At 27.1% G+C, this 55,735-nt stretch overlaps 1 protein-coding gene across 3 annotated transcripts; it reads right to left on the reverse strand.

Annotated features, from left to right (window-relative positions):
- Window positions 1–9,879: 9,879 nt before the first annotated feature.
- LOC129606010 (kinesin light chain) lies at window positions 9,880–50,076 on the reverse strand. Of its 3 annotated transcripts, none has more exons than XM_055516056.1 (6): window positions 39,954–40,296; window positions 29,010–29,639; window positions 28,830–28,950; window positions 26,849–27,328; window positions 14,440–14,748; window positions 9,880–14,330 (listed from the first exon to the last, which is right to left on the reverse strand). In XM_055516056.1, the coding sequence occupies exons 1-6, from the start codon at window positions 39,986–39,988 to the stop codon at window positions 14,319–14,321; spliced, it is 1,587 nt and encodes a 528-aa protein (XP_055372031.1). In that variant the 5' UTR covers window positions 39,989–40,296; the 3' UTR covers window positions 9,880–14,318. The 3 variants fall into 3 exon arrangements, with proteins under 3 accessions (XP_055372031.1, XP_055372032.1, XP_055372033.1); XM_055516057.1 differs by lacking the exon at window positions 39,954–40,296 and adding an exon at window positions 49,523–50,076 and having other exon boundaries at window positions 9,881–14,330; XM_055516058.1 differs by lacking the exons at window positions 9,880–14,330; window positions 14,440–14,748 and adding an exon at window positions 20,468–20,659 and having other exon boundaries at window positions 39,954–40,300.
- Window positions 50,077–55,735: the final 5,659 nt, after the last annotated feature.

The raw sequence follows: 55,735 nt of genomic DNA on the forward strand, positions 1-55,735 counted from the left end.
TAAAAATATTTATCTAAAATACAGCAGACAGGTAATTAATTTATTTAATCAGACGTAATTAATTTAACATACACATATGTATGTAAAGTATGTATTTGCGTAAGGATTATTGTATATAATTAATTTAAAATCCGTTAAAACCATTGTACAGATTATCGCGTACATAGTTGTTTACAACACTTTTCATTGAAAAATATGAATGTGATGGAGAAGGAGGTTTTTTTTCAGGCTGATTCACTGAGAAGCAAAGAAAATTTATGCAAGAAATAATTAAACTATCTGAACGAAATATTTATGTATGTATTAAAATTGAAGATTAAAATTGATTTACTTTATTTAAGAAGCGTATAATAATTCAGAATGTCACAAATTGCAACAACGCCTGTATTATTTTGTTATTGACTTCAACATTGGAAAACCACAAAAGCAAGATGCAACTTTGAATTTTATTGAATATTTTAAATTTTCACAATTTAGTAAAATTTAAGTTTTTTGATTCCAGAAATTTCCTATACTTGTGCCGAAATTTACCTTAGTTAACTAGACCAAGAAATTGCTTATGTATAATAAAAAATTTGATTTCTATTCTTTATAAATGTATTACTGCTCACAAATCACATGGTTATAAATACATGGTTTTTAGCACTTTTCCAAAAAATTTTTAGAACAAAATTTTTACCTATCTCCCCCCTCTAGAAGTTATACCCCCCCAAACCTTAAAAATGGCCTTTTTTAACTATTTGTTACAATGAAACCATAAGCATTTTTGAAATTTTGCAAACACATAAAGGCAGCGGCTTGCTTCCCCTAGTGCGGTATACTATAGTTAAACTTTAGAAAAGCAAAATGGTCGTTCAAATTTACCGTTATCTAAAGTCTTTTTTTTCCAAATTTTTGATTTCGTTTTTCTTCTAGACCCCAGCCTGTAAAAGCTTGAAATTTTAGGAGCTTTTAGATATTAACAAATAGTTAATTTCGTTAGAAGAAATTTTTTTCTATCTCCACCCCCTCTCAAGTTATCGCCTCTTGAAATTTCTAAAATTTGAATTTTTGACATCTTATATTTCCGAAACCGCAAGCTTTCTCAAATTACTATAAACACAAAAAGCTAACGGTGAATTCCATGACATTAAAAAATATAATTATTTTTCTTAACTCACACAATTAACCCTTAAAATCAAGCATTATGTTAACCCCTTTTTATATTAATTTTGGCTTTATTTCAAAGACTGCATGTATGCATCATCCTTGTAAATCTTTAGTTTGGATAATTTACGAATTAAACCAGGTTCTCTTTTTGGCTGTTACAAGGTTCTCTTTTGGCTATTATTTTTTAATGGGAAAGTTTTTCCCTTTTCTTACATCTTTTTACACGAATAGCCCACCAAGATTTTAAAAATAATTTTTTGTTAAATTATTATAGCAAACCTACAAATTCCACAAAAAAAGAATTCTTATCATATTTAGTTACTCTCTTTTGTAGGTACTAGCAAAAGTAGTTTAATGAGTATAGCGGTTGTTTAAATTAACAGTGGTTATCTTTAATGAATTTTTAATAAGTCTATACCCTAATTCAAAGAGCAATAAGATAGGGAGATACTCTCGCTCCTATTAATTTAATTTCTAAAAACTCAAAATAATTATATTTATAACAATTTAATAACGAATGCTTAGGCCAAGCATCAATTGCCATGCAAATTCATATTGCATGAAAGAACTAAAACAGCCATCATTTATAAGCACAAAAATGCTTCCAGATTGCATGGCACAATCGTCATCTCTTGATAGGGGGACTTAGTAAGGGTAGAGTTTATTAGTATGAGAGACATAAAAATAATTTCACTAACACTAAAAAACAAAAATTAGCAAAAAAGAAAAAAGCATTAAGTCACAACACCACCGCTATATTATCCACAATTCAAATTCCGCATGTAACCGCACGCAACATCCAAGTCGATGACTCATTTCTACCACAATCCGTAGAGTGATGACGAAATTGAAAACCCCTACTGACTTCAAATTGTTCGAATTTTCTCTAAAAAATACCTGCTAAAAAAAATTCCGAAACAACGTTCCCCGAAACAAGTCGATGAATAGAAATCACGTCCTGAGGGGATCAGACCAACATAAAGTATGCAATGCGAAACAGAGAAATTTTCTCTGATCTGATTCGATCCAAGAAATATCTATAGAACGATAAGGGGCCCAAACTTGACACGCATTATCAAAAATAGGTCTAATGTATAATAAATAAAGACGCTAACCAATGTAGGCGTCAGCAAAGCCCACCTCATATCGAAAATTAAATTAGACTTCGCCCTACTTATAATCATATTAGGGTGAGCCTTAAAGTCGAATTCCTGGTCGAGAATGACTTCAAAATTACTCATAAGATTAACCCGCTTCACAACCCTTTCATTTTTCGAACGGGAGGTATATTTAATTACAGAAGACTCGCTTTTATGAGAGAAACTTAATACACGACACTCGTCAACATTCAGTTCTAAACCATTACTGCGAAGCCACTACCATAAATTAAAAATGTCCAAGTCGTTCTGTAACGAAAAACAATTTTTTTCAAAAAAAAAAACCGTCTTACTAAATTTTGAGTCGTCTGCAGAACTGCTGAATCTACAGTCCGCTACAGAACCCAGTGCAACGTTTGTCGATATAATGAAAAACAGTCGACCCAAATGGTTACCCTACGGAACCCCGGGGGCAGCAAGGGAAATTTCGGACAAAGACGATCAAAAAGACACCTGACAATCCCTACCCGAAAAGTACAACGAAACCAACCTTAAACTACGAATACCGAACCCAACATCTCTTAAATAGATTTTTTTTGCTTTGAACATATCAATATTTTTATTATCGAAATATAATTTTTTAAGGATTTTTTACTATGAAAATCTACCGTCAAAAAATATTTTTTTCTCATTTTAAAGTATTTGAATAATGTATGTATGTAAGTAATGCGTAAGCAATTTTTTAAGGAATCGATTAGAAAGTATCTTTGTTTTTAATTTGATTATATTTTGCGTTGATTTTTAAAGTGGTTTTTCGCTTGTTCCTATCTTATTTTCCCGTTTTTAAATCGTTTATTCCTATCTTTTATATTTCCATGTTCTTTTATTTTTTATTCACAAATTCATAATTATTCACACTTTTTCAAAGATCATTTCTGAAATTTTACTCAAAAGAAAAAATATTTTATTCATTGGTGCAAATTTGCTAATCAGAAAATATCTTTTTTTATTAATTGTTGTTTTAACAGTGCAATATTTTTTACTATGATACCATCAATATTTAGGTAGACTATCTTTGACATGAATCTTTGACAACCCATTCTAAGTTTTGTTATTAAAAACAAAATTGCTTTTCTCGTCTTATCCTTTATGTTGAGCCTCGTACAGTTGTTACCATTTGTTTATGTAAAATTATAAAATTCTATTAGTGTTTGCAATTTTTATTTAAATAAAGTTGAGTCAAACCAATGGTTTGTATTGTAACGCTTTTCCTTTCAGCAAGTGAAAATAATTCTTTTAAAAACAGTCTATGTAATACCTAGCACACTATTAAAATTATTTTCATTCATATACGAAACTATTTCTAGGATTGCATATATTTAGGTTGAACGATTTATGCAGTCTTTGAAGTAAAGCAAAAATTAATTTAAGGAGGGGTTAACATAATGTTCGATTCTAGAGGTTCATTGTGTGAGTTAAGAAAAATTATTATATTTTTTTAATGGCATGGAGTATACCGTTACTTTTCTGCGTTTATATAAATTTAAAAATGCTTGCGGTTTCGCAAATATAAGGTGCCAAACATTCAAATTTTACAAATTTCAAGAGGCGATAACTTGAGAGGGGATGGAGGTGGAATTTTCTTCTAACGAAATAAACTATTTATTAGTGCCCAACAGATGTGAAAATTTCAGGCTACTACAACATACGGTGTAGAAGAAACACGTGATCGAAAATTGGAAAAAAACTGATTTCAAATACCGGTAAATTTTAGCGCCCATTTTGTTTTTTTTTAAGTTTAAGTATAGTATGCCGCGGTAGAGGAAGCCAGCCAATATATTTTTACGTTTGAAAAATTTAAAAAATGCATGTGGTTATACTACAATAAATAGTTGAAAAATTTCATTTTTAGGGTTTAGGGAGGGTATAACTTTCAAAGGGGGAGAAAAATTTTGTTCAACAAAAATTGGTTTCTAGTAAAAATCTATGTACATATAAAATTTCAGCTTTCTATCTTCAAGGGTGAGGTTTTGTAACCAGACACATGGACAGACGGTTGTGGCAGTAGTAGGTTGTGGCAAGAATTGTAATCAACCAAAGTTATGCCAAAAAGTATAAAAATCGACTTTTTTTTAATTCTGGTACGGTTTTGTATGTGATAGAAACAAAATGATGAAGTATGTGATAGAAACAATCAGCTAATAAAGCTGATAAATACGGGTGCTTATTTAATTTATAGAAATTATTGTAATATTGTTGTCAAACGTTTTAATATTTTAATTACATATATAATATATAACGTAACGTACTTGTATACGTGAATTTGATATTATAAAAACCGATCTTATTGCCACATAAGTCTTTTTTTATACCCTGCATTTCGTGAAACTTTTATATACTCTTGCTCAGCGTAAAATTCTGTGTCGATTTAGATATGTCCGATTGCATGATAACTCAAAATCGACACCAAACTTTCACAAATTCTTTCTTTTGTGCCAACGACGGCTGCTATTGTAATTTGACCAATTCGGACAACGGATTCGGTCAGCTGTGTTTGCAAAGATGTGTCCAATTACACTTCACATATATTCGGAAGATTTTAATAGAATGCCTGCACTGGTTCGGGTAGCTGCCATACAACTCCGAAAGTTAATTTTAAATATTTGGAAAAATAATAAAGCTAGATCCATGAAACTAGGTAGTCGTGTGTCCAATTTCAGGTCAGATGTATTTCTGAAGTTTTGGTAGAATTGCTTGACAGGTTCGGGTAGCTTCCATACAAGTCCGAAAATTAATTTTAATAATTTGGAGAAATATTAGAGCTAGATTCATGAAACTCGGTAGTCGTGTGTCCAATTTTAAGTTAGATATATTTCTGAAATTTTGGTGGAATGACTTGACAGGTTCGTATAGCTGCCATACAACTCCGGAAGTTAATTTTAAATATTTGCAAAAATAATAAAGCTAGATTCATGTAACTTTGTAGTCGTGTGTTCAATTTCAAATAATAAAGCTAGATTCATGAAACTTTGTAGTCGTGTGTTCAATTTCAGGTCAGATATACATATTTCTAAAGTTTTGGTGGAATTGCTTGCCAGGTTCGGGTAGCTGCCATTGAACTCCGAAAATTAATTTTAAATATTTGGAAAAATGTTAAGGCTAGATTCATGAAACTCGGCAGTCGTGTGTAAACTACAGGTCAGACATAATATCCGTGAAGTTTCTATTAAGTGGTTTGACAGGTTCAAGTAATTGACAATTAGGGATCAAAGTTATTTCTAAATATTTCAAAAACAAATTTTTAAACTAAAATTATCAAAGTGCAGGGTATTATTCAGTCGGTTTATACCGACTGAAATGTTTTTACTTGTTGATATCTGACGTAGGTATTTTCCTCATTATTGGAGAATAAGTAGTAACATGCTATTCTCTGATAACGGTATTCTCTGTATTTTTATTTTCCTTGCATGTATATAAATCTATATCAGACTCCAAAGATCAGGTGGCTGCACTGGTGAAGGTGAAGTCCCGGGAGTGATGGACGGAGTTTGTTGCATGCTCTTCCTGTCTTCCGGGAGATAATGACCGTCCACACGAACAAATGAAGGTGCTAGTGAACTTCTGTGGAAGAAGGAACTTCCAACTGATAATAGGAAGTCTAGCAATTGCTCACCAAACCGTCAGGGGGGGGGGCATCAATATAAATAAGAGAGGTGAGTGCTTATTTGAATTTATATATAGCAATAGGCTAGAAGTTATGAATGAAGGAAATAGGCCAAAATTTGTAAACGCACTTATTTGATTGACAAAATTTGTACTGAATTCATGCAATAGGGTTGATGGGTGACATGTCTCTATGTTCGACCACAGGCAGCTCAGATTCAACATCCTGATCTCGGCAGGTTTTGCGGAAGAAATGTGCCGGGTGCCTCATTCCATAAATTGGAGAACATCGAATTGGTTAATGATGGCCTGACAACAGCCATCAAGAGATAAGGAAAGCAAAGACGGCCTCTTCTGTCTTCACGGTGGGCAGGATTAGATGGGTTATCTTTTCTTTCAAGCCTTTCAAGTCACCAGAGGAAGACGGTGTACTGCTGCACTGTATGCGGAGCTATTTTCAACATAATGCTAAGGCATTGTTGCAGATCCTTCGTGTCGGTTATGCATGGGGTTACATTCCATTATCGTGGAGGGTAGCCAAGGTGGCGTACATTGCGAAGGTAAGAAAGCTACCAATCAACCACCCTAGGTCACTTGAAGACGGTGGTCAGAAACTGGCTCTTTCTGGGTTCCAGGGAGGTTACATATTTGGGGGTAACCCTAGATAATCGCCTCTCTTGGAGTACTCATATAGGCAAAGTCATCGAAAAAGCAATGACAGCCTTGTGCGCATGTAGAAGTTTTGTTGGCCTGTTGGTGAAACTTCAGAGGCTGGTTTGTCAAGGAATTACTGCCGCTGTCGCACCTCTAAATTGTGCGTAAAGCTCGGCTAACAACTAACCGATTTCTTACTGGTGATGATGCCGCAGGGAGGAAATTGACCCACAGCACTCATACTCGACCAATGAGGTTGCTCTCGGCAACAGCTCTTTGATTATTTCGGAATCGCCATCTTTAACCACCTCGAAATAGTCATCTCTCGGCCTGGATTCTTATTACTCGATTTTCAAGCCGAGCTATGCTGATTATAGTTTTATTATTAATTATTTTCACATTGTTAGTAAGTCTAATTCACTGATTTACTTAAACTATTGCATCAGGAACTTTAAAACTTACAAATTTCTTTATAATACTTTTATTATGTTTTATTTTATATAGGGGACAACTTGAAAGGACTCATTTTATTAATTATAACAAAATTATAAAATCACTTTCATAATTATAAAATTTAAAATCAAATAATTACAAACTTAAACTAAAAACTAATAAAATTTTTATTAACTTTATTTTAAATCGTGAATTCTAGACTAAAAAATATAGCACCAAATTTCTTTTTATTCGCTGTATTATCATTTTTTACTCTCAATTCTCTCAGATAATATTGTTTGACATGGTGGTACAAAAAAATGCGGGAAAAACTCGAAAATATATTTCATCAAAATTATAGTTAAAATTTGAATTTTTGATATGTAATTCGGACAACTCCAAATTTCATGTTACTATAAAAATTTTTAGGTTTTAGTGTAGAAAACTCGAAATCAAAATAGGCAAAAATCATTACGTAATTTTTCTAAAAAAACAACAAAAAAAAAATGAGTCTTCAGAAATGTCTTTTCGCCAAAACTACATGTGCAATTTTGCAAATACATTCACAAAAAAAGCAGGGCCTTGATTTTTTGTAATGTTAAGATAAAAAGGAATATTTTTAAAAAACGGAATTTTTAATTTTTTTTTGAAAAGTGAAGTAAAATTTTTTTAGCAAATATGAATTAATTTCGTTTCTACAGCTTTGGAAGAACTTAAATTCAAACAAACAAAATTGAAAACTTAAAAATTTATAATAATCACTTTCTTTAAATTGCTTGCTACGTGTGAGTATTTCTTTCGTTGACTATTGGGGGTTATTTTTGCTACGTACGTTCGTAGTAACTAATTTATGACTACTCTATTATGAATGTTCGTAACAGAATTTTAGTAATTAGTAATTTCTGAATTCTTAATTAATTCTTTCCGAAACGAAATTCGTAATAGGGCTGACTATGAAAAATTCAAAACAAAAAATCAAACACGTTTATTATTATTTTAAATAGAAATATGTTAGCGTAACACATTTTTGTTCTTTTCTTCTTCCATTAGTAAACTGTCAATCCGAAAAAGCGCGTGCCGTATACCCATATGTATGTATGTAATAATAAGTTTTAATGTGCCTTGGTTTGTTAATAATATAATTTAAAAAAAAAATAAGTGAAGATATTAAAAATGTAGACATTTATATAAAAGGAATCGAATATAAAAACTTTAAATATATTTCTACTACGTCATCTTTTATTTGCGAATTCTGGAAATATTGTGGAATTAGATGTAAAAGAGATAAGTTAACAAATTATATAAAAAAAACTATTTGCTTTCTTCATTTGTCAACCTTAAAGTTATCCTATTTTAGTACAGAACTTCAATAAATATTTTCAGTCCTTCGAAGTAGGTAAAAAACTGAATAACTCTTTATATATTAAAAAAATATCTTTTTGTATCATACATCAAATATTTTAAGATTTTTTAATATTTTTCAGTACTTATCCGTTTCTGGGATCTTGCAATAAGATTGAACCGATCATGAATGTTTTTTGAATTGCATTACAATTTAGTTATACTTCAAATTAAAAAGTAAGTAAATATTAAATACTTTAGGAATAAAAATTTTCAAAGTATCAAAAAATTACGTTTTTTTTTTAATTTGATTATACTAAATTGATTTGCTTAATTAAATTAATATTGCGAATTATTACAAAGAAGCCCTATTAAATTTAAATACGGACAAGTTTGATTTAACTTTTTATCTGTTTAAAATTTTCAAACAGATGCTATTATAATGAACATGAGATGTTTTTTGAGATACATTGTCAATTATTTAAATAGAAGCAGTTTGATGTATTAGTTAAAATTTTAGATTTATGTTAAAATCAAACTGATATCATTTTGACGCAAAATCATGTGTTTCTATTTGAATTAAACATGAATCTATTAATTTTTTCGCTTAGTGCGTTACCACTGGTTTCTTCTTTTATGAAAGAATAAAAGCAATAACTTTTATGAAAGAATCTTAGTTATATTTACTTCATTTGAATATTAGTTGTGTCTTCTTTCCTTTTCGAGTTATTCCCCTCAAAGTTTTTGTAATGTCATTTTTTGGTCCCATATTTCTACGATACTTTATCTAGCGTCTATAAGAGCAAAAATATAACAGTAGTAGTCCTCTTCCCAAAACAATACCCTTATGTTATATTACCTTATTATGCATAGCAAATTCGCTAGATTTCCTTGCGAATTCGAGAAAAATTTGACTAATGAAAATATGTATTATGATGTTATAAGTACACGAATTCGTCAAAAGTACAGAATTTTAGTAAATGCTAGCTGATTGTCCTGGTCAAGAGAATTCGTCAAGTTAGCGGATCTGCAATATACATGCACATTAAGCCTCCGAAGTTTTATATTAGTATAATTCTTCAAAAATGAATTATTACTCTAATAATGCTCAGAAATAGTAAGAAAAAATTTAAAAATTTTAGAATTGTTAATACAAACAAAACTATTCTTACAACAAGAATATCACAAACGGCCTAACTCGAGTTAAGACAAAAATGTGTTATGTATTGCAAAGCCTACTGGTACACATCACATTTCCTTATTCACTAAAAACATGTTTTATGTTTATTAGACCATATGTCTTAACAATTAAGAGATTAAAAGAATTAAATATAAAAATAAATAAAAAATACGGCCAATTAAATTTTAAATATAAAGTTATTTTTATTTAACGATTTTTTTTTTTGGTTTATTTTTTAAACCTTAACTAAAATATAAAATTAAAATATTTTGAGTGCTAGTTTTTTATTGTTTATATAAATAAACAGAAAAATATATTTCATATAAAATAGTTTGAAAGTTTTATAATATTTTTACTCAAATACAATAAATAACTTAAAAATTAAATTTTCAAATTATTACATTGTTTTATATGTTATATTATATTTATGTATTATTTTTTTAAATTTCTACTTAATTGGACAAAACATATTGCTAATTAATAAAAAATACAACAAATACATTATAAATTTTAATATTTACTTTAAAAATTTGTATCAATTATTAGATTACAAAAATTATTTCTTAAACATATAAAAGAAATTAGAAGAATAATAAATTAAATAATGTTTAAAAAAATATTACTAAAAGAAATTTCGTTTCATTTAATTTAAATTGAAATATTACGAGATTCATTTTTTTGTATCAAATTAATATGTGCAAGTAATTAAGACACAAGGAATCGGGATATAAATAAGTAATCCTTAACAATTTAAACCGAAGATTAAAATCATTTTTATCATTCGCACTTATATAAAAGTTACTTTTGACCAATTAACACAAATTTTATAAAAAAGAAACTGCTTGTAAAAAAAGTTAATATTTTCAAAATGAAGTATGTATGTATGTATTTTTGAACATTATAAAAAATATTTTTTATATTATTAATCTGTATATACAAATATGCACATCAGTACGTATTACTCGTAATGATTTATTTTTAAATCAAGCGATATACACTAAGTCCTCGAGATACGATATTTCGAATTACGACATGATATAAATTTGGACCATTTTTATTCGGCTTTGGACATTCAAAATTTAAAATTTTTTTTTTTGTTCATAGATTTTACTATTTTTTGAATAAAACTCTATACCGAATTTAGTTATAAGCAAAAGATTTCAATAACGAACTCTTTCTAGTTAAAAATGCTAGTCAGTAGTTAAAAATACGAATTGAAGTGATATATATTAACTTAATCAGATTTTATTTTACTTATTTTTGTCACAAAATTGAGTTTTTTTGGTTTTGTTATTATATTTTGTTGTTTTTTTTAACTTTGTTACCTTTTTTAAAAAACAGGACAATTATGTTATAAAATATTTTGTCTAATTCACTTTTTGTTTCCATACATTTTTTTTCCTCCTCAAACGACAATTTGAGTTCCGACATAAATTTCCAGAACCAAATGCCGTATCTCGAGAACTTTGTGTATTTTGTTTACTTTACGGGCAAAGTTTTAAAAATACAAGTAAGTATTTTATAATTTTTCAGCATTGCTAAATTAAATATTTTAGATTTTTACATACTTATAAAATTTTATTTAATGAAATAAAATTTTGACAACATTAGGTAATAGTTTCTATTAGGATATAAATCAGTCTATTTGCAAATTGGAAACTTTATTTTGCTTTCATTTAATCATTCCAACATAAAACAGAGTAAAGAAAAATAAGAGACAAACTTATTCGAAATATTCTAAATAAGCGCAGTAAATGAAAACAAACAGGAAAAGAAGTAGATACTATTAATTTTATTAGAACACCTACGTATATTCGAGATATTTTTAGTTACATAAATGTAATAATAAGTAATGCTTTTACTTTATTATACTTTAATAAAATGTGAAAATAATTACAATACATACTTGCATTTTCTTACAGGATTTACGTTAAACACTGTACTATTATTTTAATAAAATTTTATTTAACAGAAAATGTTTTAATTTTATTAAAATTTTTACTGTTTTTGATTTAAATTTTTTTGACTATTCTTCAAAAAGATTTTTTCAAATCAAATTTTGATTTTGAAAAATTTCAAAATCAAAAGGCGGCGGCACGGCACTTTGAATAAAAACCTTGATATTTATTTCTGCTAGTCCATTATTACAATACTTTTTTTATAATTAGATACATAAAAATATAAAATAAATAAATTTCAGCCAAAATAATTGAACACTGAACACAACGATTGCAATAATCTAAAACTAATGCCATATCAGACCTCCAAGTTGAAAATATTTATTTTTAAATTCTATTTTTTATTGAACAATTTTACTATGTAATTCAGTACCGTTCCTTTTGGAAGACAAGAAAGGTTGTGTGCGTTAAAAATTGTAATTTTTTTTAATCCATTTTTCAGATGGAAATTACCAATGGATTTTTTTGAAATTTGAATTTTAAATTTAAAAAAATATGTAGAATCAGTAGAGCCAAATATATTGATCAATTTCGTTCACACAAATAAATTCTCACACACCTTCCATCTAAACTTAAGATAAATTTGGAATTTATTTTTGATTTGCTGTCTGAGCTTGATGGCTTGTAGATATATATGGCATTATCTAAAACAATAAAAAACACTTTTGATTCGGAATGAATAAATGAAACAGCCAAAGTTAAATTAACATTCTTCAATATATTCAAATACCTCGCCTACCTAATTTTTTCCTTCATTTATATCGATTGATGGATATTTTACTATTATTAGTCAATTTTAACTATAAAAGCTAAAAAGATCCCAATACCAGTAAACCATATGTGTATGATCATAAAATCAATTCAATTTTTCTCAATAAAATTGAAAAATTATATATGTACATTACCCAAGTTTTGAGTTTAAAAAAAAAAAAGAGAAAAAAAATTAATTCAAAAGCGTAAAAAAAAGTTAAAAAACTGTGAATTTTTTTCATGTGCATTCCTGTATATTTCTAAGGTATTTTTATAGAATTTTGTTCAATTATTAAGCAAATTCCTATAAATATTTTTTTTTAATTCAATTGAAGGTTTTTATCAATTGAAAACGATTAATATGCCTATTCCAAGATGCGTCGTAATATTGGTTCGAACTACTATACGACCCCGAAGAAAATGGTATTCCAATATACGAATAAAATATTTAATTTTTCGGATTGTCAAAATCAAATGAAAACTTGTTTACTGGTAAAAAAGGAAAACAAAAAAAAAACGAAACACAACGAAAACAAAAATTATTTTAATTTAAAAGTAAACAAATAATAGTGGTTTTATTAATAAACGAAAAAAAATATATTATATCTAGCATTTCAATATATTTTAAATATATATTAAATTGAAGTTGAGTTGGATTCAGTAACTTTTTATATTGAATTACACACATTTTATTATTAATTACAGAAGCTATACTTATATTTTAATAATTTTTTGACTTGTATTATTTATTTTAAAACTTAACTGAAAACAGCTATCGATAATAAAACTACAACTAGCTATAAATTATTTACGAAGAATGTGATTATTCGTGGAATTTTATTAACATTTGCTAAAAACGGATCTTAAAATGAGTTACAAAAATTCGGAGTCATAATTTATTCGTAACTTCTGACGTTTAATTTGGAAAATTTTCGGATCTTGTGTATTACAACATTTTTGTATCATCCCCGAAAAAAAAGCAATACGACGGATTTTGGGATAGGCATTTTTGAAAAATAATCCTGCACATTAAACATTAAATCTTAAGTTTTTATTATAATATTGCAAAAAATTTAAATTTAATTTAAATAAAATATAACATTTTCTTGTAATAAAGGTGGGAAACTTGAATTTTTAAATTATTGCGATTTACTCGTACACTTATTTTCGTTACAAAATTTCACATGTTTACTCAACCTGATAATACATTTTTCTCTTCAAGATTCAAGATAAATTGAAAATTTTAAAGAATTGTTCATTTTCGGATTGGCATGATTAAAATATTTAACGGATATTCCATTTCAACTAACTTAATTCTAATTATTATTTTCAAATTATTCTTGATTCAAATAAGTTGATTCAAATTATTATAAAATATCAAAATGTCTAAATTAGGGTATGAAACTGTGAAACTTTGCAAAATGAATTGCGTTTACAGTCTTGTAAATAATAAGAAAATTTGATTTTTGAAAATCTAAATTTTCTTTTATTTCACTGATACTAAAATTTTGATTCCTAGAATTATTTTTGCATAATACCAAAATTAGTTTAATTATTGTAGAAAACAAATCAAATTATTGAGCAATTAAACAGAATCCTTTTTTTAAATTGGTGAAATAGGTTTTCTTTTATTATTTTTTTCAAATGCGTTAGAAAAAATTTTATTATCAAACATTGATTAACGTGTAGGCTCTTTAAAATTTATTTTAAGTTTCCCACTTTTTAAGCAAAATTTCTTTTTACAATTTTACAAATATTTATTTAAATATTTTTATTAATAAAAATGTTATCCGTTTTACAATATACATTTACATGCATGAATAAAAATTTTATGTAATTTTCAAAATTTTCAAAAACAAATTTTAAGCCTAATTCTCTTGCTAATAATTATGATAAAAATTTAAAAATATATTATATTTTCTTTGAAAGTATATTTACTATAGTTTTGTTCAATTTTATAATATTTTGTAGTTATTAGAAATATTATGAATTTTTCCTTATTATCATCATTTTAGTATTTTTTGTTTTTCTTGTTTTTGTTAATGCACAATAAGCTTAAAATATTAATTAAATGAGGAATTAGATCATGTTGCATTAATTTTGCTTCTGAAAAATAAATAAAAAAATTATATAACATTTTAAATTAATTACTTAGAGTTAATTAATTAGAGTTAATATAAGATTAAAAACAAATATTATAAAGACTTTTGTTTACCTCGTCTTTCTCTGCAACACTATCTTCATCTTTTAAATAACGGGAACGGCGTTTGTCGTTACTTAGCAATTGTGCAACTTTTGATTGTTTGGCCAAATCTAAGGCCTCTTTTTTACTTCGTAATGCACAATCTTCCAAAGTTTCGGCAGCTTCATACATACCTTGACGACGATATAGAGCTCCTAAATTCTTTAAAGTTGTGGTTACTGTTGGTGAATCAACTTTGGCAGCTTTGTGCCAACCGCCGTATTCTCCATATGGTGTATTTTCACGATTTTCGAATTTATGCTCCTCACGCTCTTCAGCAACCTAAAATTTAATTCAATTATATAATTATTTTCATAAAATAAGTTCATTAACTATATATTTCAGCAATAATTTAAATAAATTGCTTCAACAAATATTATCTAGTTATATTAGATCTTAAAAGTAATACATATGTATATGTATTTCCACCAAAGCCGATTAGTTTATTTAAAATTACTTTTGGTTTTAAAAAAAATTTAGTTTTAAATAAATTTTTAAAAGATTTTGTTTTCTTACATTTAACTGTGTGTCTTTTCCCAGTTCAACATACGTAATAAATTTTATAGGTTCTAAAAAGTTTTAAGAAATTAAATAGAAGAAGAAGTAACCATGTATATAAACATACATATTACCTCCGAATCACTCAACAATGAAAAAATTTTAAAATTTTTGGAATGTATTATTTTGAGAATTTTTTACAACTCATTGGTTTTTTAAAAACTACTTACACTTAATTGTACGGTAATATCTTTAAGGTTAGACATATATGTATACATGAATTTCTATTTAATTTCCGTTTTTTCTAATTCATTTTTTTAGTTCCGTCATGCAGATTCTTCAAAATCTCATCAATGTATGTAAAAACAAGATTTATTTGAAATTGAAAACATTGAACAGAAGGATGGAAAACCGAAATGTAATCAAATTTTCATTGCCATGTTTAAAAACCTTCTCAACACTTTTGCTTATTTATTATAATATGTACAATAATTCACACAAATTTTTCAAGTGAAAATAAAAAATAACTTATCACTAAACCTTACATAGTCAAGGTAAAGTAAAAAAATTTACAAAATGAATTTAAAAATATTAAAATAACAAAATTAATTATAAATTGTAAATAAAAAAGAAAATTACTTTAAAAAATCCTTTTAATTTTATTACGAAGAAAATTTGCAATTAAATTTTATTACAAAAAGGCAAGCAAAATATAATATTTTAGAAGTGCAATAATTTCGAAAAAAAATCGTGTTCTACTTTACACATAAATTACGGAAGACATTTTATAAAAATTTGTAACAAAATGACTTAATTTATATTTTTTTTTTTTTTTTGAGAAATTTATGAAATTTTTACTTTTAGAAGTAAAAATTGTTAAAAATCTTTACTTGATTAATTTAAGTCCTAACTATTTTAAGCTCTTAAACTAAAAGATTAAATAATTAAATTTTATTAAAAAAACATTCAAAATACAAAGTTTAAAATAATAGAGATAATTTTTTTAAATTCTTAACTTTATCCCTGCAGACAAATTTAAGCATTAATTTCTGAATTTGGTTTCAAGATCGTGTTGTTATAATATCGATTTTAAAGATTATAATTACATTTGTGTATTTAAAATAATATTAAATTATTAGTAGTGGATGACTTTTTTAACTATACACAATGTTTTGTTATATTCTTCTGCTAAATTAATTACAAATTATTAACATTACAGCAAAGATTTTAAAAAAAATCTATAATACGAATAGAATAACTTAATTCTAATATATAAAAAATTTTATTAAGATTTAATTTTTAACTTTAAATACAATTCTTATAATACAAGCTAATATATATTTAAATGCTACTAAATCAGATAAAAATAATTAACTATATTTATTAGAAATTTTGTGAATAATACTCTAACTATTGAATTATTAAATTTACGGAAAAAAATAATAAACTTTTGTCTCAATTCTTAGGATTGGATTTGAAAACTTTTAGCACCAAAAATTTTATTTCAGAAAATTCAACAATCAGTACGAACTAGTAAATGGACAAAGCGAAAAATTAAAGGAATTTAGGGAAATTATACTCTTAGAAATATTGGCGTTAACAGCAATTTTGAATTGATTTTATTAAAAAAAATAAAGCTACTGTATAAAATCCATATATGAACATGTAAAATTATCTACTTGTTTTAGAAATAAAGCTTATTATCCAAAACGACTGAGTTGATGTAAACTCATTTACAACATCACATAATAGTCTAGTTTCAAATTTTGGCTAATTTGAAGTAAACACATTTTTAGACGTGATTTTAACTATGTTCAAATGCATTAAGATTTTTAGAGAATTTTCTGGAACTTTATCTGAAAAGAAAATGTGAAAGGGTGTTCACAGAGTAATGAATCTGATGAGATAGCAGATTTTTATTCGGTCATTTTTTACTTAGTCCTCTCTCATTATTCACGTAAAACTGCCAAAATTTAATAGCATCGCTCATAAAGCAATTCTGGACGGAGAGCAGAATGTGATTTTTCGTAAGTGGAATCTTTATCACCCGTGCTAACATTTTTTAAACAATGTTATTTAACAATTTTACTCTTCGAAATTTGTTCTTCTGTTTCGGAAAGAAGACTATATTATACCCGTAAGCGAGATATATTTTAAAGGTGACGTTCGCGATCAAATTTTCAGCGATTTTACGATGAAAAACCAACACGGTTCTGCGAATGACCAATTTCATTACAACACATCTATCATCGTAAATGACGTAGATGATCAGCAATAGAGAGATGAAATTTATGAGAAAGATTTTCGGCCAACCGGCGTCATAATCTTGGAATAAAATTATGTTTTCTTCACACTTTTAATGACAGAATTAGTTGGTAGCTTGCTAACAGAACTTAGTTCCCAGGCTGTCACTTTGGTCTACTATTATTTGTTAATTTATCTATCTAGGTTAAAGATGTTTTCTCTATTTTGACAGCTGGTGAGGGTTCAAATGATATAAAAAATTGTAGAATTTAATTACTATTTTTTGCTTAGTTATAAGTTATTTGCATTATTTACCTTATCTGATTTAAAATGACATAAAAAATCATTCTTAGTAGTTTTTTGTTTTTTGCAACATCTTTTAACATCGAAAGTATGTTCGTAGGGTATACTAAATTTGCCTTACCGTTTGTAACGCTAAGGAATAATTGTCTGAGATATACACCCAAGTGTGCTCGATTTAGCTTTGTGTGTCCGTCTCAGCGATAACTCAAAAACTAATTGCGCTAAGTTCACCAAATTTTCACAAATGATTTATTATAGTAAATGCCAGAACCCTTTTTAAATTGGACTTGATCCGGGTACCGGTTCGGGTAGCTGCCATACAACTTCAAAATTTGTTTGGCTATATCTCATTGGCTATATTGAAATTTCACACAAACGAATATATTAGTAGGGCCAATATGTCTCAAAATAAAAGTAGGGCCAATGTGTTTGGTAGCAGTGATATAGCAACTTCAATAGTATTTTGGCCAATCTTAGAAAATATTAAAAACACAGTACTGAAATTTTTCATAAATTAATACGGTAAAATGACAACTTAAAGTCATAGTCTATTTCATAGTCAGCTACGGCATATTTATTCGCATATAGGATAACAAATTCGTACGGGTATCACAGAGTTAACACGGTCAACTCTATTTTTCTTGTTTCGAATGCAATTGAAGAAAAAGTAATATTTAAAATATCTACTGTCAAAAAGAGGTTCCCGTGAATATTACAAATTACAAAATTTCGGATAGGTAATTTGCTATAAAATAAGGTAAAATTTTGATACTTCAATAATAAATTCATACAGACTTGTTTAGGATGCAACAACAACAATAATGTTTTAATGCATTTTATTTGTAAAAAAAAAGTATTATTTACGCATGTGTGTAATCATTTTAATGAAATAATAAACGCTCAGTTAAACGAACAATTAACTTGGGGAAAGGAACTCTGGGAAAATGAAAAAATTTAAGAGAAAAGAACTATGAATGCCTTAGAGAAAAATGTAAAGAATAATTCAAGAATACTGCTTTTAGAAAAGAGTCAGGACTGCTTTTAGAAAAGAGTCAGGACTGCTTTTAGAAAAGAGTCTTCTCAAAAAAAAAGTTTGCTGCGACCCTAGCAATAATAAGTTCACACAACCTATTAGCAAATTCAAGAAATATAATGGTACGAAGATTTTTCAATTTGGAGAATTTGAAGAAGCTACCAAAAAATAGAACCCTACAAAAAGAATATATTGAATTTGCGAAGTTATGGGCAAATTTGATACATATTGAATAAATTAAAGAACATGAAATTCTTAAGATCCATTATTTTATGCAATATCATGGTATAACCAAGCCATTTAGCAGCACTACTACATTAAGAGTGGTTTTTGCACTTCATGCAAAACGGCGAGCAATCTTTCTTTAAACGACATCATGATGAAGGGCGCAAAACCGCAGTATAATTTACTTGATATTTTACTTCGTTTTAGAACACAAAAATATGTTTCACGACTATTTTCAGCTATATGAGAACATTAGAAGGCAGCCGCATATGAAAATTTTTTTTAAATTGGATTTCTTTTTTTTTTCATTTTAATATTTTTTACATAGTGCGTTCATTACATATAAAATGGATTGTCTAAGAAATTTGCTCATTTTAATGTTATATTTAAATCATATGTGTATAAAACACGCCTTCCAAATTTAATGATAGAACAATTAGAGGAAGGATATAAATTGGCTTTCTTTTTATTAGAAAACGTTTACATAGTGTTGATTATTTTGATACTGCTTTATTATATAAATATAATATGAAATATGTAAGTAAGGAAGGGAATGACACATTTTATCAAGAAAAAATTTTTATTCAAACATATGAATAACATTAAAGATTAAAAAAATTTCGGACCTATTTCTTAAAAAAAAAGGAAAACAATATTAAAATTAAATTATAAATTGTAATAATAAAAGAAAATAAAGCTTAGGTACGGAAGCCTGATAGCAATTAAAAAGTGAAGGCAACACCACCACACAAGATGTGAACAACGAAAGAGCACCTCATATTTTTAACCTGAATGCCTACATGAAACCTTCTTAGTAAAGATTTAAATTTTTATTTTGAATAAACTTGCTTCATTTACTTTTTGCATTAAAATCTAAAGAAGAAAAGAAAACAGCACTTATCACCTGATGTTTAAAATGTGCGTAAGTTAAAAATACGTAAACTCTAGCCAAACTTTTAAAATACTATAGAGCAGACATAGTACTATCAGAACCAAAACTAAGACGTTGCCACAAACCATAATAAAACTTAACAACAGTCACTTACAGAAACAATTAAAACAGCAATTCAAATACCAGTACCACTTATTAATATAAAAAGTAAAGGACTTGTCAAACTCAAATCACTAACAGAAACATTAGTACACCAAAAGACAACTAAAGATGAATAAGGACTGATTGAGCCATCACAAACAACAACAATAATTGGGAAAAGGACTTTTGAAAGAATAAAAATTATAAAAAATTGAGAGACAATAATTATTTTATCGCTTCAAAGACAAAAAAACATTTAAATGGAAATAAAAAAAAATTAAATTTGTCTTATAATTAACATTAGTGACCTTATGGATAATAATTAAATTGTACAAATGAATTTACAACTTATAAGTAAAAATTAGTTTTAAATCGATTTCAAATTTCAGGTTTATCAATATTTTGGCATTTAGGAAATTTAATTAAGTATGCAATCTAAACGGTTTTTTTTTTAACAAAACATCATATTTTTAAATTTTGTAAAAGTTTTTATCGTACATGGTATTATATATCAACATGCCAGTTGTAACTAGCATTTAAATTTATAATTTCACAATGGATTTAATAAATTACTTTAAAAATACAAATAATAACCTATAATGTGTAATTATTAGGAAATTTAATTTCTAAAAATATGTTATAAATATTTTTTTTTATTGTGCATTTTTGTCCTATAGGAATTATGAATTTATATTATAACTATTTTATATCATTATTAAAATTTTAAAATAAATCTTTTCTTAATTCGTTTTCATATTTTTATAAAATGAATAATTTTATATAACATAATTTTAAATTTGTGCATCTCATGTTGATTTGTTTGGTAAAAACTTATTTAACATTTCCTTAACACCTTTCTAGAAAAAAAAAATAAAAAAAGAAAGAAAAACAAAACAATAAATTTAAAATTATAAAAAGCAATAAGGAAAGAGAGAAATGGCAATACAAAAGAAAATTTAAAATTTTTATTCAAAAACTTTAGATAGCTAATTATAAAATTATTTACTCAAAAAATTTTGGATGCAGTTAACGACAAGTAAATAATAACAAAATAACAATTATAATTATAAAAATAATTAAAATTTTAAATTATTTTGAAAATTTTTCTAATAAAATGTCGCTCTTATGACTTTAAGTTTTCTTTTTTCTTAATTTATATTTATATTTAAAATTGACCCAAAAAATTTTTTTTTTAAATTTATTCCGTAATAAATTCAGCAGAGCAATATCTGTTAGTATATATTAAATGATTACAAATTAAAATTTTTACAATTGCCAATTTTGAGTACAATTATAGTTAATTTATTTAATTTCTTTTGTCAAAATTTCAGTTTTTTTCTGTTACAACAAAATTTTATCTAAGATATTCATAAAATTTATGTAATGTAATTTTCAAACACGAAATTTTATAACTTTTTTAACCAATTTTTTTCAAAAGCGTTTTGAATGAGGCATAAAATAAATTGGACATTTATTTCCCACTTTTTAAGGGCTTTACTGATACAGTCCATAATTTTGAACTTTCTTTTTCAAAGACAATATTTTACTAAATGAATTGCTAAAATAGCAAAATTAACATACGTTTACTTCCTAAGATCATAGAAAACCAATGACGTGCAAAATCAAATAATTCATATAGTGCTGTTAAATTTTACAAAATAATTAAATATTTTGACTTAAAAAATGCAACGAAACCTTTAATGTGCGTTTTATAGAGTATGACTCGTTAAAAGAGAGTAAATTGATAGATTAAAATTAAAAAAAATTAAATTATAAAAAAATATTTTTGTAATTTAATTCTATCTTGATTTATTATTTAATAAAAATAATTAAAACAAAATTAAAAAAAATTACTTGAAAAAAAAAAAAACAAATTTCATTAATTCTAGGTTTTTTTTAAATTAAAATGTAATCATTTTCAGTTTAGCACCTGTATTAGAAACTTGTACTTGTATGCAATTATTGCAGCAACTCTTTTTCGAACTATTTCAAAATTCTTAGAAATCGTATTGATTTTCATACACTTATGTAATACATAGTTGGCATATACTTTATTATAAAAATTAACTATTCGTTAAATCTAAAATATATTATCTATCTATTAATATAGAAAAGAATTCTACCTGCTGACTCAAATTAGAATAAATATTTTTGAAACGAACTACACGAGTGCACAAATATAAAATCAATGTTTTAGCACAACTTATAAATTTTGTTTTTGTTTTCCATTGAACCTTGAGTTTTACACTTTTATTATTTCCAAGTTAATATTTTCGTTTTTATCAAATATTCATTGCTTAGATCAAGCATTAGACAAATCGTCAAAAGACTTAAATAAAAACATTATTTAGTCGCAACTAAGCAACAGAGTCATTATTTATAAGAAAGGGAACAAAAAAGAGAGGAGAATATAGGTTAATAGAGGATAATGCAATTAAAATAAAATGACGAGCACAAATAGAAAAAAACTTAAAGCCTAACAACCAAAGTATATCTATTAATAAGCAGTTCGACTCTCCGTTTACATCACACTAATGCAATCCTCACCAATTTTTGTATACAAAAAAATTCCCTTAGCTAAAAGAGTTAAGCAGTATAACTTCTTATTTTCATTTTTATACACATAAAAATTTTTGGGAGAGGGAAAGAGTACGCAATAGATGTTTACCTGCTTTTTATATAATGTATTTTTATATATGTATTTTTCCTATATAAAGTATAGGAAAAAATATTAAGAATTTTAAAGGCGGGAGTTTTATTTTTGTAACTTATTCCAGTACAAGGTGGCAAAAAATGTGTATTATATTATAAAAGCGAAGAAGAGAAAAAGTGTTTAAAAAAAATTATTATAATTTGTATAATATAATTTTGAAAAATAATAAAAATAAATTTTGAAAAGACGTATAATATTAAAAAAAATTTAAATAGTTGTCAAAAAAATATTTTTTTATAAGAATGGGTAAACATTATTTGAAGTGTTTGGAATGAAAAAAGGCCGAAAAAATGTGGAGAGGTAAATGTACTTTTGAAAATATTTTAAATAATTAGTGTTAAGCATTTGTAATTAATAATTATTAATAAATAAAATAAATAAATTATCTTTAAATTTTTTATTTCAATCCTAATAAATTTAGAACATATTTCCCATGAATCGGTAATAATTATATTTCATAAGGTATTAATCAGTATGCATACACCTTTTTTTCTATACAAATTACTTTATTTCTATGTCACTACCTGATGCTGTGTATCTACTGTACCAGGTACATGCAAGTGTACATTCATACATGAAACTTCAAACTCTTTTGCTTTCATACATTCGAATTCTTTACCTAACTTTAATAAAATGAAAAATAAATTTTGTTATTATCAAAACAAAAATAACAAAATTTTTGCCTAACTTAATTTCATTTTATTTCAGTTCAATGTTTTTGATACACTCGTTTGTTTACAATATTTTCTTTCTTTCTTGCCTACACAACTCCTTTTTTGAATATTTTAAGAATTTGGAATCAAGATGCAAACGAAAACTAACGGAATGGAACGAGTCGAATTACTTATTAATGGATATACTTTGCTAACAACATACCGACCACCAGACACAAAAGAAGTAAGAACAATAGAAGAGAAAGAAAAAATAAATAAATAAAAAGAAACAAGAAAAAGAATATTAATAAAAATTGAAATTACACAAAAGTCTAATTACCCTTACTAATAGTAGGAGCAAACATCAAAGAATTAGAACTAACACAACACTACATTCTAGTGACTGGCTCATTTCAACCTGTTCCAACAAAGAAGGAGCCACAATGGTCCACGATGAAGCTGATGAATAAACACTACGTCATCGATAACCTCTCTCAATTTACCGATCGCTCTGTCAAGGATCTCAACATCAATCTAGCTTCATAAGATACTGACAAAAAGGATCAGACCAGCCTAAATCCCACAAAGCAAAACGTAGAAATTTCCGCTGAACAGATTCAATGCGAGAAACATTCACCCCACATCACGGTGCCCAAACCTGACAACATAATTCAAAATCAGCTTTACAAAAGACAGATACAAATGCTTCGCAACATACGAATCAACAAACTCGTTAGCTTACCAATAACACAAAAAAAAAAACGCTAACCCTCACCAATACCAGAATGTGGAGTCATAATTCATGCCAGGTAACAGAAAACTCCCTCCTTCTTGAAAAACTCAACACCCGACAACGTTATATAACAAGCCGAAACCACCTCCTAAAATTGTCCAAATCACTCTGTAACGCCAAACAATCAAACACCGACCCACCCGGCCCCAAAACCAAGGAATCATTGGCAAAACTATAAGACGTGACACCTAAAATAGAGTCAAAAGTATCGTTAGTAGCCACTATAAGAAGGCAGAGCCGAACGGAAAGAAACCTGATACAACCTACGTGTTAAATAAAAAGAGACCAACATCAAGCTAAGAAGAGGAAAACCAATACTAGCCACTCAGAATAACCTGATGCAGAATAGTATCAAAAGCTTTGTTAACGTCTGCAAAAACAACATCGGCCTGTCCTACCCCTCCATGATATTATTAGTATCCTAGACAAACTCTACTATATTAGTAACCAGCCACCTTTCTGAATACCATGCTAACAGGAATGAATAAAAGGACCACAGTAAGAATAGAAGTAATCAACCAAAATACCCTCAAAAAGCTTAGAAATAGTCGACATCTTAACTATAATAACTTTATAACCTTAGCTAATATTTATAAACCTATAATTAATAACTGAAATACGCTAACCCTTCTTATGCACTGGAACAACATTCGACTCCTTTCAAGCCGAAGGAAAGACGGAAGACACCAACGATTGATTAAAAAGGTAAGAGGACCAATAGTGGGACCAGCACACCTACACAACACTACTCTTGGAATTCTATCAGGACCAGGAGATCAGTCACCACCCAAACACTCCATGACGCGCAGAACGACATCATTCCCCAGCACAATACCATCAAGATTAAAAACACCAGAAGGCACACCACCAATATCAGCAAAAGCAGCAAAATCTCCACCAACCGGAGCAAAAACATTCGAAGAGTGGCAGGCGAACAAAGGATCATTAGAAGAACTAACATAAAATTAGGGCGAGGATGGATAACCATTAGACCTATTCTTAAAATTAATAAAATCAGAAATTATCTTGGACCACAGACACAGAAACACGCAAACAAAAAGAAACACGCAAATAAAGCTTGGGCAGACAACCATCAGTTTTCATTCGCATCAACATTCATCATCAGTTCGCCAATATCCACCAACATTCGCATCAGTTAAGAAAATTGAGTCAAACTCCGCGCGCAAGGAAAAAAAAATCAAAATAAGCAAACGAAAAAATAACCAAGATTAGCCTTACAAAAATTAAAGCTGAAGCACTGCTTCCCCCCGGACAGCAGAACAAATCATCCTGACAGGAAACATTACAGGGACAGGTGGATGGTAATCATCCGGACGATCAAAAAATTGGTCCCAAGTAGACACAGCAAAACTCCCAGGATCAGAACAAAAGACAAGATTCAACTGCCTACCAAATTTATTACAAAGACAATTTACCTACCACAAGTCAGACGAACTAGTATTATTGAGAAACTCACATTTAAACCCTACAGAAAAATTAGAAACTACATAAAATTTATTATCTTCATATTTAAAGAATTCATACCATTAAAAACATTTTTTTGAATTTAATATTAATGGATTTAGTGTGAGAAAAAAATAAAAATCCCATTACGTTAAATAAATTTATTCAACAATGATCTTCGGTGTTAAACTACCCAGGTTCATAATCTGAGAAATGAATTATTAAATATTTCTCGAATGAATTTTCTTACAATAAAAAATAAAACTTGTTACTTACTCTACAATTTGATGTAAATTCATTAAATAAATATAAAATATTTTTAAATATTTGTGAGCACAATGAGTAGTTTTAACACTTACAACGTTTATAATATTATATAAAAATTTTTTAAGAGTTTTAAGTGATTGCAGAGAAACTACAATGTCAAGTCATAGTCACAATTCCAACTTGCATTCTCTTTTTCAATATATATTTACAAATAATTTATAAATATGATTATGCTTTATACACCACCCTGTTGAATTATGAAGGGCAACGATTTTTATCTAAAAATTATTGTAATAAAGCTAATGCCGAATGTATTCTATCAGAGCACAATACTCAAAGAGCACCTTAAAAATAATTTAATTTCTATGTAAATTAAATAAGGAATAGCGTATTGAGTAATATTTATTTTATGCAAATCGTATAATATTAAAGTTGTTTGATTTCAACTATATTAAAGTAATTAAGGTCTTAATTTCTTTAAAATAAATTCATAAAATTACTATAAAAATACATTGCAAAATCTACATTCGATATTTTCTTGCTTCCCTACGAAAGGAAACTGAATTATAGAGAAGAAATTTGATTCAATCAATTTAAAAAAAAAAGTTTCCAGTGCTTTTTTGAAAATTTCTGTCAGATAGTTTACAACTAACACTGCAAAGAAAAATTCAAACTAAAATTGAAATTATATAGTTTTCCTAGAGAGCTTTGCAAAACGTACAAAACAAAATGAGAATACTCAAAAATGAAAAAAATCTACATGAACCGGATAATATGCATAACGGTATACAAAATAATAAGAGGAAGCAATTGGTTTAGTAAATTGCTTTGTTTCTGAAAATAATTTGAACTGAATTGATAGTCTGATAAAATATATTCGGCATGAAATAAAATAATAAATATAAAAAATAAGAGTTGCAGGGAATAAATTTAAAAAAACATAAAGTAAAAAAAAATTTTGAAAAAATGTAAAACATGTTTTATATGTGTTGTATTTTATAAATATAAAAACATAAAAGCGACACTTAAACTGGTGAAAAATAAATAATTAAAATTAATTTTGAATATTATATGAAATTAGTTGGTTACTACATACCCGATTAAAAAAAAACTTTTTTTACCAATTGTAACGTAAAACTAATTTTAAATAACTTACCTGCCATATTGGTTTATTTTTACTGTCTATTGCGCCAAATTCACGTTCATGAGCTCTTGTTAAAACTTGTTTGTATAATATTTCGGCTTCTTGGTATTTACCTTGTTTCAAATAGCAACTAGCTAGGTTATTTTTAGTTTTTGCGACATTTGGGTCATCTGGACCTAATTTTGTTTCATATATTTCCAAAGCACGTTGGTAATATTTTTCAACTTCTTCATATTTCCCTTGATTCTGACACAATAGAGCTAAATTGTTCAATTGCTTTGCAACATCTGGATGATCTTTTCCTAATACCTTTTCTCGTATCTCTAAAGCGCGTTTGCATAATGGCTCAGCATCTTTATATTTACCACGTTTTCCGTACAACACAGCTAAATTATTTAAAGTAGCAGCAACAGCTGGATGATTTTCTCCTAAAGTTTTTTCACGAACGGACAATGCATCATTTAGCAAATTTGCAGCCTCTTTGTATTTATTCTAGATGCAAATACAAAATTATAGTAATTATTATAAAATATAATCAATTGGACACCAATTTATTGTAAATTTAATTTCAACAATTTGGCTTAGGCAATAATTTGAATTGACTAATTTGAATGATTTTCATTTGATTATACACATGTATTTTTTTATAAAATTTGTTTATGCAAAATCATCAAATAATAAAAAATTTGATGTAACCAGTGCATAACTGCAAGGTATTTTCTAGTTTAGCGAAAATTTTGCACAAATTTATGACAATGACTTTTAAAGAGTTCTTTCAAATTTTAAGGAAGTTAGTAAGCTTTTAGTTAACATACCAAGAAATATGTAAATTTGGCTCTTTGTAGAATTTCGTTTTGTGCCAACTGAATTCCTTGAAAAGTTCGTTTGCTAGTTTCGCTAGCAAACAGAATGGAAATATTAAATTTCAAGAAACTCGGTCAATTAGTTCCTTAGATACGCTAAAAAATTTCCCCGCATATGCACAAAAATATAAATTTGCTTCGTATAATAAAAGTCCATTTGCTGATGCTTGATTTCCGGGAAAAATTAGATGGCTTCTCGTACTGTCAGTCTAAGTTTATATGTATATCAAATAAAGTTGAATATTGTCTTAAAAGTGATCAAAAATATAAAATCGCCCCGTAGTAAAAGTTCAGTTCCTGAAACCTAACATATTCCAAGAGTTGATCATTATTTTACTGAACTCACGCAAATAACCCTTAAATTCGAGAATTATGTTGACGTCTCTTTTAAGTTTTTGTTAGTATTTAATAATATAGTAGTATTATATAGCTGATTGTTCTTAAAAGCAGTATTTTCTCTTGTTGAAGGGAAAACTGTTAAATTGTAAACCATTAACTTAACCTAACTTTATTTTAGAAAAAGAACGCTTTTTTGAATTCTGATTTAGACAAGCTTGCAGAAAAAAGGAAAATATTAAATTGATGAGTTTTCTAACAATCTAAAAGATACGTTTTTTGGGGAATGTTTAACTAAGTTCTGGTTAAAATTCTCCAATTGTAAAAGGATTTTTTAAGTTTATTATATTTAATAAAGAGTGTTTAATGAAAATTTTACGAGAATTTGATAAAACTGTACCAATTTAAACAAAATATTTAATCTCAAAAGTAATACATAGTGCATTTTTTTAGAAAATTTTATCATTTAATAGAAAGATGTTGGTTTATCAATACATGAAAAGTTTTTAAATCAGGATTTGATTGGTTTTAAATTAAACTTATTATTACCTGTATTTGACTATAAGAATATGCGTAACAAAAAAATAACCTAATTGAAAATATAAGAAAAAATTCAATAAACTTCTGCATAGTTTTTATATGGTATAATTAGGAAAGTTTATACAGAGCAAATTTTTCATAAATGGAAATAAAATTCCTTTAAGTTTCATTTTATTTCTATAAAATAAAAATTAATAATACTATCTTTAATACTAATTTTATATGATTTTTAAAATACAAAAGTAAAAAAAAACCTGATCTCTGTAGACCAAAGCCAGTATATTTAACATAGTTGCCACATCTGGGTGATCATGACCGCTAGTTTTCTCCAAGTCTTCAAGAGCCTGTTTGCAAAGAGGTACAGCAACTTCATACCTTAAATTTGAATGAATTTTTATAAATATATTTTCTCAAATTTATATTCTTAATATTACCTTCCTTGTGCAGCATATTGTATCACCAAATTATGTAGAGTTCTTAATCTCGCCGGAATCTCATATCCAGACGTTTGATTAGCGAATTGGCTTGGTGGTGTCGGGGAATTCATATTATTGCGTTCTTCTTGATCTTCTTCTGGAAATAGTTCTACAACTGGATCTGTTCTAGATTTTTCAAAATTTTCTTCTTGTTCTTGATTATCATCATACTTTTTAACAGATGCCATAAATTCCAAATGTTTTTTTTCTTCTTCTAGTTGAGAAACCATTTGCTCAGATGCTTGGAACTTTTGTTGCGTGTTTGCTAATTCGTCCCTAAGCCATGCGTTTTCTTGATATAATCTTCTTACTTGAGTTTTTAATTTCTGTTTTTCAGCTTCAATGTTTTGCAGATATGACGCCAGCGCCATCATAACTTGTGCTTCACCTAAGCCTAATTCAATACTTTCAATATTTTTTGTAACAATTTCCGTTTTTTCATCACGTCGATTAGCATCTGTAATACCAGACATCAAAGACATATGCTCAACACGTAACGCTTCCAATCCTTGAAGGACAGTTTTTGTATTACTAATAATTTCATCTTGTGTCATTTGTGTCATTTTGCCAATGCTTTCTATTTTACGGCTATAAATTAAAAAAAAACAATAAATAATGGAAGCAATAAACTGGTTGTATAATAGGTTTAAATGTAAGTAAGTAAATATATTTAAGGTAACCTGTACGCGTATCTATATATTTTGAAAATAGTTTTTTAAATACAAATTTGTAATAATATATATGATGCACTTATAAAATGTAATTGGGTCAAACCCATGATTTGCAGTGTAGCACCATTTCCTTTAACAACTGAAAATACTGCTATTAAAAACGAGCTATGTATTTTATTAATTATTTCATTATATATATATGACTTTAACGCCAAGCACACTGACTGGGGTTCAAGGCATACTTCAACTAAAGGAAGAATCGGTGGCCAACGTAATGGCCAACCGATGTTGATAAGTGTCCAGATTTAATAGATTTCTTCATAACAAAACGGATTGCGAAAAATTTCATCGAGGTACATGATAACTATGATCTTAACTCCGATCATTCGGTGGTTATTCTTGAACTTAAGGAAAATATAGTTATGAAAAGAGCGAAACCTGCGCTGACAAATGGAACTACAGATTGGTCAAGATTTCGCTTAGAGATTGAACGACAAATAGATCTAAGGAAAAGAATAAGAACGACACAGCACATAGATGAGGAGGCCGAAAACTTTACTAAAATTATTCAAAATGCGGCTTGGAGTAGTTCCAAAATTAATGTTATTAGAAGGGGGGCATTAACTATCCCCCACATATACTAGCAAAAGTAAGACGAAGCAGGCGGCGAGAAAGAGGTGGCAGCAAACGCGGGATCCTACTGATAAAACCAGATATAATCGTAAATCGCAACAACTAAGAAGCCGTATTAGAAAATACAAAGAGGATTCGGTTGCTGATTATATTCAAAATTTGACGGCGTGTGAGAAAACCAACTACTCACTGTGGAGGGCAACAAAGAAAATGAAGCAACCTATCAAACATCTCGCTCCTATTAAAAACAAAGATGGAAAGTGGGCAAAAACTGACAAGAACAAGGCGTTTGCGGATCATTTGGCCGATATATTCTGCCCACATGACAGCCAGGGCGTGTATGAAAATGAGGAATCTGCTTTTGTTGGGGATAGCGTTGCTATTCCAATTGTCAGGGAAAGAGATGTTATAGAAAAAATCAGGACTCTTAAACCTAAAAAGGCCCCAGGATTTGACCTAGTAACGGCCGATATTTTGAAAGAATTACCCAAAAGGGGTATAACGATGCTTACGCGCCTAATAAATGCGTGTATAAGGTTCAATTACGTGCCTGAAACCTGGCAAACCTATAGACAGGGCGACTTCTTATAGACCAATCTCATTGTTGCCGAGGATTTCAAAACTGCTGGAGAAACTTTTATTGAGAAGACTTCAGTCTATAATTGAAAGTAAAAGGTTAATCCCGAATCATCAATTTGGTTTTCGACGCAACCACTCAACCATAGATCAGATTCATAGAATAACTGACCTAATAGAAAATTCACTGGAAGAAAAAACAGTATGTTCTATCATATTTTTGGACGTAGTCCAGGCCTTCGATAAGGTTTGGCATTGTTGATTAATAAAAAAACTTAGGCGATTACTGCCAAGGCAGTATGTTGACCTGCTCGAATCTTACCTAACTAATAGGGTTTTTCGAGTTTAACAGGAAGAGGAGTACTCTTCGCTTAGGGATATCAGGTCGGGGGTACCACAGAGGAGTATATTGGGCCCGATATTATACTTGCTATACACGTGTTATATTCCTGAATCGGAAGGAGTGACAACAGCTACATTTGCTGATGATACAGCAGTTATCGCAATAGGACGAAATGAAAATGAATCTACACAAAAATTGCAAAGGGCCAGTAATAAGATCTCAAAATGGACTAGAAAGTAGAATATAAAACTTAACGAGGTGATATCAGCACACGTAAATTTCACTAATAGGAAAATTGGCAATTCATTTTCGGTTCGAATAAATGGCGTCTTGATTCCGTCTCAAACACGGCGAAGTATTTAGGAATGACGTTGAACGCGAAGATTAGATGGAAGGAGCAGATGAAGAAAATGAGATCTCAACTAAAGGAGGAATACAGAAAGTTTGAATGGCTTTTGGGGAGGCGTTCTAAATTGACAATATACAACAAAGTTTTGATATATTATCAAATATTTAAGCCTGTCTGGGCTTACGGTATTCAGTTATGGGATTGCGCTGCGCAGACTCATATCCAATCTATGCAAAGATTTCAAAATAAAGTATTACGGGACATTGTAAACGCCCCTTGGTATGTCCGTAATGCCCTTATACACAGGGATCTCACGATCCTAAGTGTCACAGACGAAATTAAAAAGCAAGGAGAAAATCATAAAATGCGTTTATCCAATCATGTCAACATCGAGGCGGCTAGATTGGTTCACAATCAAAACTTTGTTAGAAGACTTAAATGTACGAGACCTCTGGAGTTAGTTTAAAGCTTTTTATCTATAAAACAATATAGAACAATATAGTACATGTACACATACACTCATAATAAAAATTTATTTATTTTGAGAAATTAAAAAAACGAGATAGTCTAACACTCATTTCTAAAATATTATTTCCATTTACTTTTCCATAATATCCTTGGTAATTTAGTTAAATGAAGTACAATTGATAGAAAACAGTGAATCATAATATTTTTAAAAATAATTTTTGCGGTAACACTATATTAATGACACTGAACTTGAAAAAGCATTTTTAAAAATTTTACCAAAATAAATCGATTTTACGTTTTAATAAAAGCTCAAAAAATCTAAACGCTCAAAAAATCCAAAATGTTTCTTATTCCTACACAATAAGTAATATTATGTACAGTACATGTAATTATGTTATATACAGTAGTCGCTCGAATGAAGTCATTTCAATATAGACAACTTAATCTCTAAAATTTTTAATACTATATTTCTGCACTTTAAGTCATTTAAACCAAAAAAATCTGTAAGTTACTTTATTGTCAAAAATAACCCTAAATTAAAAAGTCAATTTTAATTTTCAATCTATAATTAAGTCAATCTATAATTAGGTTATTAGAAATTCGCTTAAAGTCCCAGTCAACATCATTAAAGTTATTTTCGTTCGCAGAAACCAATTTAACAAAGGAATTACTATATTTTCATATTATTAATATTAAATTTATATAGATTATTATTATCTATATTATTATTTCTATATTATAATAAATATTAAATCTATATTATTAATAACTATCATATTATTCATTAATAATATAGATTAATATTAAATTTATACAACTACATATAAATAGAAAAATTGTTTTTCTTGATTCAATGTCTTAAAACTTACTCATACGATGTATGAATTATTTATATTAAGTTTTGAAAATAATTAAAAAACCTTTAAATAAAATATTAGGTTTTTTCTTCTTCGGAAGAAATTAAACTTATCTTATTAGATAATCAATTTAAAAAATTTTATTTTTTAAAAATGTTCACATTGGAATAAGATTATTTTTGAGCATGGGCTGATTCATTGGGACTCAACGTGTTAAAATATGAATGGGTATACATTATGTGCATAAATATACAACTTAATGAAGAAGGAAAACTTGAAATTAGGTTTGGTAATAAATCGCTGATTTAAAAAATATAAAAAATTGCATCCACATACCAGCAGTAATTAATCAATGAGTTATAATTTGAAATAAACATAAACTTAAATCTTACAAAGTTCTTACAGTTCTGTATGTTATGTCGTTTTACTCTAGCACCTGTATAAAATGACCGGAAAAATATATTCTTATTGAAGTAAAATACTCGTCATATCCGACTTAGCACTCCATGCTAAATTTGAAGCCAATTGGAGTTGCAAAAATAGCTTAAAAACCGGTTATAAAAGCTCAAAAATCGGGTGTGAGTTAATACATGGGCTGTATTTACATACTTGTAATATAAAAAAAAATGAAAATTTCAAATATTCACACACTGTTACTTAATGAAATTAAACCAATATGTAGTCTTTCTTCTTATGATAGTCTAGTTGTCTATGTTTTTCATTTCCTGTGCGAAACTTTTTAGTGCCATGAACGTCTTAAAAAAAATCTCTAACTTAATAGTCCATATGTGTTTCATTAAGTTGTTTAATCTACCTTTATGTACATAATTAAGTTACACATATGTATGTACATGTTTTTAAAATATTCAAACTAAGAAATAAGTTAAAACATTACGTAGTATACATTTATGTACTTCAATAAATTTGATAAATTTTCAAAAAAGTACATAAATAATTTCGTTGCGTACATTCTCGCAAAAGGTTTAGAATCACTGCTTCAATACAGAACTGATTAGAGCACTTTGAGCTCTTATTTTTACTCAAATTTATTTACATTATGAGAAATCTCGTGTCTCTACATTTGCTCCTTTTTGTTTAAAGTACGTAACAATAAGTGGCAGATTAAGGGTTTAAACTGAAATTAAGAAATATATTTTCACCATGAAAAATAAAAATTAATAAAATGTTACACTGAGATTATGTTAACTTGCACAAGAATATTAAAAGATTTATAAAAGCAGGAAACATTATGTTTTTGCATTTAATAAAAAAATGTATTTCTGTACACATACGAAATTAGAAAAATGTGGCAAAAAAGGGCAAAAATTTATAAATAAAAAAAAACTTGTTGAAATTCGTTGAATACTTGAACCAGATTTGAATAAAAAAATTTGCATTCACCACAATTATTGAGTCTATTCGACACAAAACACGCCACCAGCCCATATCTCAATTAAAAAGCTTTGAGAATTATAAAAAAAAACAAGAAAAAACGTTTCAGTCGGTACAAACTGACCGAATTATACTTAAAATTTGCTTTTGGAGTTGTATGGCAGCTACCCGAATAATTGCATCCATTAAAATTTTCAGAATGTATGTAGAGGGTAATTGGACACATCTTTGCAGATTTTGATATTAATATCTTTATTAGTTTTTGAAATATTTAAAAAACCACTTTGAGTTGTACGGCAGCTACCCGAATCCGTTGTCCGAATTGGTTAAATTACAATAGCAGCCGTCGTTTACACAAAAGAAACAGCTTGTGCAACAGCAATGGTTACAAACTCAACATCAAAGTGAATATACCCTTCACGAAGGTGCAGGGTATGATAATATAACATTGAAACTTCGAAAAGTATAGGAACCTGGAGAAATGACTGTACGGCGTGTCATAATAAATTTTTACTTATTATCGAAATTAATAATTGCATTCATTACTATATAGATCCGCCAAGCAGCTTTTTAGGTTTTATTATCGAAATCTCAGTAAATTTCAACGAACAATCAACCATTTTTGTATAACAAGATAAGTATGTGAAAGTAATATTAAATTATAAAATATAACTAAATAAATCGATAAAATATTATAATATTTCAAAAAGGTAAAATGAATGAAAAAGGTAGCTATACGTTGTAATATTTAATGACGCTTATAATTCAGCATTGTAATATAAAAAAAATCTGATGTGATCAGCACATAACAGACCGCATTGTGTATTGTCTAGTTAAATGAAAGTGTTACAGAATATTATAAAAATGTCTGTTAAATACTTCTTTCCAATTTTTAGGACATTAGTAAGCTTATAGTTAACATACCTAGAAAAATGTAAATTTGGCTCTTTGTAGAGTTTCGCTTTGTGCTACCCGAATTCCCTGAAATGCTCGCCAGTTAGTTTCGGTAACAACCAGAACTCAAATATCAAATTTCAAGAAATTCAATCAATTCGTTCGTAGATATGATGAAAAATGTAAAATCGGTCCGCAAATCAGTTTTCGAGCCCTGATCTTTCCAAAAAATTTATATGTTCATTGCTTTAGTATGAGGAATTCATATATTAAATTTCAATGAAATCGGTTGATTATTTCTCTTTATATACACAAAAAAGTATGTTTGGCCCGTAATAAACGTCTAGTTGCCGATGCCTGATCTTTCCAAAAAATCTACATGTTCATTTTTTTAATACGAGGAATTCAAATATTAAATTTTAATAAAATCGGTTGATTATTTCTCTTTACATACACAAAAATGTATATTTGGCCCGTAGTAAACGTCCAGTTGCTGATGCCTGATTTGTTCCAAAAGGTAGGAATTTTCACGGACGGTCGAGCAAAGCTGAGCTTATATATAAAATTTCAAGTAAATCGGTTGAATATTTTCTTCAAAAATGTAAAACAGGCCCGCTAAAAAGTGCAGTTCCCGAGGCCTGATATATACCAAAAGTTGATCAATCCGTGCCATGGTGGAAATAAACTTACATATAAAATTTCATCAAAATCGGTTCAGCCGAACTTGAGATACACGCGTGCACACACAGACCGACAGACTGACAGGTTGCTAAAAATAGTTTATTTACACTTTCCTACTACGAAGAAGTACGTTCCCACCGAAAACTCGATATGCAAAATTTGTTGCCATCACATAACCTACCTATTGTTTACACAATACGGTCGGTAAAAATACATACATATGTATAATACACTTCTTCCATTATAAATAGAAAAAACCTAACATTACTTTAAGAAAATATTTTGAAATACTCAGATAACACTAAAATTATTATTAAATAATAAAAAAATAAATATAAACGAAAAAAATAGAGTTGACTGTATCAACTACGTGATACCCATACGTTGTTGTCCTATATACGAAAAAATATGCCGTAGCTGACTGTGGAATAGACTATGACTTGAAGTTGTTGTATTACCATATTAATTTAGGCAAAACTTCAGTACTGTGTTTTCAATATTTTCTAAGATTGGCCAAAATACTATTGAAGTTGCTGTATCGCTATACTGCCAAACACATTGGCCCTTCTTATATATTCGCTCGTGTGAAATTTCAATAACACAGCTTTTATAGTTTTTGAGGTATAGGCAAATAATTTTGAAAGTGTATGGCAGTTACTAGAAGAAGCTAAACAATTTCAACGATTTTTATCAAACACATTAGCCCCACTAATATTTTCGTTTGTGAGAAATTTCAACACCACTACATTTATAATTTTTAAGATATAGTCAAATAAATTTTGAAGTTGTATGGCAGCTACCCAAACCTGCACCCCGATCATACCCAATTTAAATAGGATTCTGGTATTTACTATAACAAATCATTTGTGAAAATTTTGTCAACTTAGCTCAATTAGTTTTTGAGTTATCGCTGGGACGGACGGGGGCGGACAAAGCTAAATCTACTCAGAATTCGACGCTGATCAAAAACGTACACTTGGGCCTATATCTCAGACCATTGTTTCTTAGCGTTACAAACGGTAAGGCAAATTTACATACATTCGTACGGGCATAACAATAGTACGAAAGCATATAATTATTATAGAAAAATTAAAATAATGAAACGCATGAAATTAAATTTTTTCTACCGCAACTGAAAAATTACACAAAATTGTAATTACTATTACACATTTTTTGAAGATGTGCGTGTTGTACATTAATTTTAGCATTAAAACTTAAACAAAGAAAATATTTTTGAATTTTTAGTCAATTTCATTTTACTTGTTTTTGTTTATTGATTTTTACCGACCGTATTGTGTATACAATAGGTAGGATAAGTGATGGCAACAAATTTTGCATATCGAGTTTTCGGTTGGAATGCAGATCTCTATGGTAGGGAAGTGTAAATAAACTATTTTTAGCAATTTGTCGGTCTGTGTGTGCACGTGTGTATATTAAGCTCGGCTGAACCGATTTTGATGAAATTTTATATGTAAGTTTATTTCGACCATGGCACGGATTGATCAACTTTTGGGATATATCAGGCCTCAGGAACTGCACTTTTTAGCGGGCCTGTTTTACATTTTTGACCATTTTGAAGAAAATATTCAACCGATTTACTTGAAATTTCATATATAAGCTTCGCTGGATCGTCCGCGAAACCTACTAACTTTTGGAAGAAATCAGGCGTCATCAACTGAACGTTTACTACGGGCCGAATATACTACTTTGCGTATATAAAGAGAGATAATCAACCGATTTCATTGAAATTTAATATTTAAATTCTTCGAACTAAAGCAATGAACATATAAATTTTTTGGAAAAATCAGTGTTCGAAAACTGATCTGCGGGCCGATTTTACATTTTTCACCATATCTACGAACGAATTGGTGGAATTTCTTGAAATTTGATATTTGAGTTCTGGTTGGTACTGAAACTAACTGGCGAGCATTTCAGGGAATTCGGGTAGCACAAAATGAAATTCTACTATAAGCCAAATTTACAGTTTTCTAGGTATGTTAGCTATAAGCCTACTAATGTCCTAAAAATTGGAAAGAAGTATTTAACAGACATTTTTATAATATTCTGTAACACTTTCACTTAACTGGACAATACACATTGTGGTCTGTTATGTGCTGACCATATCGGTTTTTTTTGTACTGTAGTTTGTACAGTACTTTGCAAATTGTACCAAAGGTTATTTACCAAACCAAAAATATGTTTTTTTATATTGTTTTGACAAAACTTTAAATAAAAGTTAGTAAAGTTCTTAATACTGCTAAGAACATTATTTTTCATCATCAATAGGAGCAAACTTATGAGTAAAATGTAATTTTATTGATTCTCCATAAATACTTTTTATCCGCTTACGAACGTTATTCGAAGGATATACTAAATTTGCCTTACCGTTTGTAACGCTAAGAAATAAAGGTCTTAGATATAGACTCAAGTGTATGTTTTTGATCAGCGTCAAATTCTGAGTTGATTTAGCTTTATCTGTCCGTCCGTCTGTCCGTCCCAACGATAACTCAAAAACTAATTGAGCTAAGTTCACCAAATTTTCACAAATGATTTATTGTAGTTAGTGCCAGAACTCTATTTAAATTGGACATGATCGGAGTACCGGTTCGGGTAGCTGCCATACAACTTCAAAATTTGTTTGGCTATATCTCAGAAACTATAAAAGCTGTGGTATTGAAATTTCACACAAACGAATATATTATTAGGGCCGATGTGTCTGAAAAAAGTCGTTGAAATTACTTGGTTCTTTCTGGTATAACCACGACAGTTAGTTGATTTTTCTTGTGCTATAGTTGTATTCTACTTTTCATTTTCCAATCAATAAAAATCGTTGAAAGTGTTTTTTAGTTTTTTTGTCACAAGAAAAATTTCATTAATGAATCATGAACTTTTTCAATAATGCAGCAGAAGTTATACTTACTATTTATACAATTCTGGTTATCTTTACTACTTAAAATTATTAAAGGCTATGTTTAAAATTTCAATACATTTTTTAATTTATAATTGTTAGTAGTAAAGTTTAATTATTTGAAAAATTAGTTAGTAGTTTTTCACAAAATTTTACGATTTACAAATTAATTATCAATTACTACATCAATGATTTTATGAATACATTATGATATTTTAAATGTGTCAGCAATACAAAAAAAATCTGATGTGATCAGCACATAACTGACCGCAATGTGTATTGTCTAGTTAAGTTACAGAATATTATAAAAATGTCTGTTAAATATTTCTTTCCAATTTCTAGGACATTAGTAAGCTTATAGTTAACGTACCTAGGAAAATGTAAATTTGGCTCTTAGTAGAATTTCGCTTTGTGCTACCCGAATTCCCTGAAATGCTCGCCAGTTGGTTTCGGTAACAACCAGAACTCAAATATCAAATTTCAAGAAATTCCACCAATTCGTTCTATAAATATGGTGAAAAATGTAAAATCGGCCCGCAGATCAGTTTTCGAGCCCTGATATTTCCAAAAAATTTATATGTTCATTGTTTTAATACGAAGAATTTAAATATTAAATTTCAATGAAATCGGTTGATTATTTCTCTTATCTTATATTTGGCCCGTAGTAAATGGCCGTAGGTTTCGCGGACGGTCGAGAGAAGCTTATATATGAAATTTCAAGTTAATCGGTTGAATATTTTCTTAAAAATTGTCAAAAATGTAAAACAGGCCCGCTAAAAAGTGCAGTTCCCGAGGTCTGATATATTCCAAAAGTTGATCAATCCGTGCTATGGTCGAAATAAACTTACACATAAAATTTCATCAAAATCGGTTCAGTCCAACTTGAGGTACACACGTGCACACACGGACCGACAGACCGACAGGTTGCTAAAAGTATTTTATTTACACTACTTTTAGCACTTCTTCCTACCATGGAGAAGTGCGTTCCGACCGAAAACTCTTTATGCAAAATTTGTTGCCATCACATAACCTACCTATTGCATACACAATAAAAAACGTTCGTGTAATGAATATGTGTTTATGTTGAAAATATACTGTGTGTTATATTTACCATTGTCAAAAATACTTACATGCGATAGTCATTAATAGCCTTTGACATAATCATGTTTGCGCAATTTTACATTAATTTTAATTTTTTTAAAGAGTACTTTTAATTTGATGTTTCCACAGAGCTTCACAGAGAATTCCAAATTTTCACAAAATTATTTTTTTAGGCTTATTTGAATTACATAATTTTTATATAAATTCTAATACAAGAAATGGCAGTAGAACCATTTTATCAGGCAGTTCTAAATTTCGATTTTGTTTGTTTTGAAATATTAAAATTATTAAAAACTATTTATTGTTAGTGAATTATTTTTTAACATTTTTAATATAACACTAAAAACAGAATTTGTTTCAACTTTTTATGAAACAAATGCTTTTGTATCTGGTACCTTTTTAAATAGTAAAACTGTTTTTAAAGCGTATTTGTAGAGCATAACATTCATTTGTTTAAATGCAGCAAAAAATAAGTTCACACGAATACAAAAAAATATTGAAGGCAATTCTATTATAAAATATCTCTTTTCTTTTATTATTTATAAATATACTTTTTAAAATTTTTATTTATTATATTTTGATAGTCAATAAATTATGTAGCTAAAATAATTAAATTCACATAAATGTATGTATGTATATGTATCATTTATTATTTACATATTTAATTTGGTAAGTGTTTCTCTTTCATAAATATTTACGAGTACATAAAATAATACGAGTATATATCCATAAAATAAATTAAAATAGTCTTTAAGAAACTAAAAATTCAAAAGAAATTAACAATCAGCGATGATCAACACAAAGACCGGTCCGGATCATTTAAATTTGACAAATGATTCTAAATAAACAAAAATTTTGTCTTTTTTCTCCTTCTTGAATTTGGTATTCGATTTTTTCCCCCAAAATCAGGTTTCCATCAAAAAACAATTTAATATAGCATAGTAGGTACTTAAATTTAAATTGGACATTCCTCTTTCATAATCTTATATCAAAATTTATCAAACGTTACATAATAATATTAAAAATTAATTTGTTGGCGTGAATACCCAAAAGTACAATTATTGATACCCTGGTAAAACTATTGACGTGGGTTAATAGTACAATTATTTGCACCAAAATATAGTTATTGACATGGTATATATCTGCAATTACGAGTATTGACATACCTTTATGATAAAAAAATAGAAAATGCAATGTAAATAAAAACTTGGTTTATTGTAATAATTGCAAGGAATACGAGTATACATTTAAAATTTCTTTCATAGAAATTGAATTTTATCATTACGTTCATAAATTTTAAACTAAAATAAGTAAAGCATAAATTAAATTAATAAAAAAAAAACAAAAATTTCGTTGTAAAAAATAATCATATTTAAAAACTAATTCTTAAATAAATAAATTTTTTTAAATTAAGAGCCTACCAATTAATTAAAATTTACTATATAATAAACAAAAAATGAAAAGAATGTCAAATAATTAGAATTCATAATTAATTTTTGTGATAAAAACTCGAAAAACGAAAATAATTATAATTTTACCAATGTCGAGGTTATAATATTACCAATTTTTGTGTCAATAACTGTACGGTTTTTCAGAATGCCAATAGTTGTACTCGTTACGTTACTTTTTAAAAATTTTACTCAAATTAAATTTTGTCAAACCAATAGTTTGTAAAATAGCAATTATCGCTACAAGTGAAAATACGGGTTTTAAAAGCAATTTATGTACGTACTACATTATTTTAATTTGCATAGTTAATTTCATTCATATATGAATAAATTTCAAAAATTGTAAATGTATGCAAAAGCAATGTATTCAATTTTTGAATTAAATAGAAAAAAATTGATAAAAGCGTTAACTTAGTGCTAGAATTTAAGGGTTAATTGCATAAGTTTTTTTAATGACTTGTTATTGATCGTTAGCTTTCTGTATTTATAGAAATTTTGAAAAACTTAGAGTTCCAAAATTAAAATTTTACAAATTTCGACAGGCGATAACTTAGTAAAGCGTAGACTTTTTCTAATTATTTTTGGGAAAGTATTAAGAATGAAATTGTTTTTTAAATAAAAAAATAATTTCAATTCCAATTCAAAACATATAAACATTCACTTTATACCTCAACAAAAGTCAATTGAAATTGATGAACTATTTAAAATTTAAACTACAAACGCTAAATTACTTTAATTTGAATCTTATTTAAAATTTTTAAAGTTTTTATAGAAAACCATGATAGTTTTAACCTATTTGTTAAAAATTTGCGGATACTTTAGTGATTTCAAATTTTTCTGGAAAAACTAGAAATGGTATTGTAAATACAAATCTTATTAATTTAAACTTTTTCTGAATTAGTAGAATAATAAAATAAATTTATGTACTTGTTGATACGGAGATATAATGATTTAAATAATTTTAAACCAAGAGCGATTCGACATGTTGTATTCATATGTACAATAACTTTAAAAATAGTAGGTTTGGATATAAAAGTATATAAGTGCAATGTTTCATAAAACTGCCACCTAAAATATCATCAATTAATTTTTTAATTAAGACATTAACAAATTTTTGGAATTGTAGACCTTGAAACTAAAACGTTAGATTGATTAATATTTAAAGTTTCAAAAGTTTTTTGTTTGCAGTAATGAAAGATTTTAAAATTTAAAAACAAATCTGTTATAAAATACACGGATTTTCTACTTTTAGCACAGTAAATATTTATAAACTTTCTACACAATTTTCTTTTTTTTTCAATAAATTTAAACTCGCAACATAAAATTTCGTTCCTATAAATTGACTTTAATTTAAATTAATGTTGCTGCAATAATGGATATATTCCATTGTTCTGCATTCACACTCAAAATACCTTCAGCATTAAAAAGCAGATTAATTTTTTCCTTTATTTTACGTTCTTTTTTATAATATTATTGGTTTTAAATCACATTCTGTATAAAATTTTTAAAAAAATATGCACAAATTCATAATACTCGTATGTATTAGCATTAGCGTAAAACTTTTAGAAAGCGCTCCTTATAACTGTTTTTATTCCTTTTTTTTCATTTTTATTATAATTGCCTAAGGTAAATTATTAAAACGCAATAATCCTTATTTATTATTTAAAAGAGGTTTATGATTTATAGTAGTAATTATTTACAATTTAAATAATAAAAGTTTTCTTATTTTCTTAATTCGATTTTTATTTCGAAAAAAGGATATACAAAAATTTCCCTTTTTTCTGCAAAATATTTTGTTTTTTTTTACCACAAAATTTTTATTTTTTATTTTTAAATTTACTTTTATTTTAAATATTAAAAATTAAATGTTCTTATTTAAGTCATTGAAGTTCTAAGTTTCATATTTTGCAATTATTCCATTCCATACTTAATTTTAAATACATATACAAATGTTCTCCAATATAATCGATTAGGACGGATAAAGAATTTCGATATTGTATTTTTAGTACTTGTTTGATTTTTGTCTTTATCAAATATGATCAGAAATACAAAATTTTTTTCCAAAAAAATTAAAGTCGTTTTACTTAAATTTATATACAATTAATTTATGGTAAAAAATATAAATCAAAAATTTGCTATTTCTCGAAAATAAAAAGAAGTATTAAAATTTTAATTTCTATAATGAATTGGTTTGCCGAAATACCCCACTTATCATACACAAAACTTAATAAAGGACTGAAGCGAATATTTAATACTTATATCAATGAAAAAAATTGAAAAGGAGAACTTGTTCGAAAAATCGTTTTTCTTCTTTTTTTTAAATACTGCCATTTATGAAAAATGCAAAACGTAATAAGTGCAAAAGATTCATGAAAAAATAATTTTGACTTTAAATTAGGGGAGAGAAAAATTTTGTTATTTTTTCCCCCGAATCATTTTAAGGGGAATAAGGAAATATATTTTTGATTAAACACAAATTCGAAGTTAAACGAAATTTAGTAAAGCAAGTCAAATTATATTGATTATATTTGGCTATAATTGAATTTTATGTTAAACGAAAGTAATAAGTAAACATCAAAAAATAAATCAGAAAAAAGCAAAAATTTAACGATATATTTGAAATGTAGACAAAATAATGAACAAAGTTAAAAAAGAAAAATGAAAAGTAACTCAATAAAAACACAAGCAAAATTTAAAATTACACTGTCTCTTACCAGAATTGATTTAATTATTTAAGGACACAAAACATAAAATATATAAATTAATACTTGAACGCATGTTATAAATAAAAAATTAAAATCATGATGCAGCGTTATAAAGCATACAAATAAAAAAAATAAAAACAGAAACACTTATTTTATTAAGAAAAAAAAAATAATACAAATAAAAAAAGAACGATGTAGTTTTCGAATATCGTAAGGGTTGCAAGCAAGTGCAATACAATATGAAAATTTGAATTGAAACTGTAAAAAAGAACTTGTATTTATAAGTTAAAATTCATCAATGTGAATGCATTATGTATACGCATTCAGTTATTTTCTGTTTTTCTGTTTTTTATATGTATTATTTCTTTTTTCTTTGCTACTCTTAAAAAGAAGTAAATAAATGAAATTTTTAACAGAGTCTAATTATTGTCCCTTATTATGAAAAATAAATCGTGCGGCGATACACGATTTCGTATTGCAATACTATTAGAAATATCGTGTATCGTACGATATATTTTTTTCATAATAAGGGCTATTATTCTAATATACTACATTCAATATAAATAATTTTAGCAACATTTTTGAAATTTTCACCAACGAAAAGTTGTACATTTAATAAAAAAATTTACAATTACAAACATAATATTTTACTATATTTGAAGAGAGTTACTTCGTGCAGCAGTTCATAGTAAGAAGAATGCCGCTTACAAATACAAGTTATATTTGGCAACTAATACATTTCCAAAAATAACTTCCTAGAAAAATTTAAAATAACAAAAAATTAATAAACTTTTGATTAGTTTTATTTTTGTAAATTAATTATGTTCGACACTTTAAATTATTGAAGTATTTTTTAAGCAGTAAGCGTGATCTTGCCCTGCCAAAATTCAATCTTTGTATTTCTAACATACATAGTACACAAAACAACACAGAAAAAGCAACACAGAAACTTTAAATTTTTTTTAAAATAACAAAATCTTATTCTAAATCTTAATTTTTTCCAGATTGAATACAAAGAATCGGAAGTCTAAATTTTGGCATACATCGAAGTGCTATACCGAAGACAGTTTTTGTAATGACGCAAAAGAACTACTTATTTGAAGCTCCTCAAAAAAGTAGCTTGTTGTGTATACTTACAAAAATATAGCACTACAAACTAAATCTAGAACAACTTTAGTTAAATTTTTGGTAAATTTTCTTTTTGAAATGTTCGATAACAATAATTAGCAATTTCTTTCCAAAATATTTTGTTGATAAGCTGTTAATGTTTAAAATTATATTAATTTTCATAAATATATAAACATATATTTATGAAAATATATGTTTATATATACTTATATATATTTATGAAAAGTTTATATATACTTATAAACATATATAAGTATATATAAGGAAGTCATAAATATATAAACTTTAAACACCGCATTAATTTTAAACAATAATTTTAAAAATAAACTTAAAGGCGTTGGTTCCTTTTAAAGCAACTTAATAACAATAGGTTTTTACTTTCAATATGAATTACATAAAACGAATCAAATGAAAAAAATCGATTGATCAAAAATAGTGTTTGTTTTAAATTTCTATTTCATTAAAAGGGTCATAAGCTTTGATATAGGAAATATTATTGCTATTGAATAATATTTTATATGTAGAACGACTAATCACACCAATATTATAGAAATATATAAAAAGAATTCAGTAAATATATGTGGACACTAAAAAATTTCCCTTCAAACATATTATAACAATCAATTTCCAAAAAAAAAAACAATACAAGTTTGACGTATTTAAAGTTCGAAAAATAAGAACACATGCGCAAAAAAAAATTAAATATTTAAGTTTCTTTTCGAAAAAAAATGAAAACTAGCAATATAAAAGATTTTTTTATCTTTTTTCTTGTGTTCGTTCTAATTTATGTTTTAAAGTAAGGAATGTTTTTAAGGTAAAATGCACAGATCCAATAATAAATAGATAGCTAGCAAATAAAAATTTTTAAAGTCAACATAAAATATGTTGCATTTTTGTTTTTATTTTTTACAACATAAAAAGTGTTGCCAGAAAAGGTTTTAAAATATGTTTATAAAATATGATTATAGTAAGAAATTTATGTGAGTGATTTTTTCAATAAAAAATTTATAATTTTTCAACAATATATGTATACATATCTTCTTTTTAGACATACATACATAATTATTTCTTCAAAATGAAAACAAATTGTTTACTTAATATTTCTGTATATTATTATATTAAATTTTTGACCAGAAAACAAAATAGTTTTGGTTAGATGTTGACGAAAATTTTTCTTCTTAAATCTATAATGTTAGGCGTTTTCCTTCATGATAAAGTCTAACTTTTACATACTCAGATGCTTGATTACGTATTGTACACAATACCTTTAAGTTGCATGAAGAAATTCCCAGTAAGTTAAATTATTAATGTAATAAGCACATTACTTATTATTTCACAACTATGATGTTGTATTAGTAAAATTCATAACATACTCAGATGCTATTATTTTTATTAACTCACTTAATCTGTGATTATCGTGCATCCTTTATTGCGAAATCAGTCGACTGTAATCGTTCAAGTTTAGAATCGGTACGTCAAATGCAAATCAAATCGTAAAACATGATGGTATAAAATTCAATAATGCCAAAACATGCAACAGTTACGAGTACTTTAAATTATGGATCAGAATGCATATATTTGTGTACTTAAGCATAAACAAGTGCATAAATGAATAATTAAAATGTCATTAGACTTTAAAATTCTCAAATTAAAACCTAGAGTCAACACTTTTCTAAAGCAAAAAAAAGAACTTAAAAAAAACAAGGAAAGAAATTTTTCTTCATCGTATATGTAAACATACGCTACGTATTTTGATTTCATTAATGGACACTAAAATCTAGAAACCCAAAGACTTCATAATACACAAGATAAAATATGTGAAAGAAATTATATTATTATTTCTTTCACATATTATATTATTATATTTATAGAACTGCGCCATTGCCTTTCTTTACATAATAAACGCTGTCATTGCTAAAAAATATATTCCAAGACAATGGAATGTTGCTGCAGTTATTATGGTTTTGAAGGCAGGAAAGATAAAAGCCTATAAAGGTTCATAAAGACCAATATCATTGCTTTCATTAATGTCAAAAATATTTAAAAAACTTTTTTTGCTAAGGCTAACAACGTTAACAGAAGAAAGGCATCTGATACCATCAAAACATTCCACTATAGACCAAGTTCATAGAATCTCTAATATCATAGAAGACGCCTTGGAAAACAAAGAAATCGTTGCATCATAACAACATAAAGTTTGTCATAAGGGGCTGATCTATAAACTAAATAGTTTTTTACCCGAAGATTATTGTGACATTTTATAATCGCGCTTAACAGAAAGAACTTTTCGCGTCTAATACGATGTTGAATATTCAAATTTAAGACATAATAAGGCTGAATTCCTCAAGGTAGTGTGCCTGGACATATTTTATATTTATTGGGGACATACCAACAAATGGTAATTATACCAAAACTACTTTTGCAGATGACACTGCGATCCTCTCGAGTAAAACTGTGGATAAAGCTAGAAAGACGCAGTCAACCAAATTAGCCAGTGAACTAAGATGGAGAATAAAATTAAAAGAAAACTTAGTTCATATTAATTTTACGTATTAAAATGTAGATCCAAAAAGAATGCTTATAAGCTCCAATCTTATCCAATACGGTAATTCAGCCATACTTTGGTGTGGCGTAAGATACCAAATTAAAATGTAAAGAAGAAAAAATAGCAAATGAAGATCAAAATTCGTAAATTCGATTGGCTAATTGGCAAGTATTCTAAATTTAATATCCATAACAAATTATGGATATTATCAAACTTTTTAAAGCTAGAGCTAATAAACGCTCAAATGCTGATATGAAAAAACTATTGACAATAAAAACTCAAAGTAAAGAGATTGAAACCGTTTGACCTGGCGCAATAATAAACATCGTAGTGCACTAACTGAAGTAGTTGTGGAGTAGAATAGTCGATCATATTCTTATTGGTAACAAAAAAACCAATTAAGAAAATAAAATTGCTATATAGGTTGTGTTAAGTTAGTTGCAATAAAAATTATATTATTATTTTAATTATTATTTCTCCTTTCAGTGTTTTAGCTATTATGTTCTTAGCTTTATATTTGTGTAGCAAGTCTTATTTTTTCGGAAACATACAGCTTTCAACAATATTAGCATGTTTATTAAGGTAATATTAAATTTTAAATGTTCAAAGGTTAAATCGCAGTTGATTTCAATTTATTCAGCATCTAATAATAGAACAATATAAAGGAAAGTATGTAAAACATTGATTAACAAGTTAAGATATAACTTTATCGTTTTTACAACAAATCAAATTAATTTAACTGACTTATCAAATTGTATTAAATTTGAAATGAAGCGTGATCAATGTTGATCCAAATAACTTCACTAATTAAGAAGCGAAAATCAACGAACTATAGAAAAAGATGTAGAATAAACCTTTAGCTCTTAAAATAAGCAGTATAAAAATAAGTAGAATAAAACTTTAGCTCATAAAACAAAAATTTATTTTGGTACATATGTATGTATAATACTAAAATCATGAAATATGTCCTTGTTATTTTATTATATTAAGCTAACAGTCCCCTGAGGAGGTACACTCTCTTGTATTTGAGTATGTATGTACGTTGGTATTTACCTATTACGTCTTCATTCAAAACATTTTTGGAAAACTTAGAAGTTTATTCTAATTAGAAGTTAAAAATTAAATTACATATTAAGAAATATTAGCAAATAAATAGGCCATTATCAAAATGATTGTGTGGAAATGTATCATATGCAAATATGTATATAAAAATACCTTCGTGAACAGATTTCCAAAATTTTGAAAAAAAATAATAAATAACTAAACAAGTGAATACATATTATATCCTAAATATCGATGACCTCAGTTTCAGTAAATACATTTTATTAATAAAATAATATAAAAATTGTAACTCACTCGCTTTATTAGCAATTTGTTATAAATTATTATAAATAAGCATTAGAAGAGTCAATATATGCTGCAAATTTAAAATTGCAAAATGTTTTATTATGATGACGCATTTTTTCTTTGCAATTTTTTACTAATTTTCTTAGCCGAAACATGTAAGATCCTATATGAAACAATCATTTAATTTAATATTCATTTTTTTTCATAAAAATTATTTTGATGATCTCATATTTTAATCATGCAACTCATTTTTCCCAACATTACATTGCGTGTAAATAATATATGTTCATACACATTTGAGATTACCATAAAACTTATTAAAAATCTTATTCTCTATTTAAATATTATTTATTAAATCTTATTCTGGAATACAATTATGAAGAAACTGAAATACAAAAAATAAGGTATGGATGTAATTTACTCACCTTTTTGCGGTATATGAAAATCAAATTCACAATTTTTTTCAAGTAAATTTTTTCTTCGAATGTTTTTCAATTTTAACCATACGTTAGACGTCAGTTTGGACGATCTGAACTTAATAACACATCAGAGACACTTTTTCTGGAATAAATTATTTCTTAAAATTATCTTCAATTAACCAAAGCAAGAATTTTATATTTATTTCTGCTGTTCCAGATCAAATCCCACAAAATACTTTCAACTTAACAAATTAAACGTCAATATGCACAATATTTAAAAGGTACGTGAAGTTTATAAAATTGAAATTTCTTTATCTTTGTTTTGCAATGGCGTTTTTTTTCTTTTTATTGAATACTATGAAACAACAAATATACCATGATCTCAATTTAAATGTAAAATAAACTGTTTTGTTTTAATTTTTTTCTTTTCACTGCGTACAAAAATTTTCGGGAAAAATTTAAAAAAAAAATTAAATGCAAAAATTAGCTTTTAAAAGAAAATTTTTACTAATGCAAGATTAAATTTAAATCTTTGCAAAATTAAGAAATGTCCTCACTTCATTATTAAAGCATTGTCATACCGACTGTCATAATGTTTTAAGTATTGACATTACAGGAACGCCAATTTTTGCTTTTATATGAGCGCTTACTGTTTTTTACTTTAAGAAACAAATTATAACGTCGTTAGTTACTGTTTACATTATATGATGTAATGAAAGTCACGTTCGTTAAACTTAAATCTTTATAAGTATATTTCATGTTTATTCTCATTAGTTTTACGGGTGGGTTGTTAAAAATTAATTAGCGGTAATTAGTTTTTTGTGAAAGATTGGAGTGGTCAGTTATTTTTATTTTAGTTACACATAATTTAAATAGAAAATTATTATATTTTAACGTAAAATCGGAGCTTATGAATCTATGATTAAATCAAACTTTGTCGTAGGTTAAATTATAGATTTTGTCGTATATGGAGATAAAACCACGCACATGAAAGAAGAATCAGAGGATCTTTCCTTACCATCACATTTTTCGTCAAGTTCTTAAAATATGATTTTTATTTTTATTTTTTAATTCCATGTTGCCAATGTATAGAATATTTTCCAAATACAAATAAATATGGGGAAACAATTTTAAAAGAGCAAAATTGGTCAGAAGTAACTCATTTGGTCCAAAGTGATAAAGTTGCTTTTTGCTGTTTACGATTTTTTTGTACATACTCATTTTCAGAAACATTTTCAAAATAAGCAACTTTGTTTCTATATCACTTGCACCTCTATAAAACCGTAAATTGAAAAAAACACAGTGAAGCCAAAAATTTCTGGCAAGTCTCTTTCTTTATTCCAAGCAAGGAATTAGAAATACTAGAAATTATTACAATTTAGAGTTCTTCAGAAATTTTCAGTAAAATTTAAAAAAAAAAGAATACTATTTTATAAAAACTTATAAAAAAAATATAACACTTGAAAAAAAGAAAAAAATCTGTTGAAAAAGAAAAAGGTGTATAGTTCTAAATTGTTATAAAAACAAAATTGTTATAAATTGTAAATAAAAACACACATGTAAATATTATTTATTTCAATTATTAAAAGAAATATTTATTCAATAGTGCTTTGATTAATTCATAATTTGTAATCTTATTAAGTTTTTAATTTTGCAAAGAAAGCATCTGTTTCGGTTTTAAAATAAAATTGCTTTGAATGACATAATTTTACCAGAACCGGATTTTTTTTAAGCAAAATGTGTTTGTGTATGATAAAATGTTGCATAAAACCGTGATTTCAATCATGCGCTTACGACGTAAACTTTATAAAGCATCACATTCTTGAAAGTTTAGTAAAAGTTCTTGACATTGCACACTTTTCCTGTATGCGTTCTATACTTAGTGGATTCATAAAATAAAAGTAAATTGAGTATCGAAAACATCGAGCACGCTTTTGTTATACATGTCATATAAAAGTTGCCAGAAATAACCAAATAAATAAACTAGCAATAATTATATATATTCAGCTATAAAGTGCTAGTTATTAAGTATTTTTCTTAAAATGCAGTAATATGCTATGTTTTTAATAATGTGGTAAGGTTTGTTAAAATTAATACTTGCAAAAAACTTTAAATTGAAATTCTCAAACAAACATCAAAGTATGTTAATATTGTAGAAATTGTATTCCAAAATGTATCAAAAGCTTTAGCAGTTTTTTTAACAATGAAAAGGTATTGAAAGCTCTAAGGTATTTTATACGATCTTTGTTTTTGTATAATTAGAGTTTTCCTAGAAATGATGAAATAAAATATATTTCCCTGTATATTGTGAAGATCTGGTCACTAAAAAAATATATGAAGATGCCGTTGAATTCAGTAAGTAAAATAAAATATTAGCGTGAATTATTTATATTCTAAAATATTTTATTTTAGAATAAATTAGTATGTGAAGCTCAATTAATAAATAAGGAAGAATACGACAACATATCATCCATTTCAGCTAGTAATAATCACCGCATTAATTAAAATTGGTTAAAAATTATACTGTTTAGAGTCACTAAAATTTACATGTATTTATATTTATTGTTATTAATATTGTTTAGAGTTGTTCAGCAAAATTGTCAAACAAAACTGTTTGATAATAATATAAGAAATTTTTTAACAAAATATGTTCATTTTCGAGAGTCATAAAATATTGTGATATTAAAATACTTATAATTATAATTATTTATAAAATCATTTTATAATTAATTTTACATATTTATAAAATTAATTTATTCAAATGGAAAAAAATAATGCGTTTTGTTTAAATTTGTTTTTTTTTCACAGATATCTAAAATTATTCTTCATACAAATTACATATATTTTATAGTAGAGGTCCGACAAGAAAATAAAATAAATACGCTCCTTTTACGACTTTGACAATGCTCGGAGCAAAGAAAAAGACAACTAGAAAAAATTTGGCTTCATTTAGTATTTTTAATTTGTTAGTTCCAAGTGTTGTTAAATTGAAATTGGTATTTAATGATAAATCAAAATACATCTATTTTAGTAATAATTTGAAGTAAATTTGTTTGCAACTTGCAAACCCTCAAAATATTCCATTTTAATTAAGAAATAGACGGTAATAAGAGTTGTTTAGGCAAGAAGGAAACAAGATATTCTAAACAAACGATTGTATCAAAAATTTTTTTATTTTAATAGAAATTAAATTGATTTTTCATAAAAGGTAGGTAAAAATATTCGAATATATGAAAAGAATGGCTATAAGTTTAATATTTCATATAATGTTGTATACTTAGATATGCATAGTTGATACACATTATAAGATGTAGTAATACGTATCCATCCCGTTTATATGGCTGCTTCAAGCGTTTGAAGCCTATTTTATGTCTACTTGACAAAAGTTACTTGACTTGAAACCAGGCTCACTCAACTCAAGAAAAAATTTTCTTATTCGACTTGAAAAGATAATAATGATTTGAAATGTAATAACTAAACGTCGTTTTCGGGCTTATTAGCTGACATAATAAAAACGCAGCTTCAGTTTCCAGCTGATTTTACGACAAGTACTCTTTCACGTCAAGCCGCAATGTAGACGAAGTAAAGAAAAAAAGCAATTTATAAAAAAAATGCGTATTAACGATATGAGTGTTTGAAACAAAAATAAAAAGTTCATAGTTTATATTTATTACAATAAATGTAATGACAATTACTAATTATAAATTTTACATTTTTTAAATATTATTTGTCTTTTTCAAGTTAACATATAAATAACATATAACATAAATTATAATTTTTTTTATTTTAATAGTCAAATTTTGCTTTTAAATCGCCTCGCTTGTATAATACGGATACACCATTTTTGGCACTTTGTAGTGCAATAAATTACAGAAATGAAACTTCGCTTTTAAAATTCTTAATATAGGAAAGCCTATACTTCAGATACTGAAAAATAAATAACTCCCGCTTTTAAAAATACATTATAAAAAACGGGTAGTTATTTATTGCGTACTCTTTCCCTCTTCCAAAAATTCTTATGTGTATAAAAATGAAAATAGAAGGTATTTTTCTTAACTTTTTTATCTAAGAGATTTTTTTGTATACAAAAATTGGTGAGTGATTGCATTAGTGTGATGTAAACGGAGAGTCGAACTATTTCTTGGTAAATATACTTTGTTCAACACCATTGAATATTAAATTCAGATTAAGATTGAAGCTTTTCTAGTAGTGTCAATTGTCAATGCTCAATTGACACGAGATTTTAGGTTTTTTATTAATTCGGTAATTAAAAAATCAATTATTATAAGCAATATGTTATGTTATTATATTTATTAGATTTTAGAATTGAAATATTTTTCAGCCATGGATAAATGTTTGAACCTAAATATGAATGGTAATGACTCAACAAATAATGCTTCAAACTCTCATCAAAAAGACAAAGTATTGAAAAATAGGCATTTAATATGTCAAAAAGAAAATATGATGAGCCTGTTCTTCAATTTGGCTTTGCATATGAAAATCATCACGATAATGAACAACCTCTCATTTATGAACTCATGAACCGTTAATGAAAAATATTTACTAGCGTCATATGAAATATTTTACTGCATTGCTTTTGAAGAAGATCTTCTATTATCTGCCGCTATTAAAATGGTAGAAAGGCTACATGGCAGTAAATATGACGATGACATACGGAAAATCGTGCATCGCTAAAAAATATTGAAGAGGTGTTACGTCCAGTGTTAAATATTTAACCGAGAATTGATTTGCTGTGCAATAACAAATTGTTACATCCAACACATTAAACTCTTTCATTTAAGCTTATTTTAATACGGAATTCTCTATCATTTATGTTCCTTTTGTGCAATTTTATATTTTATGTTCCTAAATGAATTACATATTTTCATATGTATATTGTTACTTAACAAATAAATAAACTCAGAAGAAAACTGATAACAGCTTTGAGCAAAATGTTCAATAAAAAACTTGAAACTAACATAGTACTTTATTCCGTATTTTATGTACTTTTATGTAAACTATAAATATTTTTCGTAAACAAATCAAAATACCTCGAAAACCGAACCGGCCGATTTTACATTTCTTATCACATCTAAGAAACCATTCATTTTGATCAAATAGAACAACATTCATTTTCATTCCATTTCGATTAAAAATTTATTTCTAAATTAAAGTTAGTAAAAGAAATTCAACAATTTTAAACGCATTCTTGTATTAATCGTACTTTTTGTTTTGTTTCATGTCAGGATTCCAAAATGAACGAAGACTTATAATAGAGAAGAATAATTTGCAAATTCACTGCTAAAGCAGCGTTATTTGAATTGCTGAATGAAGCTATACTTGTATATCTATTTTTATCAGACAAAAGCCCTTTAAAATTAAGCATTAATCTATGATTGCATTATGTTGCACAATTCATTCAATTTTTCCCAGTAGCTTTTTTATAAACATAAAACTATCGAAGACTTTAAGATTTTCTTGCTGATCTTGCACATAGTTGATAAATTTTCTAGCTGCTAATAATTACTTAATTATTTTAACTGTTTAAAAACTAGAAAGAGCAAAAACGTTTGAAAGTTATTTACAAATTATTTTGTTGATTTGCTAAAGCCATGATTTGGGAATAAATTACTCTCAAAAGTATTAGGGATATTTAAAATTCGTCAATTAATACATATTTCTAATAAAATATATTATATCAAACTATAAGTCTGCAAATAATGTATTTTGAAACAAGATTTTACGGCTACTAATTCTAAAGAAACATGTGATTTTGTTAGAAAAAAATTTTGTGTTGCAAATAAAGGCATAGATAATAATAATAACTAATAAAATGTTTTAATACATTGAATTATATAGAAATATATCAGGATTTTGATTCTACTACGATTTTTTAGTTTTTTTTAAGTGAAATAATGGGGTTATGTGTACTTTCACAAGAGGAATAAAAGCTTATCATTAGTTTAATTTTTTTAAATTTTGTAAATTGAAAAAAAGGATAAAATTTTGTAGAAAAAGAAAAAGGTGCATAGAAAAATAAATAGATGTTTTACACCTATTACACAAAGAAATATTTATTTAATAGTGTTTTTTTCTAAGCAAAATTAGTTTGACTTTAATAAGAATTTTTTTAAATGTAACTTGTTTTGTTAGCATTTCGCTTCATAGAATGAAAATTTGGTCAACAAAGAAATATATATAATATATAGCACCGACGTC

Source organism: Condylostylus longicornis, unplaced genomic scaffold (genome assembly GCF_029603195.1).
Source record: "Condylostylus longicornis isolate FDR11 unplaced genomic scaffold, ASM2960319v2 ptg000016l, whole genome shotgun sequence".
Taxonomy (NCBI): domain Eukaryota; kingdom Metazoa; phylum Arthropoda; class Insecta; order Diptera; family Dolichopodidae; genus Condylostylus; species Condylostylus longicornis.

Excerpts from the sequence above, each read along its gene's own strand:
- LOC129606010 (XM_055516056.1), bottom strand. The coding sequence starts at position 39,988 with ATGATTATGTCAAAGGCTATTAATGACTATCGCAT. Across the intron at positions 27,329-28,829 it reads CTTTGGTCTACAGAGATCAG|AATAAATACAAAGAGGCTGC; the intron begins GTTTTTTTTTAC and ends ATTTGCATCTAG. Across the intron at positions 14,749-26,848 it reads AAAATAAACCAATATGGCAG|GTTGCTGAAGAGCGTGAGGA; the intron begins GTAAGTTATTTA and ends ATTAAATTTTAG.